The following is a 72,089-nucleotide window of genomic DNA, read 5'->3' as shown; positions in this document are numbered from 1 at the left end:
CATTCCGGGACCGCCTGGAGTTTGTGGGGAATCCTGCTCGCCGTGATGGATCTATCCTGATCCGGAATCTCGACTTTAGTGACAACGGAACCTTCACCTGTGATGCCAAGAACCCTCCTGACATAGTGGGCCGTCCCTCCAGTGTACGACTTCTGGTATTCGAGAAAAGTAAGAAGTTGTCATTGTCTTCATCATCGTTGTTGTCACTGCTGTGTCTCCAGTTTGGGTCAGTGAAAGACTATAATGTAGGGATGCGCTGATGTAGAATTTGTGGGCCAATGAATCAGCAGACAGTTTGACAGTTTATGGCCAATACAAAGACCAATAACCATTCATTATTTTCAACTTTACACTATAAATCCATATATAAAGGGCAGTAAGCATATGACAGGTTAAAGCTCTGATAGACTATTGGTTAATTTTACATAACATGCCACAGCTAAATTAAACTGTGTATTTTATGTTGTTTATCAGACTTCCAGAGCCACTTATGGTGGCAACTGAATGTAATGCTAGATGTCTTGCCCAAGAAGTCTTATTGGTGTACTCATGGTGTTATTGTTTGTGACTGGGGAATGAAACTGGTCTCCTGTGTCTGTGGTGTTATCCCCTATGCTATCCATTTTAGTGAATTGAAAAGCATGCCTGCCACTAGTGACTATACAGTGCATGCACAAACCAAATAAGGTGCTAAAATGATGGTTTGTGTAAGTCCAGTATCAGATCAGTAAGAATAATATTTCAGTTTTCGCATATATTGGACAATAATATATCTGCCGCTGATATATCATGCACCTGTATTATAAATTCTCTAGTAATATCTCTTGCTGATGTTTTCAGTTTTCATCTTACCATCCTTCTTTCTCTCCGCAGTTCCAATCCAGGCCGGAGTGATAACAGGAGCGATCATCGGGGTGGTTTTGGGTTTACTGATTCTGGTGGTGGCTATTTACTATCTGATGCGTTTCCTGGTGGCCAGACGCGTCTTCGACCTGAGTGTGAGGTCAGTCTGGGAACGTTTGCTTCCTCAAGCACGTCCCGAACCTCTACCTGGCATAGACACACATACAAATGTACAGGCACATACCCTCATCAAGACCTTGACCAAGTCCCCTCAGGTTTTACATAAACAAAAGAATATCCACATGCACACTTTCAGCAAGGCCAAGGCGCATCCTTTACCTAGCCACAATGCACCCACACACGTCTATGCCAAGGCCAAGGCTGGGCCACTATTCCCTGTTCCAGGCGGCAGTGTGGTTAAGCCAAAGAGCTAGAAAGCAGTTCACTCCCCCCGACCACCAGAGGGCCACGGCACTCACGCTAAATTATTTGTGTTTCTGTTCCCTCAGCAAACATGGCAAGAAAGGCAAAGGAAAAGAAGCACAGCAAAGACAGGCAAGTGCTCATCTGCTACCACACACTCACACCTTACACACACTCCCACATGCACATACACCACCTCACCTACAAATAACCAAGTCTGCTTTGGCTCCTTTAAAGATCTCCTCCCCTCTTCTGCTCACCTCTTCACTCACTCTACCTGTCAGTAGAATATTTAGAATGCATTTATTATATATGTCTATGTGTGAACATCAAAGAAATATGTACACACTAGGGATGCACTGAAAATTTGGGCCAAAAAGGGTAAAAAAAATGAGGGCCAAAAATGGCACTTTCGCTTTTGAAAGAGAAAAATGGCCGAAAGTTTTGAACGAAACAAAGATTAAATAGGCCTACAACAAAGCATCAAAATCAAACAATTTTCAAATAATTTAATGGTAATACAACTGAGAAATAATCTCTGTGAGTTATCAAGAGGTTATACAAAATCGAAGAACATCATTACACTATTAAGACCATTGGAAAACACAACATCCCACTCAATATGCAGAATAAAGCAAAACAGAAGCAGACAGGAAAATCCCTGCTAGCATGCTAACACTGTAGATGTAACACTCTGTAGGCTGAGTTTTTGAAATAATTAAAAAATTAAACCAACAGTTCCAATATACATAGCACAATTTAAAAAATAATGGTATTCATTGCTTTGCATTGCAAGCATTTTGTGGCATGTATTGTTGCCAGTAAGTAAATAAAATTATTTATTTTGATAGTAATTTTATTATATGCAGACTTTTTATTTATTGACAGCCTTTCCCAGTTATCGGTTTTGGTTTTAGGCCAAGAATTTCCATTTATCACTAGCAGACACCTCATATTTTTGGGCATGAGTTTCTGTAAAAGGAGCTAGCTACTAGTTAGTAACTGCTAAGTTAGATAAGTTGTCTGAATTAGTTGAGTCAACATTAACTTTATTTAAATGCGTAGATAAGTTTTAACCTCCTCCATTTATTTCAGTTTGGTCTGCTCAGCAGCACCAAGCCCCTGCTCTAGTAGCTACATTTCTTTGCTTGCAAGACCTTTCAATCAAGGTATTGAACAGCATGCATATGAAGGTCATTTCCAATGGCAGACATGTCTTAGCATGTCCTGGAAGCACAAAATAGTGTTTCTCAAAGGCTGCTTTCCACATTGTTAAACTGAGACAGTAGGTAAAAGTCAATGGCAAAGTTTATTGTCTACCTCAGGGGTCCCCAACCCTGGACCTTGGGGTACCCCCTGGCTGGTACACTAGAGTGTTTTTCCTGCTTCCAGCACCCTGATCCAACTTAATCAGTTCATTAGCAAGCCATTATTGAGTTGAAGTGGGTTAAAGCAGGAAAATACAAAGGTGTGCAGGCCAGAGGTTTTCCAGGACCACGGTTGGGAACCTGTGGTCTGTCTCAGTGGTTGTTCTCCACTATGAATGCCAGCTGTATTTTTTTAACATGCCCTCACCAACACACCACTTGAAATTACAACAATCCTACATTACAAGAGTGGCCTGTCATAGAACAGGGAGAGGAGAGGACAGCAAGAAATAGATCTTTCTACTTTGTAGAACCCATGCCATTGGCACTAACACACACCAATAGCAATGAGTTTTGAACTGTGTTGATAACAATCAGGATGGTCTTCTTGCTCTTGGGAGAGCACAACATCTATTATTTCCAAAAACAAATCTGAAAAGTGGACGTCAGTCTATTTTAGAAGAGCTTTAGCCCAGAGAAGTTGGTGGCGTTTCTGGATATTGTTGATACATGGCTTCCACTTTATAAGTCTTAACTTGCATTTTTAGATGCAGCGATGAACTGTGTTTACTGACTTCTATGATTTTCTGAAGTATTACCAAATCATTGTGGTTATATTTATTATACAGTAGAGGTGCTACGGACTGGGTTCGCTCACACAGTTTTTGCAAAACAGTGACTGAGCCTTAAATGTGAATGCTCCTTTTATACCCAATTATAACAGCATCGCCTGTTAACATATTCACCTGTAGAAAGTTCCAAAACAGTGGCTTTGATCATTCCACAAACTGTGTTGCAGGCATAAAATTTACATATATTACAGTTGCAGGCATCAAATTTACATGTATTTACAGTTCTATATTTAAAGTTGATAAGGTAAAATATGAAAAATCCCTTTTTTGTGCTGTTTTCAATTCAATGCCTGTGAAAGTCCATTTAGAAATCACTGCTTTATGTTTTTGTTTTGTTTTGTTTTTTTCATTTTACCTACTGTCCCAATTTTTTCGGCTTGTACAAGGATTTTTTAAGGACAGTTGGATAGAATGAGCAAGATAACATTCATTAATTTGCATATAATTTGGCTTATTCGGCCATAAGAAGTACTGATTTCATCTTTACATGCATAAATTCCAGGCTTTTTCTAAAATATAACTTCAGGTCAGGTAATTGAAAACAGAATCATTAGAGTATATGAGAATCACATAAAGGAAGATTTCTTTCCTAGTATATATCCAGTTATGTCATAAGCTGGCATTCAAATGGAGTTTAACATACCATACACACACACACACACACACACACACACACACACACACACACACACAGACACACAGACACACACACACATCCTCACTGTCTGTCTCTGTTTCTCATTTGCACTTCTCCATGCCTTCATCTCTTGCTTTCCTCATTTATCTGTCTCTTTTTGGGTGTCTTCTTCATTTCCACGCTCTCTCTCTCTCCTCTCTTCAGGTGCACATTAAGACGCTGTTGGATTTTATGATTGTCATGTATTGCTCAGTATAAATACTAACCGTGTAATCATCTACAGCCAACACACTACCTCTCTCATATGCTGTACTTAAGAGGGAAAATCAAACTAGACTGAAAGAGTTTTAAAGAACTCTATAAATGATACCTGTCTTCCTTTGCAGTCTATCTCTCTCTATCTATGTACCTATCTATTCATCTATCCATCTATCTATCCGTCCACCTACCTTCTCCACCTTCACCCCATTGTCTATATGTATTGCCTCCTGTCAGCTTCAGTCTACATTTCTTTCTTTTTCCCCCTCTTTCTTTCTTTTTCACCCTCTCTGTCTGCTGAAGTCCAATCTCTGTCAGTTGAGGAGCACTGTAGGCTGGAAATTATTTCCTTTGACTTTTAGGATCAGTTTTACACTGATCACAGAGAGAGAATCTTGAATATATATGACCAACTAATGTTTAAGGCAAGTGCTCTGGATGAATTTCTTTTCAAACAGAATGGCCCTAACGTAGCTGCAGCAATGTTCCAGCAGACTAGAAGATGTCAACTTGACATCACTAAAAACAAAACTGACAGTCAGTCCTAATACTTATAAAAGGGCCATAATTGACCTAGCCATGCTCCGCCTTTAAAAATGCACTCTTTTGTAGCAGCTGCTTGGTTGGATAAACTTTACAGAATGTTGGCAAAAATCTCTTTCTGCCTCATGAGAAATGGCAACTCTGTTTTGTCACAATAGTTAAAGTGTCTTTTCAAATTATATTTATTTAGCATGCATCTATAACTTTCCTTACAGTTGCAGCAGCATCCATGAGTAAATCATCTCTTGACTTCAGGATTTTAGTATGCAGTGCTGTAACTAATGGAGGGGCAGAGGGAGCAATCACACTGGGGCCCACTGGGCTAGCTAAAATGTTTATTGGGCCCCTCATATAGATACTGACACAATTACACACTCATGAGTCAAAGAAAGATCCAGTTTCTTAACAACATACCTCAACAGTTAGCAAGCCCTTGAGAGCATGAACTTATTTGAGAAATAACAATAACGAACAGGATTCATTTGTTTTTGCACTGGGGCCCATAAGATCCTAGTTACATTACTGTCATTGTATAGTTGCTGTAAAGTACAACAAGGAAAATGTTGTCAACAAATCCCTTGACCCATGGTCACGTTAGCAGGCGACAGCAACAGGCGACCAGTCATTTACAGTGAGAATAGGCGATTTGTGGCTGCGGTTTAGCAACAAGCAACAGGCGGCATGGTGATGGGCCAACAAGAGACAAATCGAGTTGAGATTTTCTCAGCTTTATGCAAATAAATTATGACATAGTGATGCGACAATCTAAATGATTCAGTCCAAAAATTCCTCTGAATTGCCTGAGGTCCCTACACTCTATATTGGCATTCATCGTTGGGGGTAGGGGTGGAGGGGTGAGATTAATTCTGAACTTTAAGTTCCTCCCAGTTTCGTTCCTATTCCCAACAGTACCATGCAAACAATCAACGAGAAACAGATAAACTAAATGTATATCTAATGTTTATAATAAAACAGTGATACACATAGTAGACATTTATACATTTTCTTATCAGGAACCACCCACATGTGAACAAAAGAGGAGCCTCAAATACACCCACAAGAGACAAAATACAGGCAACGCTAATGACTAATGTAAACATACAGCTAGAGTATTACCAGCCATGCTATAGTAGAGGTGTAGAGTTTATGTTAACTTTGCTACCTTGAGCCGGTGCTCTGAAGTGACAATCTAAATGACTGAGTCAAGGCCTGTATAAAATAAACTGAGTTGTGAATGTGAGTTTTGCCAATGTTCTCTTGTCTAAGCTAGCTACAACAGTACCTCCGAGCATGGACAGGTCAATTAGTCTTACTGTACTAATGATATCTACTGCTGTAATATTATTACGTAAAAAGTCTCCATATATTGAGAAGGCTCAGGGGGCAGGTGTGTGAGGGTTCTCGTGTGTGTAGGTGCTGTGATTGTCATGCTGTCACTCTCTCTCTGACTGACTGACGGCTTCCTGTTTTGTCCTCCCTTCCAGACACCGAGAGTTCCCCTCGTTTACCTCTCCTTCTAACTGCTTGTTTGCTTTTTTCCTCTTTTCCACCTCTTTCTTCTTCTCTCTCGCTTCCATAACAAAGACTACCTCGTTCTCCTTCTGCATTTCTGTTAAACTTCACCGCCTCACCAAACCTAACAAACACCTTCTCTTCTTTTGCTCTCTCTCTCTCTCTCTCTCTCTCTCTCTCTCTCTCTTCCACTCTTTCCACTGTTTCTCTTCTTTTGCTCTTCCTTCCTCTTACTTATCCTCTGACTCTCGTTCTCAACTTTTTCTCTTTTGTTCCTTTTCTTCTACTCTCTCTCTTTCTCTCTCTCTCTCTTTCTCTCTCCCTCTCACTCCTGCCATAGTGACTCTATCCTCCCCTCCCCACGCTCCCTCTCTCTCCCCAGGCTTCTGTTCTGGTGGAACCGGCCAAGCAGAAGGCGGCAGCATCCGAGAAGAAGAAGCAGGAGTCTCGCAGGGAAAAGAAATAGGGGTCAGGGAGCAGAGAGCTAGAGCTGCAGGGCAAGGGGGCCAAGCACCTGCCCGCAGCCCAGGGCAGGCAGGCCAGGGAGGACAGGGTCCTTATGACCATCGAGCTGGAGCTCATGAAACAAGAGCAGACCGGAGGAGGAGAAGGAGGAGAGAAGGCCAAGACTAGGTCCGCTGCCCTTCTCTCCACCCTCTCCAACCTCGGCCACAAAATCACTCTCCGCTGAGGAAGCGAGGGACGGAAGGAGGGTGAGGAGGGGTGGTAGAATAGGCCTTGAAGAGGTGGAGAAGGAGAGAGGAGTGGAGTAAACCCTAATTTGGCCTGAACATAATTCACACAAGTATACAAACGTTTGAGTTAACTCTATCACGTCATTGCATTCTACAAATGTCATAATACAATTCAAAATAGATCTCAAGCTTCATTTTGAAGGCTACCGTGTGCAGCATCCAAACATTCGATACCGTTGATTAATGAAGGGCCACACCACTCCTGAACGACTTCCAGCACTGCTCAATTTCTCTGAGCTACACAGCCCTCCACTTACTTTTTGTACAACTATGCAAAATTAAACCTGGAATCAGACCACAAAAATCAATAGCATGTGACATTAGCAGGCGACGTAGCTACACCTAAAATCTTTAAGATAAATAGACAAATGCTAAGGTTCTGTTTTCACCTCAGCTAATGTCGCTAGCCTAATCTGTTTTCACCTAGCTTGAAAATGGTGGGTTTGTGAAGAGTTCGTTGACAAATTCACTGTTGTTGGAAGTTGTTCCATTAGATCTATACAAGCAGAGTATGAACTGAACTGTTTATTAGCACTTTCACTGTGATGCATTCTATGCAGTATAGTTGTACTATCCGCTACGCAGTGCTATGCTGCGGCGCCACGCCGCCGGTGTTCAGTGGCCTTAAGTTTTGCAGCAAGGAGTGCTCTCTGTTGACATGTTTACTGTTAGTTCTATTGGAATAATAGTAGGTTCACCAACACTGACTTATACGCTATCACCCTCTTTCAGTACTAAGGTTTATAAATGCCACCATGACGTAAAAATGAGCATAGAGTTTGTACAACGGGCCACACACTTGCACTGCATTGGCCCACAAAAAAGACATCTAGATATGCAGCAGTTTGGTACTTTAAACAGTAAGGAGCCCAGTATCACTGATTCTATATTAACCACTGTATAAACTCGTATGTCATCAAAAATGGAAAAAATCTATCAAGACTTGAGTAAAACACAAATACACAAACACATAGCACGACTCATATTCATGCACACACTGCATTTGAGAAAGGCAGAATGGTGAAGCGTAAAATTATTCTGCCATTTCTCTCTCTCTCTCTCTCTCTCTTTCTCTCTCTCTCTCTCTCTCTCTCTCTCTCTGACTCATTCAATGGATAATCACTCTCTGTCTGGATAATCTCTAGTGCAACCCCCACAATATACATCTTCAAACACTTTCACACGCACAAACACTACCACTTTCCTGTCATATTTCTTTTGTGCTGGTCTTTGAGGGGACTCTTTCCCCATCTATAGACCTCTGTCGTGTCCTTAGTCTGTAGTTAGCATCATGCCCATATAAGGAACATCAAGTCTAAGCTGGTTTCCTCTATGGGAAAAATGACTGCTGCTAGCATTTCTTGTGGTAAACAAAAATGTTCCAAAGCTGTTTTGCCGTACGGACATTTTTCCTTTGAATGTCACACAGATCCTCTGAATAATTATGTCATTAAAGCTGAAATTTGACTGTTGCTACATGCAAGCTAACACTGCTGTGCACTGAATTGGCGACCTCACCAAATTACCCACCAAAAACCAGAAAGCTTTGTCAAATTTGTTAGTAGCTTTTTCAAATGTTAGCAATAGTAGCTGGTGTTGTTATATAACAGTGTGATAGTAATAATAGACTCATTGTTGTTAATAGTAATAGTGTAATAGTAGTAATAGACTTACTTTCATGCGATGTCATTTCACTGCGCAGGAGCGATAGCTCGCTTGAAGCGCATACATAGCATTATTTGTAGTTCAACTGCTAACTGACCTTATAATTCAAAGGATCTGGCAGGATATTCACACAGGACAAAATGTTTCAGGTTTGGAATATTTCTATTTTTATATTAAAATATTAAAATTTTTCCCATAGAGGAAACCTGCTTAGGCTCAGAGTTCCTAATATGGGCATGATGCTGACCACAGAATGACACACAACTTCAGAGGTCTCTTTATCCTTTATAGACTGCTCTGGACATCCTTTATTAAATGTCTCTTTCTTCTTTTTCTTTCTCTCCTCCCCTCCCTCTTTCTTTGTCTTTCTCTACCTCTGTCTCCATTTCCTTTCCTCTAAACCCTTCTAATTTGTGCTTCACCTCTCATAATTGAACGACTGGTGCTATGATATCACATCCTGTTCCACTGTAGGCTGGCCCTTCAAAGTAACCCCACCCACCCTCGTCATTTGTTAAGGGCTAAACACACAAAGAACACGCAAAATAGATAAACACCCTGTCTGCAGTGAAATCCCTGCCTGTGTCCAATCTGAGAAAATACATTCTTTCTTCAAAAGCTCCACGTGATTATGTTTGTTTTAGCCCACACCGCACTCTAGAGCTGCCTCCATCTGCAGAACGAATCTTAAATCCATGTGCACCACTAAAAAAAGACCCATGTCTCTCTCTCGCTGTGGGGATGAAGGTATTTTTGGTTCAGTCAGGGTGTAACGCAGCAGACCCACAGCTGCACCCATGACGTAGCGAGGAGTGTGTGTCTGTGTGTGTTACCATGTATATGCTGCTCTGACTGCAGCGACTGAACCTCCAGAATGACGTTGATACTGCTGGCAGAGTGTGTGAACATACAAATGTGTATAGACATGCAAAACACACGCTAGCAGAGAATGGGGACTACTGTGTATATATATATATATATATATATATGTATACACATGTATTTATATTTACATATATATATCTATATATCTATATATATATATATATATATATATATATATATATATATATAAAGGGTTTCAAAGTCTGAGAGCACATTAAAAAATCTGATACTTTTCTCATTTAAACCTGGAATTATCAGGGGAAAAACACTTAAAAAACAAGAAAAAATTAGCATGTCTTTGCTGCACAAACTTGTGGAATCGAGTGGGCGCAGTCATTAAAGCAAATTTGAAGCATCACCAGTGGTCTCAGACTTTTTAATTTTTGGACTATGTATGCAGTAAAGTCCCTCCTCTCTCTTCCTCTCCTTCATTCACTCTCTGTCTGCTTTGTCCTGAGGTGAGTTTTTCATTTTTAAAATCTCCACACATCTCTCACTCATTCACTCCATCAAGCCATCGTGGTTTTCCCATCACTCCTCCTTTCACAAAACCGCCCCTGCACTCTTCTCCTCTCCCTCTTTCATCCCTCACTCCTGCTGGATGCACCGCTCACTCCTGCCACCTACTGCCCTCAACGGGAAACTCTCATTCGGCCTCAACGTCCTGATGACGGCAAAGCCAAAAAGCTAATATACCTAGCTCTCTGCTGACCGCGAAAGATATGTTTTTTTTTCATGTGTTTGTGTACATACGTTTCTAGTCCGACAACACGTCTGTAACCCGTCGAGATAAGAACAAAACCTAGAAGCAGCAGTGGAAAAATTGGTCACTGCACTGTATTTAGCTAATGCTAGTGCAATAGTACACTGGACTTTGTGTGCGAAGCGGAAATGTAATTGTATTTAATGATATTTATATCTGCACTTTGTTTTGACTGACATGGTAGGATTCATATGGCTGTTTTTATGCATGTTTTTCTTCATCAGGGTGTTAGCATGCTAAGCTTCAGGAAGTACTCCCACTGGGAGAGGAAGTAATGGTTAAGTTAGCGAGTTAGCATAATTCAGATGTTCATAAAATTAGACAAAGACTTGGCGTGAAGTCATATCTGAGTGAAAAGTCAAAGCCAAAGTCCTTTAAACTCCACAGTCACGCAAGATATGTTTCTAAGGCCAAGTCTTGGTCCCTAAAACCCACTGTGAGTTATGGAAGGGTTCTGATTTGGAATGTTGAAGGCACTGAATGCACTGCAGAACTCTATGGTGCTTCTGGGAATTGTAGTTGTTGCTAAACACCAAAGGTTTTGAAAGTTAGATGCTTTTTATGCATCTCAGACTAGATCATAAACAGCCACATGCTTCCCTCCATTAAAACTACATTAAAATACGGGACAGTTTCCATGTTGTATGTATCGTGTACATGTACATGTATTGCTATAGATTTTCTGATAACACTCCTTTTCCCTCATATGCCATTCACAGTTTCTAATAATTTTTTAGGTTTATTTTGATGTTAACATAACTAGGCTATTACGGATTTTTTTGTTCTGTAAAATGTGTTGTAAAAAGTAAAATAAATCTCAAGTTAAAAATTGTAGTCATTTAAGGAAAAACATCAATAAAATCAGAAGTGACCTGTCTCTGTTTTCTTTCCTCCATCCATCTCGTGCTGTAGCATTGGTGTATGGTGATTTCGGGTCAATCTGGCAGGGATAAAGAAAAAGAAGAATTTCATGAATTTTTAAATTTCATAATGAAATACTTGAGATGTAAACACAATCCATTTAGAGTGGTTTGATGTGAAATGCTCTGTTCTAGAGAAACTTACCAAGTCAGAACTGGTATTAGTAGGAACCAGTTGTCTGAGCATTTAAGCGTTCTCACAGAAAGTTATTACACAAAATGTAATAATACACTGCTTGATGCCTGAGACATTGTTTCACGGTAGTTTTGAGATAATGTTTTTGGCCTAAAAAAGAAAACGTCTTGATTTGAATTTACCACTGTTTTCTTATATATTATGTATTATATATTATATTTGGGTATATTTGCAACATCTCAACCCTTGGTTCCCATCACCACCACTGGAAAGAAAAGAGTTGGTAAGTTTCTCTACAATGAACTATTTCACATCTAGCCACTCCGAATGACATTGTTTACATCTCAATGACTGAATCATGCAGAAATTTCCAAAATGGAATTTCCCTTTAAAGGACACATATCTGAAAAACTGGATCAAAATTCTTTAAATGTTCTTTAAAACTCTGTGTTGATAATGTGCCATGCATACAATACACCATTATCCTGTAGTTTCTCTCCAGAAAAAATATGACCTGTTTACAATGTTTACAATCACGACTTGTTTACAAAAATGGCAACAGTTGTGACGTAGATCCTGGGTTTTATTAGAGCAGGTGAAGTCTCTAAAATGTGCTATTAGTTCCACCAAGAACTGCTTCCATGTTTTGCTAGCAAGGACAGAACATGAGTAAGAAAGGCCATGATAAATGTGCTGTTGCTTGCTTTCCATCAGCCAAGAGCTTTTTGCAGCAGCTAAAAAAAACAAGCTGCTGTCCTTCATTTAGAATGATATTCCAGCCAAAGTCAGTGCCTTTTGCTCAGTGCATATCAGGGAAAAACAAAATTTCCTCACTTTTTGTAAATACAGGTTTGATGTAGTAAGTAAACACTGTCAAAGGTTCAAAGCAGTTTTGAGTTCACTGTTTTTATGATGTCTTGAAAACCAACATATTTACATGAATCCTACGTGGACTAAAACAGTTATCTCCGTATTTCCGTCCATTCACGATGATGTTATAAGGAGTGTTTTAGGCCAGACTTCTTTTTCAATGAGGCACAACACAGGACAGCCAATAGACAACTGAAGTCTTATCATCATTCATTCATTTTTAGGAAGTAAAAATATGAATTTTGCTACATGCGAGATAACACTGCTGCACACTGAACTGACAACCTCACCAAAATACCCCAAACAAACCAGAAAGCTTTGTCAAGTGTGGAAGTCTAGTTCTTTTGGCAGTAATAGAAAACATTAGGTTTTATAGTTTTATTATTAAACGTACTAGTGCAACCTCATTTTAATGTGCAAGAGTGGTAGCAGGGATGTAAAATAATTCAGATATATAATTGTAGCATAACTCATAATTCAGAGGATCCAGTGAAATTCATTGGAAAAATGTACATAGGACAAAACGTATTAGGTTTGGAACTTTTTTTGTGTATTACCGGGCGTGATAGCAGTGATTTTTAAAAAATCCCATTTGTTTTTCCAGTTTACACTCAAAGTTGCTAATATGGCTATGACAATCACTACAGAATGATACATAACTTCAGAGATCCATAAGAATATTTTTTTTTTCAATGTATCAGTTTTAAGGCACAGTAACAAAAAGAGCCTGTTTAATTCAAAAGGATGAAGAGAGATTAGAAAATAGTCATGTAAAAATGAAATGTGACTGTTTTGCTGCATAAATCCACACAAATGTCATAAGTGGACCTCAGAAATACAAAAATAAGATATGGTCTTTTTAACAAGCATTAGGTTAGCGAGTAAACTGCTCTTGAGGCAAGGAGCAAACAATTCACAAGTCTGCAACCTGTATGTAAATGGCTTATTATCTAGATTAGCCCCTTTATTCTATATATATATATATATATATATATATATATATATATATATATGTATATATATTATTTTATATTTAATATATTTATCTAGCTATAATAGTAAGATAGCGATATCAAAGCAAGCTGTTAGCATACATGCTAGATTGACTGAAAGCCATCAAAGTCAACATGTATTGGAAGAATGCATTTTCCTTCCATACTGTGACGTTTTCTGAGTGAAATGGTATCGGGGAGCATTTAACAGCATATTTAACGGGCATTCCTTACTAGTGTTCAATCCTTGCTAGTAAAACATGGGAGCCATTTTAGCTAATGTAACAAAACCTAGGCTTGCAGTGTAGCTACCCAATCTGTGTACCCTGCCTGAATTGCACTGCGAATGCGTAGAGAACATTACTGTTACCGGCACCAGTCTGCATTACCTAATCTGCACTGCAAATATGTTAGCATTTTACAGCAGTTAAAACTTTTAGTTTAGCTGTAACAAAACCGCCATATTCCCCAACAGTACTTACATGTGTGTTTTACAGTCTTTCTTACTCGGTTGCCAAGCTATCCTATTTGTTTATCAGCAAAAACAGAGCCATTAGTTGCGATTGTCTACCTAAGTGGTTTTACTTTGTGTGTGCTAGCATTCTTAGCCTGTATGTGCTAACAATGTGCCATCCATATATGAATGTTTCCTAACATATGTTGTTAAATATGTTATACATATATGTTTGTTTATGTTGATATATGGCTGAAATATATGTCCCATATTTTAAAAAGGCCAATTTCAAAGAAGATATATCACCATATGTGACAAATATAGGTTGGAAATAGGGAAATCGATATATGTCCATACATCAGATTTCCATGTGGGTATGCAGCTACATAGGGAGTAAGGAGCCATTTGAGATTCAGCCATAGACATGCTCTCAAGCTTAACCGAATGATTGTAACAGCAGGTTTTGTCTCTGTCTTTCTCATCTTCCTGTACTTTAGCCAATTTTTACCCACTGAAAAAAATTTTACACTAAGTAGTATTAAACTAAGAAGGAATGAATGAGCTGCTTAGTTTCAGTGATATGCGTGGCTGGTGCATGTTCATGATTTTAATCTAATGCAATATGTTTCCCCAAGCTAATCCACTAATATAACATCATAAAAAGATAAGCATGCAGGCTACAGATCGAATAGTGTCATAAAACTTAATGCAGTGTACACTTGCGGGTAGTGACTCACCCTATCTAAGCATACTTTGTTGTGAGGCCAAAGGCCTTTCATGTTTCATGGTGCTGATTTAAGAGCCTCTGTTTTGCATGTGTGATTCCATCCAGTCCCTGAGACCCCCTACATAGTGCTATTTTGTGTTTTCACAGTTCAGTCACATCATTAGCTAATCTGTCAGAAGCTGAATTGGGTGAGTAAGGTCGGGGTAAACATAAAACGTGACGCTAGCATAGGCACTACATCAAAGCTAATTTCATTTTCATCAAACTGCATAAAACTTCATTCATTCTCTTATCAAAAGTGCTGGCATTGGGCTCCATGACATTTGTGTGTATACCAGAATTAAATCTCCTTTTGTAATGTTAATCATCATGAAAGTTTAATTCAACAGAGACACCCAGCTAATACACCATCAGCCTTTCCCAAACCCCCCTCCCTCTCGCCAACAACATTTCATCAACTCCGTATGAAGTTGCACTAGCAGCTGTGGAGGGCACTCCTAATGAAGGTAGAGGGTGTAACAACATAGGTAAACTTTGGTACGCCCTTGCTACTCCACGAAAGGAGGAAGATGCTGTCACCATGGCTACGGTTTTATGCTTTGCTTCTTTATCACCTCACTATTTAAAAGAGACAAGGATAAGAGTCTACAGAAGAAGAAAACATCTACAACATCTTACAGACAATATCCTGTAACAAAACAATTCATGTATGCAATATAATAAATTGTGCCTTTTATTATTAAATGAACACTTGCATGGATACAGGTATCCTGCCTTCTGCCCAATGACAGCTGGGATAGGCTCCAGCACCCCACCGCGGCCCAGAAGGATAAGCGGTTTAGATGATGGATGGCTGGATGGATGGATGGATACAGGTCAACTGAACTTGGGGAGCAATATATTTACCATTTTTGAGTTTTAAGTAATTGATTTTGTAAGAAGCTTTTTGTGAGTCTTAACCAAGAAAAATATTAATATTTGACTGAAACACTGTTATTTTGCAGTGTATGAGAAGCTTCTGCTCTAGCTGTGCTTTGTATTGTTTATTTTTTGGGCTGTGTCAGTAGTATATAAGAGTAGTAGTATAAAATAGCATCTTTAAATGGAACATGGAATAGTTGTAGCATTTGTTTATACCAATGTATATGTGTAAACAAGAAGGTTCAGACAAACTATAAATGTTACATCCAAGTGTATATCTGTAGTAATTTAGGGGTTAAACCCATAACCCCCCACCTCAAATGGTGCAGCCTGTTTGCTGATTCTGGTGTTGTGAATAGAGATTAGATGAAGCTGAAGTATTTCTCATTTCTCATTCCACCTTAAATGGTGTAGCAGTTACATCCAGCAGCCAATAAAGGCTTTGGAGTGTAACTGCTGCACTATTTAAGGTGGAACGGAAATTTGAATAAAAAGCTAACATCAGCCTTGAGGGATTAGCACATCATATTCAGCATTATGGTGCTAATCTGGTTCTGGTCTGGCACCAAGAAGACTGAAATAGCTAAAAGGAGGATGAGGAAATATCCAAGCAGATGGGCTGCGAGAATTGCTGACTTAGCTTACTTAGCTAGCATATTTCATGATTATATCATGTTAAGATAAAAACCTTCCTGAAAAGCTTGAATTTTTCATTTTATCAATAGCTACACACCTTGGTTATTTCAGTGTAGCATGAATAACAAATAAGAGTAAGAAATAAAGATGAAAATGTGCAGATTTTGGAAAAATGTTTTGCATGAAGGCAATGCTGTGTGTGTGTGGCAGGATAAATACAGTCACAGTTTTAGGTGGGCTGATCTGCACACTCATTGACAGTAGTAGCCTACAGTTTGAGTGGCTATGATTTTTGTTGAATATTGCTGAAGTACATTATTAGACTGCCATTTGATGTTAATTCAATGAGCAAGAATGTCAGCTTGCTTGTAGCATGCTTCGACTCCTTAATGATCAAAATGTACACAAGATAAAACTCTCAAAAATGTTATTTCAAGTTTTTCAGTTTTTCAAAATGCTGTTTATTTTTTTTCTGTAGAGAAAAGCTACTCAGACCAGGAGTTCCTTATTTGGACATGATGCTGACTACAGAATGATCCATGTCTTTATAGATATATTGTTTTGGGGTAGCCCTCAATATGGTGAACGTGCCAATGGAGGTGGAGCCAGAATGAAACTGGAGAATTGTCTGTTTCCTTGAAACATGGCTATAATGCTGTGAAAATGTGGTGGTTGTGTTTCTGTACACAGAACTATGGCAACAATGTTGTGAGCATAAAAAGAAGTCACCTTGGGGGTGGGGCTTTCATGCTCTATGTGTTTTGTTAGACAACCAGAGAAATGGTTAATAAATGTGCTCTGCAAAAGGGCTGAAAGGCCCAGAAAAATGGATTACAAAAAACACATTTTTTACTCAATAATATCTACCCATGTACTGTTTCTGTTAACTCACGCTGAACATGAATTTAAAGGAGTATTCTCAGAAGACAAGTGAAGGTTCACTGGTCATTTTAAATAGCACATGAAATAGCTATATTTATGTAGTAGACATTGCAACCCCTGCTTCTTTTCACCACCAGTGTAAAGAAAGAGTCAATTAGTTTCTCTACAGTGCACCGTTTCACTCATCATTCACCACTCTGAATGACATTGTTTACTTCTCAAATCGATGAGACTCCTCTTTGAAGGCATGTATGATTTTTCCTTCATACAAAATAAACCATGCACTTCATGAAACTTTGCTCATTTAGGACATTATCTGCTCTGCCTAGTCAGGAATTAACTTTCAGTAATCAATGGCCTATAATCTGTGGTGATTGGATTATCTTACAGTGTTTTGTTTTCTTTCTTCATGATCACTAAAATCCAATCACTCTAAACATTCTTTTTGCGAAACGTGGTTGACTTGCTGATTAAGTAAAACAAGTTGGGTAAGAACATCAAGCAAAACACTTTTATTCATTCAGTTTCACTTTTAACTCAAGAAATGTGTTTATTCACAGTTACGCACATGCTGCATGTTAAAACGATTGTAGACACTTGCTCATCCAGTGTTTCTTAGGAAGGGTATCAATACAGGGTTATCTGAAGTAACAGGTTGCACTCTACTGGGGTATCTTTACACTAGCTGTCTGTTTCAGTACCGATTTTAACATGCCCTGGTCCACTTGGCCATGTCATTTCCAGTGCCATCTTAAGGGCTACTCCATTACTTTTTTAGCTGAAGTGAAGTGTGTTGCATGAGCCCTCAGAAGGGTGAGGGATCAAATGAACTCAACTGTCGACTTCAGCAGACGAAACCAGAAATCATTGCAACCTGTTGCATTTACAGATGCTGTTTATGAGCCAAAGTAGTAAACTACTTTAAAACGTTCTACATTTCAAAACTACATCTTTCAATTTGCTGGGCTTAAGGTAGCAAAACACTCCATCTGTTATACATGACTGCTTATACTTTGCCAAACGTCATCAATTTCCTCTGCTAGCTTGCTAGTTAGCATGCGAAAGGCTACACAGCTAACAACAACAAAAATAAAGGCACTACATCACAACTCTACACCAAGTTTATAGAAACACAAAGGACTTATTCACAAATTTTCTGTTCATTATGTTCAAACCTCTCAAAACACTGTTTTGCATTGCACTGAAACATTTGCAAGGCTAGCTAATTAGCTCCCAGAGGCTAACCCAGCTAAGAGCCAGTGTGTTCCATTTGGTCACCGTCCACTCCTCCCCTTCTGTTGCAAAGTGGATGAGGGCATGTTAAAATTTAAAGTAAGAAAAAGTGGTGTTCTTCAAATGTACAGGATTAAAGCAAAAGTGAAAAAGATCAGTTATCAAAACCCGTGTGGTAAAGCTGGACCAGAAGCATAAACCTTCTGTTATGGGTGTTGGAGAAGCATGCATGTGTCTGTCTTGAATTGTAGGGGGCTTCAGGTTACCCTCCGGTAGAAGAAGGGGGAGAGGGGTGTGTATGTGCATGTTTGCATGAAAGGGGGGTCAACGGGAGGAAGGAGGAGGTGGCAGTCCCAAAAAAGCCACCACTGTCATCCACACGTGTGCTGTCCTTCATTTTACCATCTGAGAGCATGGCAAAAGGGGTGAGTCTCCTTACTATAATATCTACCTCACTCTATTATCTACCTATCTATTAATTGCTTGCAGTAAATTTCACTATACCACAAATCAAAATCATATGTTATTTAACAACATACTTTTTGTGTTTAGCACATATTGTGTCAGGACAAGGACTCAGTATGTCTTTGGCAGACTGTATAAGTAGAACAAGTTTGTATTAACAATCTAAACTCTGTGTTAAAGCAAAGCAATACTCCAGCATGTTTGAACCTAATCTCCATCTACCCCCTGTGTAGCATACAGTCAGTTACCACCAACAGTAATTTTGAAGAATTTCCCTGTGAAAAAACAGAAATGTGTTGACTCAAAGCTCGCTTATAATAGGTGCCAGCAGTTGGTGCTGAAGCAGCTGCCCTTGGCTTCTATTATAAGTGTGCTGTGAGTCAACATGTTTAAGTACAATAAAACATGTCAGATTGTCTGTAGTAGTCAACCTAATGCTACACATGGGGCAGATAGATACTACATTGAAAAATCCTGGATTGTTCCTTTAAATAGAATATCAGACTGGTTTTTATTACAAATAACCCACATTGTGTTGCTCTTAAAGGAATTTAGTATGTTATTGGTCATGTTATGTAATATTGTGTAGTGCAGCACTGCATCCATTAACCTCCTCAGTTCAACAGATTTCATGATTTTGTGTTTTCCTCCATGTATTTTTTTTAAAACAATAGCACATACAGTTGACACATCATGTACAGCTAACACACTTCTGCACATTTTAATGCACACTTACTGTTTATTTGCTGAATTTAGCACATTGGACAAATAATAAAACATCAAATGTGGCCTGTGTTAAAGTTATGGCAAATTTTATATTGTATGCTTTTTTCTAATATGTTTGTTAGATTGCGTTAACATATAAAAGTTGCTGAATATTTCCGTATTAAAGTGTGCTCCTTGTAGAGGTTATGCTAATTTATTTTCACTTAGAAAATCAACAAAATGTAAATTCACCAGGGGTGTTTTCTTTTTTTTAGCATTTGGCTGTATATGTCAAACAGCCATTGGGAGATGTAGAAGCTAATAAATACAGACGTGATATTTGACTTCCCAGCAGTAACGTTAGCTGAATTAGCCAGTTAGCAGGAAAAACAAACAATTTGAACAACAGCTTGCTCTCAACTATCTGCCCCACAGTGCTTGTAGTTTTAAAGATTCTCCAACCTCCAAGATCATTTGAAAGGAGTTTTGCTAGTCTTTTAAACCCTTACCAAGCCATGGGCCGGCTGGTGGGCTCAAAGTTTTATAACACACTTCTATAACTTAAGAATAGCTCCGTTTGTTTGCATTGATATCCCTGTAGTTAATGAATAATAAGCTTTAGTATCTAAATAAAATTTAGTATTTAGTAACAAGTCTGGAATGTTAAGGGGAAATTTTTATTTTTGGGACTACTATGGCCCCTACATTTTTCATTTTGGCTGATGCATCCTTTTAACTGCACACATAGATATGTTACAAAACTCTGTTTTGATAACATACCATTATATCATAAGGTAATGTATTACTCCATATTTCTGCCATGTTGTAGGTAAGACGGCTGAAACTGTTTAGTCTACAATTAGTAACAAAATCTGATACAGACGTATGGATTAGTGCTAGCATGTTCCATTTGGTTGTGGGTAAAGTAGTTTTGTAGTGAAGGGGTTGTATTGTGAGTCTGAAAGAGCCCACAGACAAGCACAGATTTCTAGTTTTTTAAGATATTTATTTATTATACCATACAAGGGTATTAAAGTAATGTATTAAACATGTTATAAAATATTGTTTTTATGTTCTAATATAGTGATAATTTCATATGTGTGTCATTTTTATATGGGAAGACTTGATTTTATTCTTGAGTTCTGACACGCTCTTTCTTCACGTGCTGTTGTCATGCTCGACAAGTGTTTCTCTCTCCCTCTGACACACACATAGTTCAGCAGAAGAGTGGCAGCGCCAGATGATTTCCATCAGCCGCTCCGTCAGCATTTGCTGTACAGTTAGAGCACATATCTCTCTCTCTCCCTCTCTCTCATGTGCAGGTCCTTCCTGTCTCTTACAACCTCTCTCTATGTCTTACACCCCCCCTTTATACACTATGCACAGTAATGGAGGACAGAGTGTACTCTAAAACTCATTACCAGAGACCCCTGCAGACACACACATACACTTCATGGTTGTTATGTGCTGTTTCACCACCTCATAATAGGTTTTTTCTAACAGCAGGACTGAATTAAACTGCATGGCTAGCTGCCGCCTCCAGTAGGAGGTCATGTTTTCCAATTAATGCACAGTAAGGAAACGTATCACCATTAGGTGCTAGTTCTTGTTTTGTTTATTTATTTATTTTTTTGAAAGTATCTATGAGTGCCTGCTTGTGCCTCTGAATGCACCTTCCCTAGAATGTTCTAGTTCCCCTGTGTACATCTGATAATTATATTTAGCTACATCAAAACAAAGTGACATGCGAACAGGTGAGGAATTCAATAAAAATCAAATTAACTTTGGAAAAGGTCCATAGTTTGAAAACAGGAGCTGAAGCAAGTGCCCTTTGGCCCATTGGTATTGAGACACTTTTGTTTTATGTTTTAATAAATTTCAGTGCATATATTCACCTCAAATTTACATACATAATGTCTTTTGTACTTATAAATATGAAGAAAGAAGCATGTATTCATATGCATACACAAAGATAGGCTTAAAAAATTTAAGTAAGAGGGAAAACAGTATTCAGATACAACTGAATGACATTAGTACTTTGTTGCAAACATCTACAATAAGAAGTAATTACCTTTACATTTACATTTACAGCATTTAGCAGATGCTCTTATCCAGAGCGACTTACAAAAAGTGCTTTGTCTATCTAGAGAAAGTACCTTTGCTAGTTACAAATAGGTTAGAGAGAAAGTTGGTCCTCAGCTCAGATATTGCTAGAAACAAAAGCCCTTGTTGATACCTAGAGAAAAAGAGAACAGAATTGAACACAGCACATTGCAATACATTTCAATAAGTGCAGTACAATACATTACAATAAATACTTAACTCAGTGCTCATTTAAGTGCTGTAAAAAGGGATGTGTCTTCAGTCTGCATTTGAAGACCATGAGAGACTCTGCTGTTAGCTTTTTGAGCATTGCTGTACAGTTCTGGCCCTTTCCCCTCTACAAACTGTCTTCGATCCCCAAGCTTATGAGGGTCTCTCTGATGGATGCGTAATCTCAAAATCCTCAATGAATTTTCAATGGGTTTCAAGTTAGGAGATTGTTAGATTATGAGTTATTCCGGTTGTATATTTGGGGTCGTTGTCTGGTTGAAATCTTTCCGCCAGATTCACTTTCTTTGCTGATGAGATTAAAATCTCCTCCGGTATGTCGCGTTACATCGCTCCATTTATGTTTTCTTTGATGACGTGTAATGCCCCAGTCCTGTGTGCAGAGAAGAAGCCCCGTATCGTGATGCTCCCACCACCATGCTTCACTGTGGGTCTGGTGTTCTTGGGATCATATATGCAACCTTTTTCTCCCAACATGACTAGCTAAATTATTATCAAAGAGTTTTACATGTGTTTCATCTGGCCAGAGTACATTCTTCCGAAAGAGTTCTGATTAGTCTAAACGCTTAAGTGCAAATTTTAGATGCACACCTCAATCCTTCCTTTTTAGCAGAGTTTTGCATGGGGTGTATGAATGAAGATGATTGCAGTGTCGTGACTGCTGGCTTCTCTCTTACCTTCCTTATCATTAGTCTGAGAGCTCATTGTGAAATCATGCATGGTGCACAATGATTGCTGCTAATTGTGTGAAATCTTCCCAACCAATGGCAACATCTTTTATAGTATCAGGTGTCTGACATTTTTTTATTTTTGCTGCAGTAATATGTAGAACTTAATTTTGTTTTATTTGTCACCTTACAAGCAAAAATATAATGAACACATGCTTTTTTTGTTTATGAGTGCAAAGTCAAAAGACATAGATTCATACACCGCAACACCAGATGTAACCTGATGGTAAAAGCAAATGGCACATTTGTTTACTCATAAAAAAGGATTACTGTCATGTTTTACCACTTGTGTGATGTGAAGCATGGCTGCATGTTAACTTCATTTAAATATGGCAATATCAATTCATAACACGACACAGTCCCACAAAAAATAATGCCTGAACCACTCTGACGGTAGTTTTCCCAGTAAGAATCTGATTAAAAACTATATTTTCTACAATGTTTCCAAACATGTTTGGTCACATGAAACAAATCACACTGAACTGATTAACTGATAAATTTAAAACATTTTTTGATCTATTTGGCCTGAACATGGCAAACCTTCTATCTGCTGCTGTTGGAGAACAGAGCAGAAAGACTTCCTTGAGTAGGATTTCAGACTGGCAGATTTAACTGGCACAGCATCAGGCTGTAAAACAGCCTCTTCTTCATACGTCAGACTGTTTCACAAATTTCCCTCCTGTGTGTATGGAAAGTGGGTCTAGCTTTAATTCAGACAAGTGAAGAGTTTGTTGACTTGTTGAGATTCTAACTACATGTTAAAATTGATTTTATTGCAAGCACTTTTAACTTTTAATACTATTTTTCAATTTACAATAGATTACAGGAAGAATCTAATGTACGCTGAAAATCTGAAAATGACAAAAAAATATATTTTTACTAGTCGATATTTTATTCACTTTTACCTTTCATTTTTACATGTGCAAACCAAATTCCTGATATCAAGAATTATATATGAACTAGTTAGAATTTAATTTTCACATCTGCAAACTGGGTTTCTGGGATAGAAAAAATAGGAAGTAAAATCTAAAGCAGGTTGCCTTAGTAATTAGAATTTCAACATGTTAATTTAATCTTTAACTATAATAAAAAACACCAAATGTTAGACTTTATGTTGGTAAATGTTATTACTGTAATTCTAATGAATTGCAAAAAGGCATAAACAATTGGTGCCGGTCTTTATTATGTATGATTACATTTACATGTGGAAAAAAGTGACTCTATACTGTTAAAGAAAAAAGACTTGTAGTAATCAGATTGTAGATACATCAGATCATATTATGTTATGATAGTAATGCTTTAGATTAGTTTAAAGATTACATTTTTTCAAACAGGTAATCAGTAATCTGCACAGGAATACATTTTTAAAGCAACTGTTCAAACCCTGCACATTGAATTATTGTCTCTAATAACTGACCGTACGATACAGATGAGGCAGCCTGAGATTATATTAAAAATACTGAAGTATAACATTAAATGTGATTTTCTTCATTCAAAGTGTACCTGCATGATTTCTCAATAAGCTGTCTAGTAACCACCATTCACTCCTCAGTCCATGTAGTCTGTGTGTGGAAACTAAACTGCAAAAAAGCCTGTTTTGATTTCATCAGTAATAGTAACAGTTTTGTGATGTCACAAAAATGAATGTATTTGCATATATCCATCTATTCAGCCTACAGCAGTTTAGCCCTGCCAATTTATACCAAAGTTACAAAGAAATGTTCCAGTCTGGACTGCTTTTCTAATGAGATACAATACAGGGCAGCCAATCAGAACAGATCTCATGTCCAGTCTTATATGTAAAGGGCTGGTGTGGTTGCAGGTTTTCATTCTAGCAAAGCAGGAGCTCCCCTGATCAGTGGTTTGAAGACTGACTAACTGATTAAAAAGGTATAATCAGGTGAGCTCCCGCTTGTTTGGAATGAAAACCTGCAGCCACACTGCCCTTTACACTGATAAGATTGAACACCCCTTTTCTACTGGATTAGGAGAGGTCAAAAACTGGTCAAGCAAAAAATGAATAGCCACTGTTTTGGTACATATGATATGAGCCCTTTGTTCTTGGCTTGAGTTAACTTAATTAACTAATTTAGTCAATCTGTCTGGTTTAGAAATCTCAGTGAAACAGAATGTTCTTCTGGGCCATCTCCTCTCCAGGCCATGCTCTGATTCACCCAGTGGCTTGACCTTGAAAATGCACTCAGATTATTAAAATTTTTGTCATTAGCATTGCCTGAAACTCCATTTATGAGCCAGCACCCAGCATTGCCGTCACACATGACTTATTTGTTTGTATGTTTTTTGTTTTGGAGCCTGTTATTAATAGGCCCAACACACTTATAAATAACACGTTCATAATCCACAGCTAAAGAACTGGCACTCCGTGCTCACAGTGAGATATCCGCAGAACTATTTAAACCACAAAAGCTTAATTTATTACGTAATGCCCGCTGGGCAATGTGCTATAAGATTATGTTTCGACATGCTTTGAATTACGTCTCAAGTCAGGAGGTTTAATTTCCTGAATTTCAGGACGTCATTGTGCTCTGCTAGATATGATCTCATTCTCACATGATAAAATCAACATTTTAATTTACAGTGATTTCACTGCGCACACTCATTCTCCATCTCTCCCTCTCTCTCACTCTTCATCTCTTGCTCTCTCTTCTCTCTCAGTATGGAAGAGAGAGCAGCCCTGAGGCTTCGGAGAACAATGGAAAGAAGAAAAAGAAAACTAAGGACTTAGACGAGCTGAAGAAAGAGGTGGCTTTGGTAAGGAAACTCAGCCTGTGTGTGTTTTTTTCTGCCTTTTTTTTTCCACGCACATGCATGTGCTCTGTATGACTGCAGTACTAATTGGACAGGATAGTGGATCTCAACAAAAACCTCTCTGTGTGTTTGTTGCTGCAGGATGACCATAAGATATCTCTGGAAGAGTTGTCAGCTCGCTATAAAGTGGACCTGTATAAAGTAAGAAGCACCACATCCTCAACCTGCAACATTTACACCTTTCACACTAACAGTTAGCCTAAAGCAGTGCTTACCAGTTCTAGTTCTGTTTTTTCTGCTTTATCACTCTCACTTTTCAGTAGTGGGGGACCCTCAGACCTTCAGAGAGGGAACTAAAAGAAAAGAAAGCATGTCTACAAATGTACTTGCACTCTAGTACTACTCTTATTTTAGTGTTAAGTTTTGATTGGAAACAAAAGTGTTCAAATTTGATAAAGTCAGGATTTTTGTCTCTATGGTATCTAGGTTAATATAGCCAAGCTAGCTTTCTCATTGGTTAGGCCTTCAGGATTTGGACTCAAGGCCTTACATATTAAATTAACAACCAACATGATTAGAAAGTTACAAGCGAATCAAACAATTGCGTTTTGATTTTCGATAGGTGGGATTAATATTGAGGGAAAAATGTCACTGTAGGCCTCCTGGAAGTCCTATATACCTCATAGACTGTGAGTACTAGAGGTAGCCTAACCAAATTTCAGTCAGTTGCCAGAAATAGAAAACTGTGCCGGCAGCTCTATGACAGAGCTCTTTATTGAAAGAGTCACTGTAAAACTAAAACATACAAGATAAAATATGTGTTATTGTTATACTCCTACAAGCTTCAAATGACTATATGGAATGTTTTTTTCAACCATGCAAGTTTCATTCAGGCCCAAAAATATTCATACGTACCAGCATTAGCTTAGCATTAACATACTACTAGAAATCTCATAAGGGTGCTAGCAGAAATAAGCATTTTTATTTTTTGTCTTATACAGTTGTTTTATTTTGACCAAGATTTGACATTTATGCCCTGAATTGAAGGCTTAACTCTAATAGTCACGGTACACCACTAATCAGGCAGTAATAAAGCTGAATCTGTGATTAGTAACTAGTTACATTTACTCAGTTCCAAATCACTGCTGTCAGAACAAAACACTGTCTCTCCAAAGTGGCAACTTTGCAGGAGTTTCTAAATTATGCAAAAATGTAAAAAACAACAAAAAAAGGCTTTAGCGCAACAGCGATGATATATTTAATCATATGGGTGAGTGGAGTACCTGCACCCACAGTTTTCAAATTTTTTATTTGAAAATTGACTTTCAGTGTAAGTAACTGCTTGAGCATTAGTTTAAAGTCAACCTAAAATCTAAATTGACATTTGTATGGTATTAGTTCATGTTCTTGGTCAGATCAAGCACTATTCTTCATTCCATATCATGGCATAATTCTTGTTTTTGTGTAATTTTTGATTGAAGTGTAGTGACTTTTACCCTCCTATGAAGCACTTTCTGATTTCTGGTTGCGTCACCGTGCACCAGCAGGCAGAGAAAAATTATGTTAACCAATAATATCATGTTTCACCTCCCCCTCAAAGCCCTGCATATCCTCAAGCAAAACGCTCAGCTAGCTTAGAGACCTTCCCTAATTACACTCAGAAATAAGGCTGCGCTAATGACCATATTTTTATTGTTATCACAATAGGACTGTCCACATGGATCAAATTACATTACACCTGCCCAACTTGAGAGTGACTTTATCTGATTGGTGGGAATGTAGCGATAGGAGCAGTGTCTAATGTTAGCACAGTGATGTGCTCTCGGAAACCTCGGCCTCCCGCAGTGGTTTAGAGCGGCTCATTTAACTACTCTGCTGCAGGGCCAGTTTCAAACTCACACACATGCACAGCTAAACAACTACTCTATTCTGAACCAATTAACCTGCAGAATTACTTCAAACGTGATGATGATTCTCCAGTGTAGTGTGTAAAATGCATGAAGCAGTAATGGTCACTTTTACAACAAATCTGCATCACCATAAGGAGCTTTTTTAAGAAATGAAATATATGTTTTATTGCTTTTTATAGGCCTAAATAGAGTTGTTTAAGGGAAGGCGACAAAAAATGTGCTTGCAATTGTGAATATAAGTTGCTATTAGTGTTTCTTTATATGTCACAGCTTTAATGAACATTGCATTTTATGTCGTTATCATGTAGCCCTACTGAGAAATATGTCATGAAATATTAGCTTCCCAAAAAAATCAATTGATGTTTATGTAGCACCCCCCCCCAATTTTGCTCCCGCTACTTCCACATGAATATAGAAGTACATTTGTAAGGAAATGAATTTAGTTTTTACTCAGTTCCATTTTAGTCCTAGTGCCCTTTTGGGTTTAAACTGCTTTGCTGTTGCTAATACCTCTCACTGTGGAGCAATAGCATTTATTTTAGACCAAAGGTACCACAGAAAGATCAGAATAGAGCCTAATAATCCTCAGTTTCAATAGACGCTGAATATACTAAGAGGTTCCACTGCAGTTCTATAGACTACTCAGAACTTGAGAAGTTTTTTGACCTGCTACTATTTGCTCCAACTCAACTCGCTTTTTGGGAAGCTACTGTTTCTTCTACTTTAGCTACTATTTCATTAAAGTAATAGTACTTTTTCAGTACGGAATTGGGCTCCTCTACTCATTTTTTTCTACTGTGTGAACAGATAAAAATGTGCAAAACATAAAGGACAATAATAATCTAAATTGTAGTTTAAATCATGAAATGCTAACCATGCAATTGCAAGCTAACCAAAAAATTTTATAGTAATTACAGGAACAAGTGTTTCCTCATCACCTGTCATACATTTGCTCCTCCCTTCTTCAGGGTTTGACCAATAAGAAGGCAGCGGAGATCCTGGCACGGGATGGCCCAAATGCTCTGACCCCACCCCCCACCACCCCGGAGTGGGTGAAGTTCTGTAAGCAGTTGTTTGGAGGCTTCTCCATCCTGCTGTGGATTGGAGCCATCCTCTGCTTCCTTGCTTACAGCATACAGGCTGCGACTGAGGATGAACCGGCCAATGACAATGTGAGTGCATTTCTAAACTAACCAATAAGAAGCAGGCACTAATGTGAGTGCAGTTTTATTAAATTAAACAATATGACTATCACCCTGATCCAGTAAGAATTTGAAGGCAGCTCTTATGTAGACTCTACACTAAACGCATAAAATGCTATTCTGTATTAGCCAATGAAAGCAGTCAACTAAAATGCTTAAAGGGATATTTTCGTTTAATCTCTGCTGCATTTGTAATGTTGATTACCACAGACAAATATTTTGATGTATTTCCCTGTACTGATTTTAAACTAATTTCTAAGTCTTTAGTTGTCTTCAAATACTTCAAATGCTGGAGCAATACAGAAAAAAATAAAAATAAAAAATAAGATGAAAATTCCACCCATGAGTCTTTCTGCTGGAAAACTAGTCACATCTTTAAAGAATTAATAATACAGGTTTGTTTGTGGCCAGAATTCAGCATCTGCCCAATGGTTTCTATTAGAAGGGTGTTTTGAGTCCAAGAGTTTTGTTTTTTTCTAAGTACACGGAAACATGTTGAAATGGTTGTCAGTGGAATATTCCTTTAAAACACCAGCCAGTGAAGATGGGAATGGGGCTTCGCCTAGCCAGTGGTAGATTTTATGTAATCAGTAACGCCAAAGCAGCCTGACTTCAAAAGACACCAAGCATCTGTTAACTTTAAATGAAATTCAAAAAATATTTAGTGATCTGGCCACCATCACAATCAACCAATTGCAAACATGCCTAATAAAAATATGAGCAACATTAACCAACTGGTGACTGTCTGTCTGTCTGTCTGTCTGTCTGTCTGTCTCTCTCTCTGTGGTGCAGTTGTATCTGGGAGTAGTCCTGGCTGCAGTGGTCATCATCACTGGCTGCTTCTCCTATTATCAAGAGGCCAAGAGCTCACGCATCATGGACTCTTTCAAGAACATGGTGCCGCAGGTGAGTGTGCCAGGCATGGTGCTTTCCTGCTAAAGATATTTCCACTTCCTTGCTGTATCAGAAAAACTCTCCATTCCAAGTCCTGATCTGAGCAATTCACTTTCAAAAAGAGCACCACTGGTCACTTCTTTTTTTAAATTAGAATAATGCATAATGCGCAACTTACTTAGGCGTGCAAATGAGATCCATGATGTAAATAAGGCGTGGGTATGAGATAATGAAGTCATAGCCATGACTAAGTAAGTGGGTATGAAATAATTAAGTCGTAGGCATGAATTAGTAAGGCGTATATTTGAGATAATTAAGTCATAGTCATGACTTAGTGAGGCATGGGTGTAAGACAATTAGGTTGTAGCCACAACTCAGGATGGCATAGATATGAGATAATTACATCATAGCCATGATTTAGAAAGGCACAGATATGAAATAATAAAGTTGTAGTTACGAGTAATTTATAGATATGAGATAATTAAGTTGTAGTTACGAGTAATTTATAGATATGAGATAATAAAGTTGTATTTACGAGTAATTTATAGATATGAGATAATTAAGTTGTAGTTACGAGTAAGGCATAGATATGAGATAATTAAGGTCAAGCTATGAGAAAGGCATAGATATGAGATTATTAAGTTGTAGTTACGAGTAATTTATAGATATGAGATAATTAAGTTATGACTATGACCTACTGAGGCATGCAGGTGCAAGATAATTGAATCATAGCCATGAATTACTAAGGCATGGCTATGAAATAATAAGCGTGGCCTGACTTAGTAAGGCACAGATCTGCATCTTGTACATGTCCCAGTGCATCACTGGACCACCATATCAAATTTGGGGTGCATTCAAAAAGCTAAATGTGCTGCATATATTGTTTATTATATGTTCAGAAATTTGTAGACACATGTTCAGGTAGTTTTTCTTTTATAATCAAGGGTATTAAAAGGAAGTTTGTCTCCCTTTGCTGCAGTACCAGCCTCTACTCTTCTGGTAAGGCTTTACACTAATACTGGAACTTGCTGTGAGGATTTGATTGCATTGAGTCACAAAAGCATTAGTGAGGTCAGATACTAATATTGTATGATTAGTTCTGGATCACAAACAAATGGAGCTCTATCACTCCAGAGAACACAGTTCTACTACTCCACAGCCCACTGCTGATGGGCTTTATGATGACCTTAGGCTCATGTGCTGCTGCTCTGGACTATTCCATCCTATTGGCAATGCTTTTCTATGATTATACAAGCTGTGATTACAAGAGGTGTCTGAATGTTTTTGGACATAGAGTGTAACTACGCTATCCTGTTCTCCTCCTGATTCTTGGTTTCTCATGCTTTTAGGGAGTCTGCCCTCTCTTCAGGGCTAGGGGTCTGGCCCTGGATTTCTGTAAAACTGTTTTGTGACAATGTTGTAAAAAAAAGCACTCTATAAATAATGTTGAACTGAGTTGAATGCAGGTCAGTAGTTGAAGGTCAAGGACACATGAACACCACAGCTTGTTTTTTGGCGGTGATAGACCTATGTGTCACCCCATTTTCTGTCGTTTAGCTAGGTTCATGACTTGAGTTGAGTAATGGAATGGATGTATTAGGATTTCATAATAAATAAATAATACCCTCAGTCCGCTATGCTAGCAGAGGGGAAAAAAAGAAGAGTAATAGGATTAGAAACGTTTGAAAAGTGAGGTGATTGCTTGTCGGATTAAATTCAAACGTTTTAAGAGGAAAAAAAGCACTGGATTAAATGCATTTTTGAGCAGCACTTTCTTTACTGCCAGAGAATTTCTAAAAGAAACTCAACCATGACACAGTAACGCTAATTGGTCTGAGCAGCTATTTTGTTTTAAATGCCAGTATATGTCATATCAGTGGAAAGTAATTGAAAAGTGGAAATGTATATAGGGCTCTTGCATTTGCTTCTACTATTCTTCATTTTTATAATGCAAAGAGAAATGTATATATACACAGTGCTGCGCAAAGGGCAAAGGCCATGCTTCATTTATCTAATTTCCAGTCAAAACAGCCATTAAATACAAATGATTATTTCATTTCACTGTCAAGGAAAAGAAAGAAAGCATCTATTTAACAGATAATTTCGCAGAAGCCTCAAAATCTAAATATAATATATTGTTTTAGTATTTATTGTGCTATTATAGCAGATGTGCCTTCAGTTTTTCAAAGAAATCTGCAAGAATATTTTTCCACATCTTTACTTCTCACAATGCAAGTAATCCCAAACACATTCAGTGATGTTGAGGTTTGGACTCTGGGGTGGTCAGTCCATTGTTCTGAGAACTCCAGCAACATTTTCTTCTTCTCAGTAACCACTTCTTAACAGCATCTTTTCAGACCCAAAGAGTTCTTTCTTCTTCTCATGATGGAAGGACTTTTTCTGATCTGAAGGAAGAGCGGAGTTTAATCTTCTGTCTCAAAGACAGAAGCTTGAAGTACTGTTTATCTGATGGTGACAGCTTTGATGAGCTACCAGCCATGCTAGAAAAAACAGTATGGCATAGGTTTTAGATGATGGCATGCTGGTCCACCAGTCTGACCATGCTGGATGACCTGCTAAACCAGCACCAGACCAGCATGAGACCAGCATAAGTTTCTTTTAATCATTTTTCCAGTTCCAGTTTAGGAAACTCCCTTTCCTTTTTCCTTTCCTTTGACCTTCCCCTTATGCAAGTGGATTATCTCATATCTAATATACTCAGAAAAATCTCCTGAAAAAAGAATAAATTGCACTTAATAACTGTTTTGACTGGACATTAAAAAAATGAAATAGTATATGTATTTATTTATTACACTATCTGGTCAAGTATCATTTCCTCTTTCTTGATTTTTTGGAAGCAAAGTCATCAATGATTGTCTATTAACTTTTATTTAGAGTTATGTTTTTCCTTCCCCTGTAAAGTTACTCTTTTGGAGATGAGGTAACGATATATAGACTATCTATGCTTGTGGCTTGGGTGACTGGTTCTACCGCTTATGGCAAGAAGAAGTCCTGAACTGGGAAAACGTATTTGTGCTACTAATGTGATGAAGCATAAGGAGAAAAAGACTCAAGCAGTGCTGAGCACTTTTAGTTTATTTCAGTTGAAGCTAATGTTACTGAGAAAAGTACAGACCTGCAAAAACAAAATCTAGCCATATATTTACCCCTCCAGGTCACAAAACACAAGCTGTTTTTAGAATCATAACTTAGTAAAGTGTTTGCCAAAGTAAAGTTAGCTAGCTGGCTTTCAAACAGTATTGGCATGTATGCTAAACCAAGTGCTCACTCAAGATAAAATTGTAAGCTTTGCTTGGCTGCACACATGATTTTTTGTAATTATGTGAGTAAGTGTGCACAAGTGTGCAGTTGTCAATATAACCTAGTGCTCCCAGATAGCGAACATACATCGGTCCGCTGGCTTGATGAGGTGGGCACCCTGCTGACTCTAGGCTCGCAGACCACCCAAATTACTTACCAGAATGGGTATGACTAGTTTTAAATCTTCTCAAACAGATTTTAAATGCACAGTCTTTTTTTTAGAAAATATACTAAGGAAAATAAAATACATACAATTGAGAGGGAAAAAATAATGACTAGCCCAAATAAGCTGACAGTGTGCTAACGCTGAGCAAAACGCTGAGCAAAAAGCCAGAGGGCCAGCAGTGCTATCTGGGTTAACTAACTGTTTACTTCCCTGCTGGAAAAAATCAAAGAAACCATTAAAAGTTTCTGTTGGTTCCTGGTGGTGTTTAGTCACTACATGGTATTTTGTGTTTTCCTGAAGGGTTGCTATCACAGAATCTAGGATTCTACTGGTTTATTCACAGAATCTAGGATTCTAATGAAAAGGATTCAACAACATGTGTTGTGAGACTAATTAAAGATTAATGTAGTGTTTTTCTAAAGATCTAAAGGTGTCCTACAGGAAAATCGGTCTCTATTGGTAACTATTAAGCCAATTCCCATTGGAAAGCAAAGCCATTAGGTTTTAATCCTGATGGTTCTAATTGTCTTTTTTCAGCAGGTTGTGTCTTATTGTCTCCCCACTCCCTTCTGTCTCTCTCTGTCTCTTTTTTTACCCTCCTTTCAGCAAGCCATGGTGATCCGTGAGGGTGAGAAGAGGCAGATCAATGCAGAGGATGTGGTCCTGGGAGATCTGGTGGAGATAAAGGGAGGTGACCGCATCCCAGCTGACCTGCGCATCATCTCTTCCAGCGGCTGCAAGGTACAAGGCAAAGAACAGAGAGTGAGAGAGAAATAGAGAGAGGGGGAGAGAGAGAGAGAGAGAGAGAGAGAGAGAGTCTGAGTGAGAGAAATGTAGCCAGTGCAAGAAAGACAGCAAAGTGAGGAAGTTCTCACCATCAGTGATCAAAGTGACATGATCTCTACTGTACTATTGTCCAAAGTTCCTCCCTCGTGAAAAAGAAGCATACTTATGTACATCTTATGTATAATATATTTACAATATTATGTGCAATAGTATATTTGAAGTTTATAGAGCAGTGGCCTCCAATCCTGGTCCTGAGAGCTAACTTCCTGCAGAGTTTAGTTTCCACTTGTATCCAATAAACTGCTCTGCCCCTTACTTAGCTCTAATACATCTGATCCAGCCAATCAGGGACTCGGGAAGAGGTTGATTAGCTGGAGCAGTTGTGGCTAATTGTGGTTGGAATTGGGTTCTGCAAGAAGGTAGCTATCAAGGACCAGGGCTAAAGACCACTGATAGAGAGAACTCTAAAAGTACATTTTTCTTATATGTATTTTATGGAAATATACCTAAAATACATTACAAAAAGTACATTTTCAAGGTATTATATTTTATTATTGAATTATATTTTAATTTGTAAAGGAAATACAGTTGAGTAAATGTATTAACATACTGAAGCATATGTAAACAAAATAAATATCTGGTATATCTGATTGTCATCAAATTAAGCATATTATTTAGGAAGTATATCATAAAGCAATGACTTTAAAAGTAAAGGCTTTAGTTCATTTTAGTTGCATTTTAGCTGCAATATTACTCAAACTAAGTAGCAATCAAACATCGGTACACCCAAGTGTACACATTTAAAATACAGTTCAAGTGTAGTAGAATTTGTGTGTTTATTGTGTGAGTTGCTTAAGTTTACGTCATTTCGACACATGTTGTTGCAGTGTAGCACAGAAAAGGCATAGAAGATGTATTTCAGTGTTACTTTCATATAATCTTTAAGCAAACTGTGTTTATTTATTTCAATGTATATCTTTAATTATGTTTTATAAAAGTGCACTTAAATACATGTTTTATTTGTTGAAAGTATTTAAGTTTGTTTAGTGATATTGAAATATAATTTAAAATGCATTTTAGTTGCAGAATAATAACTCAGATTATTTACAAATTACAAAATCTACTTTAAATACTTAAAATAATACATGTAGCATTTTAAAAGTATGTTTAAAGTGTAGACATTAAAAATATGTACTTCTCATATAAAATACACTTTTGAAAGTACACTTTAAATGCAATTTCTGTCACACAGGGCCTCCTCCACAGGGCCTGTGATGCAATTACAAATTAATTTTACACGAAAGTTAGAAAAAAAACACCATACTTTTTCAGCGGGGGAAAAATAATCTTTCTATCAGCACGATTAGATTTACAGTCTCTTGTAATAATATAAGGGACAACAACAGAAGCAAGGCATCAAAGTAATTTTTCTGACCTTTATTTAATGCAGGGCAGTTGGCTTCGGTTCCTTTAATACCATGCATACGCTATGTCTAATAGCTACCGCCAAGACTGGTCACTGCTCTTTCATCCTTCGCTTGTGATGTTAGAAATTGAGTTCTTTTTATGTTTATGGTATTGATTTTGGAGAGATGTAGTTTGTGGATTGACAGAGATGAAGAAGGGGTGAGAGGGTGGATTTGATACAGTTCTTCTACTCTTGGTCATGTAAACACATCAGCCTTCTGACTTCAGAGTCACAAGCTGAGACTGGATGGATAGATAGATAGACAGACAGACAATCAGACAGACAGACAGAGTACTTAGTTACACCTGTACTTCTGAAAAGAAAAAAGAAGAGTAATTGGATTGGATTTGAAAAGTGAGGTGTCTGTTTTTACTGTGGAACATAGACTTTACACAGCAGTGCGTACTGTAGACTAATACAGGGTTTTCAGTGCATTCTGCTTTTTTATTCTGTTCTAAAGTGACACCTGAGCTGGGTAATCATGGCTATTGTACACCAATTATCAGGCTCAGCTGTGTCAGAAAATGAAACACAGCAAAACTGTGGACTGTGGATTGAAATTTCCACATCAAAATTGCCTGAATGAACATGCACAGAAGTGAAAGTAACTATTCCCTTTATACTGAGTACTAAGAACTTCCATGCAAATGAATACTGGGGCAACTTTGTAATTAAAATATGACCAGCACCATATAAACATGCGTTTGGCTAATATCCTTTCCATACAGAAGCCTCTTTTCACCAGTTTTTTTCAGGTTCTGTGAGGCAAGATTTTGACTATTCAGAATAATGGCCAAGTCAAAATATTGAGTAAATTGCAGCAGTGATTTTTAATGCCAAAATAGGGTTTGTGATGCTGCAAAACATTAAAAGTACATCTGCCCATTACTGTCATAGTTTCCAGGGATTACAAAATCCAAGAACATTTAAGACTTCTGAACAAATATTTAAAAGAATGCATAGTCTAATCACGCTAATGTGGCTAATAGTGAAAGGAAACTGGTAGTCACCAGTTAGCAGTACGTTATTAACATAAGGCTAATTAGCTATCTGCTTTCAGTCATTATTAGTAATATTATTATTTTTGACTGGAGAACCACTTTATATATTCTTATATATATAACTGAGCAGGGTTGCATCAGTTGATTGAAGGCTAACTGAATTGAATCAAATTAATTAAATCAAAATGAACTAAGCTGCATTAAACTGAATTTATTTATAAGTAAATTGAGTAAAATAAACATTTGACGATGAGAACATGTCAAAAAGTTCTAGTTTTCTAGTGAGACGTAATTGTCAGTGTTGTGAACTGTAATGCCTAACTGCTTATTTTGTACTGACGTAATGCTGATGTTGTCCAGGTACTTTAAAAATTGTTCTTTATGAAATGCCCTTTTTGTGTTTGAAAAAGATTCCATATAAATGAACACTCATTCTTTCCTTTCAGGTGGACAACTCCTCTCTGACTGGGGAGTCTGAACCTCAAACCCGCTCTCCAGACTTCACCCACGAAAACCCTCTCGAGACCAGAAACATCGGCTTCTTCTCCACCAACTGCGTGGAGGGTTAGATTCATTCATTCATTCATTCATTACCAGAAACACTGCCAGAAGCAACTTCTGCACTTCCTGACTCCATCGCTCCTCCCACACTCATTTACACACCCTTTCAGTTACCTGTTCATTCGTTTCTCAGCCTAAAGTAGCTATATTGTTGTAATAAATGTTGAAACACAAAGTGTTTGACATATGTACCAGTATGTAAGTACATACACTGTAGGCCAAAAAAAAAAAAACAGGGATTTTTTAATGTTACAAAAATATTTTACAAATTTGCTAACCGCTAACACAACACATTTATTGACATCTAGATACGAGACATCGCTTATCATTTTGGTAACCATATAAACAGGTTAGTATGCTCAGCCGCAAGCAGTCACAAATGACACGGCAGAGCATCCCAAATGCAGCTCAGATGCGGCATGTAGAGAATAGACCTTTAACAAAATGCAGTGAAAATAAAAAAAAACAATAAAAATGACACAAAACACTAATTAACAACATTAAAATGCATATTCTACAAATCACGGCCACTGTAAAATTAAAATACAACTTAAACATTTTGTGCTACACGCACATTTTCCAGTAAAGCTACAGGTTTTAAAATTATTACCAAATTAGAAGTCAGAAAACTGCTATGAGTAAACAAATGAAACAAGCAAAGTAAAATAACCGATTTGATTGTTTATCCATTTCTAAAAAGGATGTCTATGGAACTTGATTACTAGTAGGGAACAGAGGTAGTATGTCAAAGTCTTTGTTGATAAAAAGGCCTTCCATTGGCCAGTTTTTACAGTCTTTACAAACTACTAATTAACACACCTGATTCAGTTTATCAAACCTTAAGCCCCATCAGTTGGAAACTCCTACTCAGAAAGTCAACTCTGAGTTCAGTGTATGAGTTCATATCAAGATGGCTGTTTACACCATCAACAGTATTAAAATACCACTTCTCTACTTTTAACTGAGATTGTAGTAGTATTTCATGGGCATCCATAATTTCTGATTTTTACTTTTCCACATCATTTGAGCACAGCAGCTCCCCTTTAGATCATGATAAATGGAAATGATCAGAAATTACTTTAAATGAAATTCTCATTCAATTGACTTACTCTACAGTAATGAACTTTTTTGCTTTGTCCTGTAGATTTACCATTTTGGAGACTTAGTTTTTTTGGACAGCAACAGTTTTCTTTAGATCAGGCACAGCTGTTGGTTATGTCTATGACATTGACCATAAAGTGTGCTGTTTTACGAAGGTAAAAAGTAATGAACATTAAAGACATCCTCACTTTTTAGCTCAAATGCATGGAAATCAAAAATTCTGAGCCATCACTTCCAAATGAAGATTGTGCTCATGACCAAGTAGAAACTGGGAGTTTCTGACCATTAAGTCAGAAGTTTTTAAGTTTTAGGATTTAGGTTTTAAGTCACCAGGTGCAAAACTAATGAAGAACCATTTATCTGTATAAAATTGCCAAAATAATGTTTTTATGTTAATAAACATATTAATCATAAGTTATACCTTTAAAAAAAATGTAAATGTAAAAAGTTCTGTAACGTACATGTGTGTGTGTTTGAGAGTGCATACTTGTTTCTCTGGGCGTGCAGGCACGGCTCGCGGCATCGTGATTGCAACAGGTGATCATACAGTTATGGGACGTATAGCAACTCTGGCCTCGGGGCTGGAGGTTGGTCAGACACCCATTAACATTGAGATCGAGCACTTCATCCACATCATCACCGGCGTGGCCGTCTTCCTGGGCGTCTCTTTCTTCATCCTCTCCCTCATCCTCGGATACACCTGGCTCGAGGCCGTCATCTTCCTCATTGGCATCATTGTCGCCAACGTCCCTGAAGGGCTCCTGGCTACAGTCACGGTGAGTGTTATATGTGCTCCTACACTGGAGACACTTCACTTCTTATGACATTTTTCTTGTAATCTGACAGAAAAAAGGTACTATACAGGTATGTTTGTAGCCCCCCAAGGTACGAACAATGTAATGTGCCCCTTAGTGGTACAAAACAGTCTTTAAGGTCCAATTGTGTACCTTAAATGAGTTTTAAAGATATACTGTATTTAATTTCCCAGTGAAAGGATGCATATTTGTAGCTATTCATGACTTAGTTTTTTAAAATATAGAAAGAAAATATATATAAAAAAATTGCAATGGAGTATAGTACACTTACATTCCAAGACTAAAGGTAAAGACACAGTGACAACCTGTTTGACTCCAATGGATTAAGAGAGGTTGGAAAATGGTGATGTAAGAACTAATCATGACTGTTTTTAGTTCAAAACCACATATACTTAATAAGCAAACTGACAATAAACTTGCCCATGTATAAAAAGAATTAGAAAAGGTCTGAACATTTGTTGGCAGTGTACATTCGAATGCAAAAGTTTGGGCACCTCCGGTCAAGTTTCTAGATTTCTTTTCTTGAAATTCTACTTACTTTTTTTCTCCAAGCATACTCTTGGTAATTATAGTCAAAGAGTTCAGTTTTTACTTCATCAGTCCACAGCACTTGATTCCTAAATGGCTCTGGCTTATCTATATGCTGAATTGCATACCTCAGATGTTGGTGGTGCTTCTCCAACAACAAAGCACAGTGGGCCAGTGCATCACTATTCCCACACAAAGCCAAATGTTTCTGTAGGACCTTTGCAGTGATGTGGGGGTTTTGCTTGGTCTCTTGGTCTTTCAGATCTTGTCTTGACTTTGACAGTTCTCCTGCTCTTGCATTTTTTAATGACATTTCTTCATCAACAGTGAAAATTACGACCAGAAAGTGTTTGGAAATCTTTTCTAGTCTTCTCTTGCTTTGAAAGAGTGTTTAGTTTCAGATCCTCAGTCAGCCTCTTAGATGAGCACATTGGTTGTTGCATGCATGCTCAACAACCTGAGAGATTGGAAGGCTCTCATAATTTATAACACTCTAGAATTATTTACTCCTGACCTGGATTAAAAAAACCTCTGAGACTTTACAAAAAAAAAATCAAAAAAATCAACTAGTGCATCAATGAGGTGCCAAAACTTTTGCACACACCACATTTTATTTTACTTTTTTCAGCAAATTGAGCAAATAAATGGTAATCGTTCACTAAAGTTTGTAGGAGTATTTGTAGGAGGTTTATTTGTAGGAGGTTAGTGCCATGCAGATGTTGTGTTAACTACTTTTTGCTCAGAAGATCAACAAAAAACGTAATTTGATCAGGGATGTTTAAACTTTGTGCACATACACATGTAGAGGAACACATATACACACAGACACACGTACTCTCTCTCACACACTCACACACATATACACAGTGGCTGCTGGCCACTGTCACCATGAAGAACAGTCTTTGAAATTCTCTTTCATTCTCTCTGCCTGATGTCTACAGGCTCTGTAATGTCTACCTCTCTCTATTTCCTTCTGGTTTCCCCCTCACTCTCTCTCTCTCTGGTTCTCTCTCTCTGTCTGCCGCTGTCTCTTCTTCTCTGCCCACTGGCTGTCTCGTTTACTCTCTCGCTGCTCCTGTGTTTGTCTTCATGTTTCTTTTCATATTTCAGTATGTCTTCCTTTGTATTCTTCCTCTGCCTCTTGTCATCTCTATTCTCTCTGTCTCTCTCTCTCCGTCTCCTGTGTCTCCAGTGTGTGTGTAAATTGTACACTGTGGTCTGCAGCATGTCCACTGCACTCTCCTCTCCTCTGCGCTCCTCTCCGTCAGTTCCGCAGGCAGCCGAAGCTTCTGTGAATGAAAGGAAAACACTGCTCCCTTCTCTTTCACCCTGTGCAATTCCAGTTTCAATTTTGCTCCTGTCACCCTTCCAAATTTAATTCAGATCTCTTGTGCTTCCACACACTCACTCTCTCTCAATTCAATTCACAGTTCAATTTGAAAAAGCTTTATTGGTGTAGCTTTACTCTAGTACAGCATTTGCTTAAAGATTTTAAAGGGCCCTGATCATGGAAAACGGAATTTTCCACACTTTTTTTTTCAAATAAAGGAGATTGATGTACGTCAATGGAAAGTACTATGCACTCCCCAGTCCATATGGTTCATGTATGGAACCTAAACCTTATAAACAGCCCTTTTTTAATTCAACATGGTTCTGATTAGGGCTGCACGATTGATTGTATTTTTATTGTCATTGCGATTCAGATTTCTGAGACGAATCTACCGATTTTCAAAATTTCTACATAAATGGTTAAGATGTAAACAAAGTCATTTAGAGTGGTTTGATGTGAAATGCTCTGTTCTAGTGGTGGTGATAGGAACCAGACGTCTGAAACTTTTAATGTCTACTTTTAACGTTATTAAAGAAATGGTTGCGAATATGCTACCTGATGCCTGACACGTTGTTTATGATAGTTTTGGGGAAACTTTTTTGGCTTGAAACATATTAAAATCCTTTCATGGTGGATAGCAACATTCAGGATATTCTAAGGCAAAATATTCCTAAAAGAACTCTCAGATTTATCACTATTTTATCACTATTAACATTACAAATAAAACTCAGACATGTTTAGGTTCACTGTTCATTTTGCATAGTAAGTGAAAAGTGATCTGTAAACAAATCTGAGTTGGTAAGTTTCTTTACAATGCAATTTCACATCAAATCACTCTGAATGACTTGAATTATGCTGCAATTTTGAAAAGTCAGTGGAATTCCCCTTTAAGGAATATTACAATGACCAAATTACATTTCTCATGCAGGATGGGAGAGATGTAACTAGATTGGTGGAAACGTTGCTTTATGGGTTGTGCCTAATATTACAGCAGTGGTGCACTTCCCTGAGGAGAGTTTTGAACCATAGTCTTCTGCATGCAGAGTGAGCAACTTAACCACTCTCCTACAGAGCCAGTTAAAAAGTGCATTTTCCCTCAAAACAACTCTATACTTAACAACTAACCTGTGACAATACTTCAGATGTGATGACTTTGCTCAGTTTTTTGTGTTATGTGTTAAATGTATGAAGCAAACATTTTGTAGGCCTAGGATGAGTTGTTTAGGGAATGTGTCGTGTTTTTCTAATAGCCTTACAATCTAATTAATGTGTTTGCAATTGTGATGTAAGTAGCTGTAGTAGATACAGTTTTCACTACTAGAAAAGATTTCACTACTTTTGCACTTTGCACTATACTAAATGGGGCTTTTGGAATGTTATAATTTGTGGTATTTGCCACAGATTATAACAGTCAGAGACACACTATTTTTATCATAATTCATTGCTTCTCATTTCATCTTCTCTTTCTATTCTCCTATTTTCTCCCCTCACACCTGCCCTCTCTCTCTGTCAGGTGTGCCTGACGCTAACAGCGAAGCGTATGGCTCGTAAGAACTGTTTGGTGAAGAATCTGGAGGCTGTAGAGACTCTGGGTTCCACCTCCACAATCTGCTCTGATAAAACCGGCACTCTGACGCAGAACCGCATGACCGTGGCCCACATGTGGTTTGACAACCAGATCCATGAGGCTGACACCACCGAGGACCAGTCAGGTGAGAACATTACTTATGAATGCGATACAGAAAGCCAACGGATCTGAGAGCTAAAAGGTCTACTATACTTCCAAATCTTGTGGGCTTGTGTGCGCATTCAAGTATTTTCTGGCAAATGTCCAAGTATGTTCAGTTTACAAATGCGCAAACTGCAGTGTGCAAGACCACTCAGAATGCACCTCTTCCCCAATACTATATCAAAAAAACTAAAAAAAATAAAAAAACACAAAGGGGAAAAAAGAAAAAAAACATTCTAAACTTGTAAAGGTTAATGTTAAAGGTTGATGTTAAAAATATTTATTTTAAAGTACAACCCCATTTCCAAAAAAGTTGGGATGCTGTGCAACATGTAAATAAAAACAAAATACAATGATGTGCAAATCATTTAAACCCTATATTTCATTGAAAATAGTACAAAGACAACAAATCAAATGTTAACAGTGAGAAATTTTATTGTTTTCTGAAAAATACTTGCCTATTTTGAATTTGATGCCAACAACATGTTCCAAGAACGTTGGGACGGGGGCATATTTACTACTATGTTGCATCACCTCTTCTTTAAACAACACTCCGTAAGTGTTTGGGATCTGAGGAGACCGACTGCTGTAGTTTTGAAAGCGAAATGTTTTCCTGTTCTTGTTTGATACAGGGTTTCAGCTGCTCAGCAGTTTGGGGTCTACTTTTGTCGTACTTCTCGTTTTATAATGTGCCAAATGTTTTCAGTAGGTGACAGGTCTAGACTGCAGGCAGGTAAGTTTAGCACCTGGACTCTTTTAAAACGGAGCAATGTTGTCGTAATACATGCAGGGTGTGGTTTGACATTGTCTTGCTGAAATAATCAAGGCCTTCCCTGAAAAAGACATCGTCTGGATGGTAGCAAATGTTGCCAAAACATGTATGTTTTTCAGCATTAATGGTGTCTTCACAGATGTGCACATCACCCATGCCACATGCACTAATGCTCCCTTATACCATCATGAATACTGGCTTTTGAACTGTGCACTCATAACAAGCTGAGTGGTCTTTAGCCTGTAGGATACAGTGTCTATGATTTCCAAAAAGAATTTCAAGTGTTGATTTGTTGGACCACAGGACACTTTTCCACTTCCCCTCGGTCCATTTTAAATGAGCTCAGGCCCAGAGAAGGTGGCAGTATTTCTGTATCCTGTTTATATTTGGTTTCTTCTTTGCGTTTTAAAGTTTTAACTTGCATTTGTGGATGCAGTGACAAACTGTTTTCACAGAAAGTGTTTTTCAGAAGTGTTTCTGAGCCCATGCAGTGATTTCCACTACAGTATCATGTCTGATTTTTAATGCAGTGCCACCTGTGGGCCCAAAGATCATGGCCAGCAAAAATATTTTGGCCTTGCCCCTTGCACAGACATTTCTCTGGATTCTCTGAATCTGTTAACGACATTATGTACTGTAGATGATGAAAAGCAAAAGTTTTTTGCTATTTTATGTTGAGAAACGTTATTCTTGAATTGTTGCACTGTATGATTGTGCACAGTCTTTCACAGAGTGGTGAACCCCTCCTCATCTTTACTTCTGAAAGACTCTCTTGGATGCTCTTTTTTTACCCAATCATGTTACTGACCTGTTGCCAATCAACCACAAGGTGTTTTTTTTTTTTTGTTTGTTTGTTTCAACTTTACCAGCCTTTTGTTGCTCCCGTCCCAACGTTTTTGAAACACGTTGTTGGCATCCAATTCAAAATGGGCATATATTTTTCAAAAAACAATAAAATTTCTCAGCTTCAATATTTGATATGTTGTCTTTGTACTATTTTCAATGAAATATAGGGTTTAAATGATTTGCACATTATTGTATTTTGTTTTTATTTACACTTTGCACAGAATCCCAACTTGTTTTGGAAATGGGGTTGTAATTTTGGACCAATTCTAAGGTAGATGACAATATATATACACTTAAAAATGATGGTTCTTCAAGGGATCTTTAGTAAAGAAAATGGTTCTAAATAGAACCATGAACACTCAAAGAACACTTTGTATGATAAAAGGGTTCTTTGTATTGTGAAGGGTTCTTTAGATTGATGGAGAATGTGCTGTATATGGTCCTTTTTTGACAAGGGTTCTAAAAAGTACCAAAAGAGTCCTTCTATTGGTACAAGATTGACATCATAACATTTTCAAAATTTTAGCCTTTTCAAAAAACGTCTATATAGAACCATCTACAGCTTCCCTGACCAGTTACATATAGCTGATAGCGAATATGTACTTGCAGTCTAGATGACTTTTGACTAAATCTGGAAATAAAAACATGCGCTTAAGTAGGACCAGAAACCACATGTGTAGACTAAGCCTCAAGGAATATATTCTCTCACTCCATCCACAGATCCACCAGGCACTAGCCTACCTAATTTCACACCTGGGTGTTGTTTAGGTAGCCTGTATACATGTAGTCCTTGGTTTATCTTTGTTCTTTGCAAAGGGGATGTGTTCCTCTGGTTTTTACCCTAAAGACTTTTATACTCCTAGTAGTTTTGTTTTTCTGTTTTTCTCTTTTTTTCCAGAGTAAATTTACGTTAATATATAAATTAGCAATTACAATGACCCAAAAAAGGGCAAATGATTTTAACCATTGGTAAGTGTAGTTTAGGTTCTTTAGGCTACTTCATGAAATGTTTAACCTCAATTTAGCAGAACATCAAACTGATAGCAGAGTCTTTATGTGTAGAAAGCCTGGAGAACTCCAGACTGCACAAAGAATTCTGTAAAGCACAGATGTTGAAATGGCGAAAAGTTTTCTTACAGTGGTGTCGAGTACTTTGTTCATTGATGAGATCATGAACTTGGAAGTGTACAAAGACATTTTGGATGCAGACTTGCAGAAGTCTGACAAGAAACTGTTTAAATAATAATGATCTAAAACACAACAGCCTTTTAAAAAGTCCTTGGAAAGGTCTGTTTAAAATATATGCCACTTGGTTTTTGTTTCTCAAGCTACATCACACAAGTCTGGCATAAATTTCGAGACTTTTTTGTGGCCGCTGTATGTATTTGGGAGATTTACCTAAGCACACTGTTAGTGACTGGATTTTAATACATCTGATCACATCAAGGGTCCTGAACTCCAGTCCTGGCAGACTGATTGGTGATAATTTTTGGGACAGCTTGGGGTTCCCCTATATAAACACACTGACCTAAGCTGAATAATGAGATGTGTTTGAATAGGGAAATCACCCAACTGACCTTCTTGAATTAGAAATTGAGACCGTCATTCTATATATTATTTTTTTTGTATCTTTTACTGTGTATGTAACTCTTCCTGTTTGTGTGTACATACAGTTATTGGCATTCATGGTGTGTGTGTGTGTGTGTGTGTGTGTGTGTGTGTGTGTGTGTATGTGATTCGTCTTGTTTGCAGGCTTTGGGAGCTTTGATAAGAACTCTCCCACCTGGGCTGCTCTGTCACGGGTTGCAGGACTCTGTAACCGTGCTGTCTTCAAGCCTGGACAAGAGAATATCCCTATTCTCAAGGTGAACACAAACACAATAGTCAATAACATATTATAACATAATGTATTCAGTATTCTGTGATTTTCTTTCTCTAATTCATGCTGACTTAATAAAATGTGCAGTTATACTGAGGACATGCTAATGACTATGAATCTGGTGTGTTGGTATGTGTGTGTGTGTGTGTGTATGTAGAGGGACACAGCAGGAGATGCTTCAGAGTCAGCTCTGCTGAAGTGTATCGAGCTCTCCTGTGGGTGTGTGCACACACTTAGACAGAAAAACCCCAAAGTATGTGAGATCCCATTCAACTCAACCAACAAGTACCAGGTATGCACATTCCACATGCATGTAAAAACATGCATATACACATTTGAAAAAGTGGAGCCATATATTTTGTAATGTGTTAGAGAAATGTTCTGCATGTTTTTCTAGGTATCGTTCTTTTGCAGTTATTCTCTGGGTTTATTTGGACAAAGACTCTTAATGTGAAGGCGAGGTTAGTTTGCCTTCAGAAGGATATGGGTCAAAGCAGTCAGGAACTGGGGGTTAATTGGAGCTAAAAGCGAGAAAGTGCAGTGTGAGCTGTTTGTAATGTTTGTAAAGCTGTAAGCCAAAAGTCCTGCTATAGTATGGCGTGGCTCTGGCCGACTACAGCCGTTTATTAAAACACATTGCTTTATGCATGAGCTGCGTGTCTCCTTTAATAGTGCTAAATGCTACATTTGGCATCTGCATAAAAAAGGTTCCACCTCAACAGGAGACATTCAGACTATTTAGTCACTAGCAGCTAAGCTAAGCTACATAGCTCTGAGAAGGGATGGAGCACTGTGTTTGTATAACAGTTGAGGAAGACGATGGTGAGTTTGAGAGCACAACAGTCACCAGGGTGAGTCATACCACCCAGGAGTGCTGTGAGAGCAGTAGCCCAGTAGCAGCCAACTGGGACATCTGGCTAGGGTTTGCTGCTGGCCATACCACCAGCGGCATGGGACTGGACATGCAGCTAGCTGGGACATCTGGCGAGAGTCTGTCCATTGGGGTGAAGTCAGCAGAAAAGTCTGATGGCCTAGCCACACAGAACAGCACAGCCAGCGAACAAACAGTGACCCTGGTAGGGCAAATGTCCATATCAGACTTTTGGCACATTTCCATTCACATTGAAGCAGTCCCATGCACTGCTCTGGTGGACACAGGTGATCTGTCACAGTGGCCCAGCCAGAAGTGGAGGGTTCGAGCACCATCTTGGGTAGGGTATGGCTGACACCGATAGTCAGGTGCAATAAGGTGCATCACTTAGTCTGGGTAGCTGAAGTTCAAGACGTGTATTCTGGGTGTAGACATTTTGAGAAGCAACAGGTGCCAAAGAGAGTGTGACACTGAGTTTCAGAGTTGGCTATGCATTGATGATGAAGCCACCAGATGCCCAGTGCATAATGGAACTTGCTGCATCAGAGCTGATTGGAGCATCTCCGGGGGTGGAGTGCACCGTCAGGCTACGCACAGCATGGCTTTTTGTGGGCGTTGGAGAAAGCAGAGGGTGGCTGAGAGTAGTGCTGCTGCTGCTGCTGCCACCCTGAGTGGCACAGAACTTGACCCTGTGAACTGTGAGAAGTTCTGCTGTGCCCAAGGGGATGAAGTGGAGCTGTTGGTGTGTTGCTGTGACCTGTGCATGGGAAAGAAAAGCCCACCGCAGCAGTTGCATGCTTTGGTCTCTCTAGTCTGGCACACTGATGGAGAGGACGCTGTTGAGTTGGTGTTCAGCTGCTCGCCTACACCAGTCAGATCGAATGACTTTCCAGCAAAGAGAGACCCCTTTTCCCATGCCCATGGGTAAAAGGAGTGGCTTCCTGTTCAGTTTGGGGACTTCGTGGTCCTCAGGGGGCAAGGACTTTTGTTTAGGGAGGGGTAGTGTAGTGTGTTTGGGAAATGTTCTGCATGTTTTCTGGATATTGTTCTCCTGTGTTTATTTTAGCAAATACTCAATGAGAACGCAGGGCTAGTTCGCTTTGTGTGTGCGTGGGAGGCGGGGGGTGGGGGTGGGGGCTGTTAGGCCTTGCTATTCTACGACACGCCTAATGTATAACTTCAATAGCAGTTAACAATACAATACACACACACACACACACACAAACACACACACATATATATATATATATATATATATATATATATATATATATATATATGATAACCCTTGGTTTGGGGAGAAGGGAGGACACAGGTGCTGGAGTATAACAGTATAGCTGAAACTTTTAATGGAGGTACTTAAAGGATTTAGGCTTGGCTTTTTGCCAGGAGAGCAAAGAGGAGAAAAAAATCCAAAACTTTCAGGCCTTTGACTTTTCAGCCACACTTTGCTGGCCTCTGCTTCCGTGAAAACGCTCTCTCTCGGTCTCCAACCAGCTACTGCAGGAGAGAAGCACCTGGGTAGCTGGTAGCAAATGACACACAGGTTAAAAGCATAGCCTAATTACTCACTGGTTCACTGTGACTAGCTCTCCACACCGCAGGTGACACTAGGCCACACCCTCCCCACTGTTACAAAATATACATTATTAACAGCACTATTTTTTTCTTTGTTTGACCATTTAAGCCGTTCACTGTTCAAGCCTGAAGCCCAGCTGATCAAGTGCTGTGACCCTCTCATTTCAAAAAGCCCTCTCATTCAAATACAACTTTTGTTCAATTAATGACTGTCTTGATAAAAGTTATTCCCTACTGCGATTTATAGTGATCAATTATTGTAATCATTTGACAGCCCTAAAATAGACCTTAGTGCAGTAAAATGTAACAAGAATTTCTTGCTTTCAAAAGTTTGGTTCTCCTCTACATCCCCAGCCATTGTATGGATTCATTAATATTTCATCAACAGGACACCTGATTTAATTTAATGAAGCATTCATTAGACAAACCAGAATTTGGATGGCAACCACAAATAATACTGGGCTATGCAGCTACCTATATGTAATATGTCCTATATGTATTATGTATACAGTACCTATATGCATGTAAGAATTTTCTTTGTCTTTTCTGAATCTCCTCATTCAAACACATAAAATGTTCTCTCTTCTCTCTAGCTGTCTATCCACGAGATTGAAGACAGTCCCACAGGGCATCTGCTGGTCATGAAAGGAGCTCCTGAAAGGATTCTGGACAAGTAATCAATATAACTGATCAGAACTGATCTTTGCTTCCCTCTGACTCACCTGGTCAATTATTGGATACTTTTAACTGGATTTGTTTGATGGCAGATCTGTATCATTAAAGAAAACTAAACTATGCTTTTTTATCAGTATCTTTGACAAATGTAGATCAATAATTGTGATTACAGCTGATCATTTGACCTAAATAACTCTGATCTCTCTTGATTGATAAGTTTATATGCTGTTATTATTGCAAGGCAAGTGAAAGTGACTTGACAATTGTGATTATTGGTAATCGGTAACTGTTGCTACTGGTGATGGATCATGCAGGTGCAGTACCATAATGATCAACGGTGAGGAGCTTCCTCTGGATGATGACTGGAAAGATGCATTCCAGGGTGCCTACATGGAGCTGGGCGGTCTGGGTGAGAGAGTGTTGGGTAAGAATATGGCTACATTATTTAGCATAAATAGATAATTTGTTCTAAACAAATCAAATGCAGTAATGAATAGGTAATGCAGTATTCTTGACTGCACAAATCTATCTAAACCTTTGATGTGTACACAACAACTTGCAGCATACCTTCTCTTTAGATGCTATGACAGCCACCTCAGCATCCACCAAAAACTCAGCTTGCTTATCAGTCCTTTACTCCTCTAGCCTCATAGTTCTATACCAGCTCTACTGCTAACCTGACATAAATATAGCTTTATTACTCTCCAGTATATAGTCCTATAGTTCTGTATCAACTGTCCTGCTAACCAGACCTAAACACAGCTTTATTAATCTCCAAAATATAATTCCATAGTTCTACACCAGCTGTACTGAAATTCATAAAGTCTATAGTCTGCAAACTTGTAAGCTACTTGCTGAAAGATGCTTGTTCAGAGATTCATTGTTCTGTATTATAATACGATTTCACTTTTATGCAAATCCGAGTCAAGTCGTAAGTCTTTTGTTGTGAACTCTAGCTAAGCCACAAATCAATATTAACAATTATGTTAAACCTGCTATATTATTTATACAGAATGCACTACAAAGCACACTGTACAGGGTGTACATTCTTGTGTTATGGCCCTAGTTTTAGCCTTCTGTCTGGGACAGCCTTAGCTGTATGCTTAAACATTGAGTTGTGAGTCGGTTAAGCATGAGTCAGAGGCCAGTTGTAAGTCAGTTAAGGGTGAGTCAAAGTTGAGATGTAAGTCAGTTAAGGGCGAGTCTAAGTCGAGATGTGAGTCAGATAAGGTCGAGTCAGAGTCGAGATGTGAGTCAGTTAAGGATGAGTTGGGGTTGTTCTGCAAACCAGTTAAGGGGTAGTCTGCATTGAGTTGTAAGTCATTTAAGGGAGAGTCATAGGCAAGTTGTGAATCAGTTAAGGGCGAGTCAGAATTGAGATGTGAGTCAGTTAAGGATGAGTCAGGGTTGTGCTGCAAACAAGTTAAGGTTCTGCATTGAGTTGTAAGTCATTTAATGGTGAGTCATAGTTGAGTTGTGAGTCAGTTAAGGGCAAGTCCACATTGAGTTGTGAGTCAGTTAAGGGTGAGTGAGAGTCAAATTGCGAGTACGTAAAAGGTGAATCAGAGTATTGTTGCGAGTCAGTTAAGGGTGCGTCTGGGTCGCATAGCAAGTCAGAGTCGTCGCAAGTCATTATGCAACTCATTCAAGTGTCAGTCAAGTTTGACTCAAATCAGAGTTGTTGACTTGTGTCCCCATCTCTAGCCTATGTGGAACATGGGGTGTGAGGAGCACCATGTTGTATTAACCACACACACTTTTGGTTTACACCACACCCACTTTCAGTTCAAATCCAAATATGCATAGAGATATACAGATATACTGATGTTTTGAGTACTAAACTGGTATAAATACACCCCTAATATTAGTGTAAGAAGGTTGTATGAAGGTACTGGGTTGCAATTTCAGCACACTGGGCTTTGGTACAATGTGACTGTACACAATTGCCGTTGACTGAAGTCTGTTTGTGTCTAACACAGATAAAGGAGAAAAGCCCAGATACTAAATCCAGCTTTGTCACATCTGAGATTAATTTATTCACTCAAAGAAAATATCTGATTTTTCTTGCAGGCTTTGACCAGACAGTTACTTTGAGGATGGCCGTCAGCCAGCATCATTGATTTTGCTTTATATTACTTCTGACATTTTCCTCTCATTTCTTTAGTCTGTACTATATTAATTATTTTTATACCTCTGTCACTCTGCATTTGCAGGATTCTGCCACCTGTCCCTGTCTCCCTCCCATTTCCCACGAGGCTTTGCATTTGACTCTGACGATGTCAACTTCCCCATGGATCAGATGTGCTTCCTGGGTCTCATGTCCATGATTGACCCCCCGAGAGCTGCCGTCCCTGATGCTGTGGGCAAGTGTCGTTCTGCCGGTATTAAGGTACTGACTAAATCCAGGCATTAATTTAATTAGATGAGTTATTTATTCACTGTAAAAAATGATTTGATGTTTAACTGCAAGAAGTTGCTAACCTGTTTGTCTTGAAATTTTCATTGAACAGTAAATTAACAAAACAATAATCAGTGTTTTACATCCTGTTAACTTATTATTTGAAGTTAAATGAACCTAAACTTTTAGGGCAATTAGGTTAATTAAAACACTGAATCATTGTTACAGTGTTGATTCTTCCATTTGAATGATTATTTTATTGATTCTTCTATTCAGATAATTCACTATTTCATTTTTCCATGTGGTTCATTCTTTCAGTCACCATTTGTCTGTTGCATGACTTGTTCAGCATAGCTCCACCTGTCCATGTGTACTGTATCTATTGGTTGATCTATTGAACTGATTGTCTTTATATAAGATTATTTGCTAGGTCGAAAAGATCGAATAGAATCATGACTTTGGGTTTTAAATATGCAGTGCACATATCGATGACTGTAATTCATTTGCAAAGGTGATCATGGTGACCGGAGACCATCCAATCACTGCTAAGGCTATCGCTAAGGGTGTCGGCATCATCTCTGAGGGCAATGAGACGGTGGAGGACATCGCAGAGAGACTCAACATCCCTCTCAGTCAAGTCAACCCACGGTGTGTATTTATTCTAGGGGTGGGAGAAAATATCAATACCGTATAATATTTGAGGTTTAATAATATTATCAAAACACAAATTATACATGTGTTAAACCCATTGTTAGAATAATAGAACTGAAATGCATTTCTGTCTTAATCCACAAAATGTCACTGTTTCTTTCTAGTGAGATCAAGGTCAATGAAGTCATTGCTATATAGATAGTGTAGTGGATAACATACAAGGGATATTATAGTTTTTACATTTTCATTAGTTTTTTTTATTTGTTTTTTCATTTCTGTTTATAATTTCAGTTAAATTTTAGTGGGTTCTATGGATGCATTATTAGTTTTAGTTTTATTTTAATTTTCTGAGAAAATTAGTGTAGCTAGTTTAGTCTTTATGTAGCTTCAGTTTTGGTTTTAAGTAACTAAAAGTGATGAAACTGTGATATTGCATGTTTAATACATAGAATAAGCAGTTCAAAATACTTGATTTCTATATCAATCTACAAACTGTTATTGGACTTCTAAAACACAATTCTAAGCTTTTTCAGGCTTTCCAAGCTTTCTTTAGGCACCAATTGGACTAACGTTTTTTGTACAGTGATCATTCATTTATTTTTCCCTTTGGAATGAATGGTGGAATGCTTAACATTCTGAAACTGAATCATTGTTCTTACATGAACCTTTTATCTCAGCACACCATGATACAAGCACACAAGCATCCACCTGGGATAGAAGCCACTTAGCAACCCCTGAGCAATGACCTAGGATATCATAGAAACCATGTAGCAATACCCTTGCAACCGCTTGGAACACCATAGCATCCACCTTGAGATACCTTAGAATACTTTAACAGCTGCTGTTTACAGCTAAGAAATGAAAATAACTTTAAAATAACCCCAAAACAACCACAGAAAAACAGCATGAACAAAGTGTCTGTACTACATATTTTCATGTTTGTGTGAATTTGACAGAGATGCCAAGGCATGTGTAGTCCACGGTACTGATCTGAAGGAGATGAGTTCTGAGTATTTGGATGATCTCCTGAAGAACCACACTGAGATCGTCTTTGCTCGTACTTCTCCACAACAGAAACTCATTATAGTGGAGGGCTGCCAGAGACAGGTAGGAGTGTGTTTGTGTGAGAATTATCTGTGTTATTTGGATGTAATGGTTGAGCTAATTAAACATGTACAGACTGTTTGTTGCTGTAATAGTTAACAGCAGTTTGTGTTTTCAGGGTGCTATTGTAGCAGTGACGGGTGATGGAGTAAACGACTCGCCTGCCCTAAAGAGGGCAGATATTGGTGTTGCCATGGGAATAGCCGGATCTGACGTCTCCAAACAGGCGGCAGACATGATCCTGCTGGATGACAACTTTGCTTCCATAGTAACAGGAGTGGAGGAGGGTAAGAGAGACAAGGAGAGGAAAAAAGTGGGGAACTGGGGAGTTGTAAGCTTATTAGATACACCTATGCTGAACTCTCATTGCCCATTTTTTCAAATACACCTTCCATATTAGTACACTTTGCATGTTTACAATGACTGACTGTAGACTGCTGCACAATTTATTTGACAATCAGTGGAGAAGGATCACCATTGGACCACCACTGACCAGATTTGAGTGGTGGACCATTCACAGCACTGAAGTGCCGCTAACATGGAAGGGTCCTATGGTGATCCCTTTTTATTGATTGACTGGACATGCATATGTATATGTATATGTATATGTATATGTATATGAATCCACCAATAAGCTGTAACATTAAAACTACCTTTTTGTTTCTACACTCATTTTATCAGCTCCACTTACTATTTAGGTGCACTTTGTAGCTCTACAATTACAGACTGTAGACTATCTGTTTCTCTGCATACATTGTAAGCCTCCATTCACCCTGTTCTTTAGTGGTCAGGACCCCCACAGGACCACCACAGAGCAGGTATTATTTGGGTGGTGGATCATTCTCAGCACTGAAGTGACACTGACGTAGTGGAGTTGTGCTGGTATGAGTGGATCAGACACAGCAGTGCTGCTGGAGTTTTTAAACACCTCAGTGTCACTGCTGGATTGAGAATAGTCCACCAACCAAAAATATTTTGCCAACACCGTCCTGTGACCACTGATGACAGTTTAGAGGATGACCAACAGAAACTGTGCAGCAACAGATGAGCTACTGTCTCTTACTTTATATCTAAAAGGTGTCTTAGCTAGGTAGGAGTGTCTAACAGAGTGGACAGTGAGTGGACATAGTATTTAAAAACTCCAGCAGCACTGCTGTGTCTGATCTGGTTGTAAAAGTTCAAAACACACTAACATCACATCAGTGTCACTGCATTGCTGAGAATGATCTGCCACTCAAGTAATACCTGCTCTGTGGCGGTACTGTGGGGATACTGACCATTAAATAACAGCGTGAAAGGGGACAAACACGGTATACAGAGAAACAAATGGACTACAGTCTATAATTGTAGAACTACAAAGTGCTCCTATATAGTAAGTGGAGCTGATAAAATGGACAATGAGTGTAGATACAAGGAGGTGGTTTTATTTTATGGCTGATTGGCACGCGTGCACCCACATATATCTATAGGTGTTTCTGATAAAATGGCCAGTGAGTGTAGGTACTAGGTAGGAATACCTAATAAATTGGCAGCTCAGTGGAGGTATAAACGGAGTGAAGAGTCAAAGGTAAAAGAGAAAAAGAAAGACAAAAAGAAAAAGGAGAACTGAGTAATACAGAGATTCAGGGAGAGAAGAGCTAGAGAAATATTGACACAAAACGAGATTAGACAAAAAAAGATTAAATTATGAAAGTTTTTTATCTGTGTAGACAATAATGGCCAAAATGGTCATTTTTGCTGAGATGATCAAATTTGTTCTGTGTGTTTCCCCGAAGGTCGTTTGATCTTTGATAACCTGAAGAAGTCGATAGCTTACACTCTCACCAGCAACATCCCTGAGATCTCTCCATTTCTGCTCTTCATCATCGCTAGTGTGCCTCTTCCTCTGGGCACTGTCACCATCCTCTGCATCGACCTGGGAACTGATATGGTAAGAGACACTCACCTCTGCCTCAGTCACAGTGATGAATTTTATGTCAAATGACATGTTTTCTTGATTTTATAAATGAAGATGAGCTAATACATTCTCTATAGCAGGGGTGTCCAGCAAGTTTTCACTCCAAACAAGCTGAAGCACACCTGATTCTACTTGCTTAATCAGTTGGTCTTAGTCTTCAAACATTTAGTCATGTGACCTCCTGCTTTGTTGTAGTGAAAACCCGTAGCCACATCAGCCCTCTTTGGATGAGATTGGACACCCCTGCTCTATAGGGAACAAAATTATGGCATTTTTCTGCAAATTTGAATGCATTATTTCTATTTTTAAGCTGAGTACTGGAAAAAAATAAAACATTAAATATAAAATGTGGTTGTCTTTGGGTGTTTTTATGGGTGAAAATTAAACGATTTCGCCATTCAAAACTTATTATATTAATAATCTGTGGTATTGTATACTGTGGAGTCTAAAAGTCTGTGACTACAGTGATTTTTTTTCATTTAAATCTGAAAATAAACAGCAGAAAGTTTTAGAATCTTGAAAATTTTAAAACACAAAAAAGTTATGACAATTGAAATGAATCAAAATATAAATTCTGCACTATTTCTAGGTCACTGTTCAAATTGAAGCATATTTGTGAAATTGACCATTAAAGGCCTTTACACAAAAAGGTCAGAACTGTTTTTGGTCTTATTCCTTCCAGTGAAGCTTATGTTCAGATGACTCTCGTGTGGATTTGCTCTACTGATCAGAGGCTTTTGCACAAACTTATGGAGTCTGTGACTGCTCGAGTTTATTCTGTCATTAAAGCAAAAGAGAAGCATGCTAAATACTAAGAAATTCTGAAATTTATATAAATATTCAAAGATTCCATTTCCACTCTAATTATTATGCTGATAATGTTGTTTGTAATGAAAAACTTTGTATTAAATTTAAAAAGAATGCAAATTAGAAGCATTTTCTCCAGTGGTCTCAGACTTTTGGATCCCACTATATATGATGATAATACACAATGTATATTATATTGCTATATACTCTACATTCTGTACTGTAATTATCTATACACAATCATCTTAGTCCAATTATCTACCTTAAGTGATGAATTCTTAATAATTTAAATTTAAGGTATGTTGCATGTTAACTGTAAGTAACTATAACTTCAATGTTCAACAGTTTTCTTAGTCATTGTAGAATGAAATTGCACAAATCTAGCATAGAGAATTAATTTCATACATTTATCTAGAACCACGTTTTACATTGTTGAAAATGTTGATTTCAATCTTTTCAACCATAGCGTTTCTGTCTTTCTCTCTATCATTTTCAGTCAATCAGTATCTATAGTCATCCTCTTATCTGATATTAAGAAGAACATTTTGTTTTACTCATTCTGCTCACACCCACCCCCTCCCCAACCATCCAAATACACAAACACTTCATTTGTCATTGGCTGCTGGTCTACTGCCCCATAGCACTTTCACCCTCATTCTCTCTCTCTCTATATATATATGTCCTTTTCTTTTCTCAGGTTCCTGCAATATCTCTGGCTTATGAGACAGCAGAGAGTGACATTATGAAGCGTCAGCCCCGAAACCCCAAAACTGATAAACTGGTCAATGAGAGACTCATCAGTATGGCATATGGACAGATCGGTAAGACACACAAAAACACCATTTTTATACCTTGTCTGGACATGGCATCATATACATTTCACTTATGTACTATACAATCTATTGGCGTATGTGGACATCCCTTCTAATTAGTGGATTTGGCTATTTCAGCAACACCCCCTGCTAACAGGTGCAAAAAATCAAGCTTACAGCCATGCAATCATACTGAAGAGCTCAGTGACTGTCATAGGATACCACTGTCATAAAATGTCAACAAATCAGTTTGTCAAATTTCTGCACTGCTAAAGTTGCCCCAGTCAACTGTAGGCTGCTGCTATTGTGAAGTGGAAATGCCTAGTAGCAACAATAGCCCAGTTGCAAAATGTTAACATCACACAGGGACCACCAAGTTTTGGCACAGGAAAAAATAGTGCTTGGTTACAACAGTGACTACCAAGTTCCTGACTGAACTGTATAAAACCTTGACCATCAACCCTGTGTGGGATGAATTGAAACGCTGACTGCAAACCAGGCCTTATTGGCCAAAATCAGGGCTTGATTTCACTAGCTCAGCTATGAAGAGTCAGACCACACAACTCACAGAATGGGACTACTGCGTCCTGAAGAACATAAAAGTAGATCTTGATTGCAACTGTGACTATGAAGTTCCAAACTGGCTCTTGGATTTTTAACCCAATTATCTACCCAATTTAGTCGTCGCCATTTCCACCCGCTAGTTAGGACTCCCCCAATCACACGGTACCATCAACGCTAGGAGGGCGAAGGCTAACACAGGCTTCCTCCGAGACCTGTGAAGCCAGCCACCGTTTCTTTTCGAAATTCCGCTCACGCAACGTCATTGGACAGCTGAACGCGCTCGGAGGAAAGCGCCAACCGCCAGATCTGTTACGTCAGCTAACAGACGCCTGCGCTGACTAGCATCACGTTCAGTGATGGGGGAAGAAGGAGGGGCCATCCTACCCACCCAGAGAGAGCGAGGCCAATTGTGCTCTCTTGGACTGCTGGCTACGGATGGCTGTAGCATCACCAGGGATCGAACTCGCGATCTCCTGATGATAGGGCCAACGCTTAGACGGTTGTGCCACTCGGGAACCGAAACTGCCTCTTGCACCACATTTACCCTAGAACTGTTAGTATGGACCTTCAAGAATTGGGTTTCCTTAGGCACACAAGCCTAAGATCACCTTGCACAATGCCATGTGTCACCTAGAGTGGTGTAAATCACACTGCTGTTGATCTCTGGAGCAGTCTAAATGCGTTCTCCAGTGTGATAGATCATGCTTTACCATCTTGCAGTTTGATAGACAAATCTGGCATAGGCAGATTCCATGAAAAAGCTACCTGCTTGAATGCATAGTACCAACAGTAGAGTTTGGTGGAGGTGGAATAATGGTCTGGGGCTTTTTTTACATGGCTTGGGCTAGGCCCCTTAGTTCTGTTTAGAACTCAAGGGAAATCCTAATGCTACAGCATACAATGACAATATAGAGAACTTTGTGTTTCCAGCTTTGTTGCGACAATTTGGGGATGGCTGTTTTCTGTTTCAGTATGACAGTGCCCCCTTGCCCAAAGCAGGATCCGTAAAGAAATGGTTTGCTGAGTTTGGTGTGGAAGAATTTAATTGAATTGCACCAAGTCCTGACCTGAACCCCATCAACCTCATTTTGGGATGAAATGGAATGCTGACTCCGAGCCAGACCTTATCGCAGTCAGTGCCTGACCTCACTAATGCTTTCGTGGCTGAATGGGAGTGAATTCCCGCAGCCAAGTTCCAAAATCTAGCAAAGAGCCCTTCCACAAGAGTGGAGGCTGTTATAGCAGCAAAGGTGGACCAACTCCTTATTAATGCCCATAGTTTTGCAATATGAATTTGATGTTCGGATTTCAACATGCTTCTGGTCATGTAGTCTATAAGTGCACCTATATTAAACTACTGTATATATATGTAAATACAGTTTTTAAACTACTGTATATATATGTAAATACAGTTTTCAGCTTAACCCAACAGTGAAAAGGAAATAGCTCTAAAAATTGCAAAGTTAGGACAATTTTGTTAGTTCTGTTTTTCTCAGGTTTCCAAAGTCAGGACATTTTTGCTGAAAAAATATCTGAAAACAAACACATACTTTTTCACGCACACTCACACAAGGCACGCCTGTACCTTACCTTGGGCACCACTTTTTTGTCACACTCTAAAACGTGAGGTATTGAGTGAACTCAAAAAATTTGAGGAAGCTAACGACCTTGAGTAATTTGAGTAGCTTTATACAAAGAACTGAACTGATTTATCTCCAGTTTCCTTGAACTCAGTGAACTCAGTGTTTTTGCCTTTTCCTCATACAGAACTATTATTATCAAAATGCAGATGTAGTGCAGCAAGTCTGATTGATTCCCCCATGCAAATAAAGAAGCTTAGCTTAGTTTACTCTGTGCCTGACTTTACCATTCAAAAGTTTGGAAAGAATGTTTTTAATAAACAAAACTGATGTGGTTGCAAATAAAGGTGTGAAACATATATGCTGGTCCTGTGCAAATTCACAGGCTTCAAATAATTAGTAGAAAACATGAAGGCCTAAAAAATTAGAAATTTTTGTTGTGTTCAGAATGATGAACGAAGCTGTAGATGATTCTACAATGATTAAAAACTGTCTAACAACAAGAATTAAATTATTATAATGTTAATATCTGGAATGCCTCATATTTCAAAAATGGTGATCAAATCTTAAGGCAGATAAGTTGACAAAAATTATACTAGATAGATATTTACAGTATATTGTTTTAAATTTCAGAACTTCTTTTTGTTCCCAACTTACTTAAAAGACTGAATTTTCCTTACTTTCTGGAAATGAGAGTTTGCTGTAATATGCAAACACTTATAAACTTTCAAAGCATAGTGTTCATTTCCCAGTCCATACATACAAAACCAATGTGTTTACATACATCCACCTATTCAGCCTACAGCAGTTTAGCCCTGCCTATTCACACTTAAGTTATAAGGAGTTATTAGGCTCAATACAGAACACCTAATCACAACAGAGCTCCTACAATGTCTTAAAGGCACAGTAAGAAAAACAGCTTGTTTAATACTAAGGGATAAGGAGATGATGGAAAATGTTGAAGTAAAAGAATTCTGACCATTTTGGTACATTTTGGTTATAAGTTGAGCCAAGGAGAAAATTATTGAGATTTGATAAGACATATGTAGGTTATAGGCCTTTTAAAATCTGACATATTTGGAAGCGTTTTTTCATGCCTATGAAGAAACTATGCACACTGGATGCAATATGTTTTGTTTGCGCTGTGTAAGAACAATGAACAAACAAATAGACAGAACACCTTGAAATGACAACAATGTCTTTTGCTCCTAACAAAAAGGGCAAATGGTGAGATCGAGCAGGTTACTTTTCATTTTGGAAAAGCAAAAGGAGCTCAGAGACTTTCACCATCTGATACAGGGACTTTGTTCGTGATTTCACAGCTGCAGTCCGTAGCACAGTTTGACTTGCTTTTAAAGATGCTCGCACCATCTGCGACGAACCAGAGGACAAACTAATCTTTTTGATATTTGTCAAAAACTACTGGTTGCTGGGACACAGCCGATTGGTCAAGCGAGGTTGTTGCTATGCCAACCTTAAAGACAGTGATAGCTCATGTTGCCTCTGAAAGTTTACAAAAATCAAAAAGAAGGAGAACAAAATGGTCATATTTGTACCATCTGGAAAATTTTGTTTTTGTGCAAGACATCAAATATACACGTTCAAATTAATTTATTGAAGTCCAAATAAATTGTACCTTGGCCTCAAAGGGGTTTTAAAAAGTTTTTCATAATTCACTGGTTAAGAATTGTTAACAAAGTCATTCAGAGTGGTTTGATGTGAAATGTTTAATTGTAGAGAGACTTACTGAGTCAGATTTTTTCACAGTGGTCATGATAGCAATAAGGTGGCGCGACAGCTACAACACATTTACAGCCATTTTATACATTATCCAAAACCACCAGTGAACCTACGTGTGTCTTCCGAGTTTTATATATAATGTTGTAAATTGTAAAAGAGTGATAAATCTGAAATAGTAAGTTTTCTCTGGGGACTATTTTGCCTTACAACAGCCTACATGTGGCTTTCTGCCATAAATGGATTTAAAAAAAAACATTGTAGCCCAAAAGCCTGTGTCAAAACAATCATAAAACAATGTCTCAGGCAACAGGCAACATATTCATAACCATCTTATGTAATATCTTTTTGTGAGGGAGCTTTCAGAGACATTGAACTCTGGTTCCTATCACCACCACTGTAAAGAAAAAGAGTTGGTAAATTTCTAGAATGGCACGTTTCACATCAAATTACTCAAATTTCTTTGAAACACCTTTAGAAACTGGGTTCTATGTAAGCTTTATGGAGTATTAATGTGTGTTTATGTGCAGGTATGATCCAGGCCCTGGCGGGGTTCTTCACCTACTTTGTGATTTTGGCGGAGAACGGCTTCCTGCCCTCCGGACTTCTGGGAATACGTCTGGAGTGGGATGACCGCAGTGCCAATGATCTTGAGGATAGCTATGGACAACAATGGGTACACACACACAGATACGAACAATTCTGTCAAATTAGTTCAAACTAAAAAAAAATAAAATAAAATAAAATAAAAAAAATTAACTCAATAAAGTATTCAGACCTTTCGTATTTACAAAATTATGTTATGATTTATTTAAACCCAGGGCATTGATTGATTGAGTAATAAGCTAAATAAATACAAAATCATTGTTTATAGGGTACATTTTATTGGGAGGTGTCTGTCCCAAACCCTGAGCTCTAAATTTCAATTTGTGAAAATAATGCTATTTTGTTTTTTTTTTCAACGTTTTAAAAGATCATTTTAATTTCTTTTAAAGAGAAGTTCACATTTAAATTGATCAAAACTTTATTCAAAAAATACTGTCCCATATTTTAGATCACTAACGAAACACAAAGAGTTTTAGACCATAGATGGAGACTTATTTTAGCCACACCCCTGCATTTTAGAGCTGGAAGTGATATTGCATCCCTGTCCCTCATGGCCACATGGTAAGCAGTCAGATCCCATTGTTTTGAAGTAAATGTGCCCAAAAAATGAAAATGAAATGAAAATCTGTGTGTATCATTAAGAACTGTCATTACCGAAACACATATTTTCTGCAATTAAGTCAAGTTTTTTTGTGTTAATGAAAAATGTCATGATTTTATGTGTGTACAACTGTTCAGAGCTGTGATACTAGTCATGTATTGGGTTTTTGAGGTATCCTTAAAATAAGCTAAAATTGTCACTACCGAAACATTTGGTTAAGTTTCAGTAGTGGTATGATTGTTTTGTTAGGGACAACATGGGCTATTTAATTATTTGTTTTAATAAAACAGACATAATTAAGATATAGTCCCAAAGCAAAAGGATTTTAGTCTAAAGTCCCAGTCAGTTAAAAATCTGAAATATGTTTTTAACTCTGACTTTGAACCCATTCGTATAATGATCCATAAACAAACTTGCTCACATTGAAAAACACATGTATATGGACTGTAATCTTGTGGAAACACCTATCAGCAGAAAAACAGCCCCCTCAAGCTGTATTACTTCTGTCTGCATGTTTTTCTTCATCAGACCTATGAACAGCGGAAGATTGTGGAGTTCACCTGCCACACCTCCTTCTTTGTGAGCATCGTGGTGGTGCAGTGGGCTGACCTCATCATCTGTAAAACACGCAGGAACTCCCTCTTCCAGCAGGGCATGAGGTACGTGTGGAGGAGTGAGAGATGCAGCTGTATGAAAGAGACAAAGAGAGAAATTCATTTATTTTAAATTCTGTGAAGAGCTCGCTCAATAATATAAATTTAGACAAATGATTATTATCTGTAGAATTATCGAACCAGTGCAGGGGCGTAGACAGAGCCTTTTTTAGTGGGCTGGCCAGGTCAGACCCAGCAGTTTTATTGTGGTGGCAAGCTGCTGGTCAAAAAGAGTTAGAATATTACCTTACAGATTACTGATTACCTGTTGTAAATGTAAATTGCAAATGTAACCTGTTCATTAATAGCATTAGATCTGGCAAATCAGCGTTAGCAAAAGCTGCATTTATAACTAGACAAACTGTAGAATCTCATGGAGCAACAAAAGAGAATAAAATATTTTACTTCCAGATCATGTTAGTTTGCTGCTGTAGAATCAGGCTGTGTATAAAAGTTAAATGACTGGTTCCGATATCTTCAGGAAAACACTGCAGATGCAAAAGGTGACAGGAATGTACACATTTATAGAGTACTGTATGTTGGGAGGTGTCTGTCCCAAAACCTAATCCCGAAATTTCAACTTATATTTTTTGTATTTTTTTCAATATTTTTTAAGATATTTTTTCAATCTTTCAAAGTGAAGTTGCAATATTTAGACTTCATGAGTTTAATTTTTAATTTTTAAAAAATGCTGTCCCAAGTTTTCATTCACTACTGAAAAACAAAGTTTTATTCCATAGGCGGAGCCTTATTTTAGCCACACCCCTGCATTTTAGTGCAGGAAGTGAGACTGCATCCCTGTCCCTCATGGCCACATAGTGAGCAGTTAGATGCCCATTGTTTGGAAGTAAATATGTCCCAAAGTCTGAAAATCAGTGTGTAACATTAAGAATTGTCACTGGCAAAACACATATTTTCTGCAATTAAGTCAACTTTTTTTGTGTTTAAATAAAAACATTATGATTTCATGTGGGTACACCTGTTCAAAGCATGTGAAAATGTTTTGGTAGTGTTGTTATTGTTTTTTGTTGGTGACAAAATGGAATGTTTAATCATTTGTTTTAATAAAACAGACATAATTAAGGTATAGAGTCAGCAAAACATTTAAGGTCAAAAGGACAGACAAACATGCAGAAAGTGATAAAAAAAAGTGGAATAGGTGACATCAACATTATTCTGATCATTTTGAAAGAAAGAAAGCAAGGTGCCCTCTTAAATTCTGAGGCAGAGTGTATGAAGGAAAAAAGCACCTCACTGTCAGTCACTTTTCATCATTGTTGAGTTCGATTTGTTCATCCTGAAAGATCTCTCCTCTGTCCTCCTGCAGGAATAAGATTCTCATCTTTGGTCTGTTTGCTGAGACTGCTCTCGCTGCCTTCCTGTCCTACTGCCCTGGAATGGATATTGCTCTGCGCATGTACCCACTTAAGTAAGACACACAAACACACACCTGCACACACACACTGTATGTCCAGAGGTTTGTAGTTTCATCCAACATTTCTTCTGAAGTGTATTATTAGGGAATTTGTCCCCCTTTGCTGTAACAGCCTCTACTCTTCTGGGAAGGCTTTACGCTAGCTGTGAGGATTTGATTGTGTTCATCCATAACAGCCTTAGAGAGGTCAGGTACTGATGTTGGATGATTAGTTCTGGATCACAAACACCACTCCAACTGTACCCCTCTAGTTGACGCTTGGCACTGAGCATAGTGACATTAGGTTCATGTGCGACTGCTCCAGAGAATCTCTTTCTATAGGCAATGCCTTTCTATGTAGATTACATACGCTGTGTTTATGCCGTTAAACGCCTGTATAATGTAAAAACATTATTCTCTGTTCATAGAGAAAAGGATGGGTTCCCTTTTTGAGCCTTGAGCCTCTTGCTTTTAGAAAGTTTTTCCTTGCCATTGTTGCCATTGCCTGGCTCATGGGGGCTTGGACCTAGATTTTTCTGTAAAGCTGCTTTGTGACAACACCTGTTGAAAAAGTACTGTACAAATAAACTTTGACTTGATTTGACTTACTTTTGGACGTACAGGGCAGCTACTGACCAAATTAATAACTAATCATAGAGTCCTCATTAGTCTTCATTCAATCTGAGTGGTCTCAACTAACTTATTAACAGGGCCCTGTTATTTTTGTTCTTTCTTCTTTTTCCATCTCCTCCTGTACTCATGCGTTCATGAGCCCCTGCTGGTGTGGATTCATGCTGTTTCTTCTCTACAAATGATGCACACAAAGGCGATTTGCATGTTAATAGCTCCTCCTCATGGAGAACTTATATACTGCTAAATGTGCTTGAGTAAATTAGTGAGTTCCAAATACATGTTCACATGCTTATTGAAAAACATAGTGTTTTCCATTGTTATAGTGTAGTGCTTATGAAATTTGATGTCTGTGGGAAACCATGAAGTATTATAGTTTCATAATTCTATTCATTGGGACAATTAAGCTATAGAGAAAATGCTTAGAATTTTCCTCAGATAGTAGGTCTCACTCTGAGAAATATACTCTACCATAGTCCAACAGCTTGTTAAAGCTCCATAAAAGTCCATTTTATTATATGATATATATTACATGCAAATATTATTTAAAATATGATTACAACTGATTACAATTCTCACGAATATTACCTTTGAAGCGTTATCATAAGACAATGTAATCTCCCAGACCTACTCTCATCCTTATCTATCACTCCTTTAGGCTTTTTCCTCATACCCTCCTCTGCTTTTCTCTGTCTGTGCAGGGTTTACTGGTGGTTCTGTGCCCTGCCATATAGCATCCTCATCTTCATCTACGATGAAGTCCGCAAGTTCATTCTGAGGAGAAGGCCAGGAGGTGAGAGATTTTTTTTTTATTAATGAATGAATTCATTCATATTATTAGAGTGCTTGCTCACAAATACAAAATTATTGAATGGTATCTTCTCTGTTTTATTCACAGGCTGGGTGGAAAAAGAAACATACTATTGATCATAAATGTACACTGACACTGAGTGTGAGTGCTTTTGTGTGTGTGGGAGTGTAGTGTGGGTAGTTGGGTGAGTGTGTGTGTAGGTGAGAGACAAAAACGTGTAAATGAGTATATATGTATAAATTGTAATTAGAAAAATAATCATTATCTGCTTTGCAAAGGTCAGAAACCATCCTTTTGTTGATTTAATTTCCAGTCAAAATAGTCAATAAACACAAGTTACTCATTTGTCAGGAAAAAAACAGAAAACATATTTAACAGAAAATTACACAGACGCCTCAACAATTGAATATAATATCTTTCAGTTTTTTAAAGAAATCTGCAGGGGTATTTTTCATACCTCTTTCATACCTCAGTCTTAGAAGTTGGTTGCATTTTCTGCTTCTTACACACCAAATAATTAGACTGCTGTCTCAGATGTCCAGTTTCACTGTTCTACGGCAATTTTTGTCTATTTCCTTTTCTTAGTAACAGCCCCTTGACAGATACTCCTTTCGACTCATATCACTGTGTTGCCTTCTTACAGTGAAAGGATGGACAGAAACAGCTGAGGGCTTTTCAGATCTGAAGCAGGACTGGAGCTTAACTTTCTCCAGTCTCTCATAGATAAAAGCTATGTACTATTTATCTGATGGTGGCAGCTGTGATGGTCTACTAGGTTTTGCACGATTGTTAGGAGTCAAATTTCCCTATATCTTTTAATAACTTTTTGAATCTCCTTAAGCATGAATATCTTGTGCTTAATGGCCATCATGACTGGAAATTAAATAAATGAACTGTGGTCTCTGACTTTTGAACTGTACTGTATCTAAAATGAGAAGTGTGCTAGGTTCTGTGAGTGCCCTAGAATGTGTGAATGTGTTTAAGTTTTGTGTGAGTACATTGTATCTGATGTGTATATACTGTATGCAGTAAGCATTGAGGATACAAATAGCTGTTTTATTTTTTAGGCCCAAATTATATTGTCTGGGCCTCATTTACAATGTCAGAGCTGTATGTTGTAGATGCTTTGCTTTTGTTCTCTATATCTGCTCTAACACACCTTGTTCAACAAATTGGGCTGCAATTATTAGACACGAAAATCTGTCAGTGAGAATTTTCATAATTAATGCATTGTTCCCTTAACAATGCCTTTGTAGTCTAATTACTGTTTTGAAAGAAAAGTGTGACTTAAATGTTTTTTGACCTCAGTGACAGGACTAGCAGATTTTGAAACTGTTTGAAGAAGCATTCAAAATCATTAATAACAACACAGTGATTAATCTGTGGTGGTACTTTATATTTGATTTTATTATATTTTATGTTGGACTTCATTCACACTCATACTTAGCACTGTGCACTTGATCAGATCACCTAAAACGTATGTTAACGGCAGGTGTAAACAGGGCCATAGAGAGCCCCGCTGGTGACATCCTGTTTAAATAAAAATAATGCGTGGCCACGACTTAGTAAAGCACGGGAACGAGATCCTAATGTGTGGCTATGACTTAGTAAGGCATGGGAACGAGATCCTAATGTGTGGCCACAACTTAATTATCTCGTTCCCATGCCATACTAAGTCATGGCCATGCATTAGGATCTCGTTCCCACATGTTAATAAGGCATGGCCATGCATTATTTTTATTTATTTGTATGGGATGTCACCAGCAGGGCTCTGTAGGCGACTGTTCCAACTCACTTCTGAGGTTTCAAACAATGACTTTGTCTATATTACCTTAGATTTACTGTGGCTCTATTTGTGTGATAATAGATAATAAGGTTAACAATTTAGTCATAATTCAGTTTAATTGCTAATAAACATTACATATCATAAGAACACTCTGCATTCTACAAGACAGGTATGACAACATAGTGAAAATAGAGATCATTAAAATTAAAAAGAGGCTTTGCCATTCCTTAATTGCATTTATTCTAACTGTGCTAAACTAAACTTACTTTGCAACCTACAAAATGTAACAGATGTGACCTTTAACTCTCAAATGGTGAAAAAACAGAAGCTAATTTGACATGGTGGGCTTTTAGATTGTTTAGTTAATCAATAATATGATTGAGAGATTACACAACTATTCAATAAGCACTTGAAAGACTGTGCACTATGGTGCTTTTATCACAGGTAAGGATGTCATTAGGCACAACGTGAAGAGTAAAACCTCCATACTTCCATACCTCCATACAACATAAAATTTTATAAAATACACAATTTTTTAAATAAACAATTTAAGTGCTTCTAAAAAGTAATCAAGATAAAACAATTATTCCACCGTGAAAAGTAGTTCCTTTAGAGTATGTTACTGTTGCCAAGCAATCACAGACTGCTGAAAGAGGACAAGAACATTCAGTGAGCCATCATCATCATAATGAACATATCATACCTTCACTTTATAAGTAGTTTTTGCCCACCAAATTACGACAAAGCTAATTTCCATCAACTCCTCTATGCAATTTCCAGTCTTATATTAGCACGAAGCTAACACTGTTGTACATCCCCTTTCCCCAAACTGAGGATGAATCTTAAATGGCCTACTCCCTATGCAGTGCTATTTTAATGCTCCATTTGGGCGCTGATCAGAAGGTTGTACCTACCAGATGGTTAAGTAGTAAATATGACTTCACCCTGTTCTGGTGCTTGTTCACAGATACCCAGATGCCAGAATTTTATAGCTATATAGGAAGGAAGGAGCTGTTTGAGATGCAGCCTGGGTTTAATACTACTTAAGGCAGATATAATGAAAACACTGACATTTGTAGAATGTAGGACATCCTGTTGACATACTCTATGCTTTTATTATACTGAAATTATACAGTCATGCAGTTTTACAGTGAATCATATAAATAAATACTCTATATAAAAGCCTGCAATGGAGAAGTTGATTAGCCTGTTAGCTATCTTTTAGCCCAGGGGTGCCCAATCCTGGTCCTGGAGATCTACCACCCTGCAGAATTTAGCTCCTACTATAGTCTAGCACACCTGATCTAGATAATGAAGGCCTTCAGGGGCATCTGGATAATAAAGCCAAGTGTGTTGGATCTGAACTCTCCAGGGTGGTAGATCTCCAGAACCAAGATTGGGCACCCCTGTTTCAGCCTGTTAGCTCAGCTGAAACAGTCGGGTTCTTACTGAATCAGTATGCATGGTGGTCCATACAGGCAACATTACAGTCAAAGATTTTTCCATAAGCAACATTCAGTTGTTTTGAGGCGGTCATAGGTGTGTGTATATTGAGTATTTTACAGTGGCTTTCGACTGACGCTCAGCCAATCAGATTTTAGGACTGGCACTATCTGTTTTATAATAATGATAGTTTTTATAATAATAATAATAATATAATATAATAATTGTTTGCTACATCCCTGCTACGAGTTGAACAGGTGTTTCAGAGCATAAAAATCATGAAACACCTTCCCCCACCCCTTTTTGCAGCCATATAAGGTGTCATATGTTTACATCACTCATCAGTATTGCATTCTATCAAACCTTTATCAATGTCTGTAACTCAAAGATAAACAATTTTAAAATATGGCTTTATTCTGTCACATCCCCCCCAGGTATCCCCCTTTTTCCTAAGTGCCTTAATGCTTTAGCTATAATATCTTAAAGTTATTGCATTATGAGTTACTGGTTTTAGATTGTCGCTTAATGCTTCACTGTGACTTTATTTTCTTTTTTGGTTGTTGTAGCTTGAAGCTTATACATTGTTGCTGCATTAACGGTTTAATTTATTAATGTTATTGCATTGTGCATTATATCAAATTCTGTGAAAACGATGGGAGACAGACCCCACTGTGTGCTTCAGCCATAGTTATATTTCATTTCACTATCAGACTGTGATAACACATATTCTGGCAAACAACATTGATAGAGAGACTGTAATAAAGGCTTGCCCATGCAGTAAACAATAAAGCAGCAGGTCATTATTGTAGTTTGTCCACAGCAGTTGTTTTAATGATCATCAAGAATTATGTAGTATATGTTTCAAACAAATGGAGTCAGAGTGCTGGAGAGTGTTGCACACTCTAAACACAGCGATAGAAACAAATTTGCAAGCAGGCCCAGATCGAGTTATCAGCCCCTGCGCACAAATGGCTACCTTTTTTTATGATATCACAGCGGGTTACACGAGTCACTGCATGTCACTGCTACAAAAATATTTGTTTTTTTTTGTATAACTCTTTATTTATTTGTGTATTATCATTTTTTAAATCAATTTATGAAAAAGCATTTTTGAATGTTTCCACCAGTATGCATAATCTGGGGCTTGTGGTACACAAAACTAAAATCAGGTTATCTAATTGATTCTAGACAAACCTCCTGAATTAAATATTTTTTTAGGTAGGATAGCTTGATGTAAAAATGAATTATTCATCATTTATTTGTTATTGTTTAGAAGGAGGCAGCATGGTGGCACAGTGGGTAGCGCTGTGCCTCACAACAAGAAGGGCCTGGGTTTGAAGTTTGCATGTTCATCCTCATGTCTGTGTGGGCTTCTCAAGGAGCTTTGGTTTCCTCCCACAGTCCACACACAACTAAAATCCAAAGGTATGCAGTCAGGCAAACTGGAGATGCTAAATTGACCCTAAGTGTGATTGTGCATATCTGTGTTTGCCCTGTGATGGGCTGGTGACCTGTCCAGGGTGTTTCCTGCCTTCTGCTCAATGAGCACTCCAGCGTACCCTGCGGCTTAGAAAATATATGTGTTAAGAGAGAAGCCTGGAATTACTAATTATGAATGGATTACTCTGTTTTAACCTGCTCATGTAAATATGTTAGTATTTACCAACAAAAAAGACTAGGGGAGGCTTCCAGAGCCATGGTGGAGTGAAGACATCGAAACACTGCTGTCCTTCAAATAATCTCTTACATCAAGTGTACGTTATGTTTCCATCCACTTCAGTTATGTGAAGAAACTTTAGATAATGTAGGCTACCAATGATTATGGGCTGCATTGAAACGAGCAGGATGGAGGGATTTAACTCAGTTTTTGCTTCAAGTAGAATAATCTTTACAGTCATTTTCCATCTTTTTATGATTGCAGCTCAGAGACGCTGGACAGGCTGAGCAATGGCCCACCTAATGAACCTAATTGCATCTAGGAATGCGAATGCACCAGACAATTCTGGAAGCACATTATAGATAGAGCCGTTTTAGGAACTTCAGAATGTCGAAAGCAGCTTTCAAAAAGCTATGTGCCACGATCGGACCATCTGTAGGACTATTTCTTACTTAAGGCTTGATACTTTTTCATCGCCCCTTTTCACATTTCGGCTTTAGTGATATTCTAACTTTTACACCTCATCCTTCCTTAAAAACTCTTTTTGCGATATTTGGGTGTTTTTTTATTTTGAAATATTTTTTTTTGCAGATTTACAACACTCTACTCTTTGGCAGACCAGCCTAAATGTGTGGAAGTCATGCTGGGGATGGCTGGTAACATTCAGGCATTCAGTTTGTGTACTGCGTTGTCTGTGCCCACTTTTGACTTGTTTATGTTTAGCTCACCCTGCTTTTTTGTTACATAATACTGGCCATGCAGGCTGGACCTTCTCAGCATAAGGACTGAAGTAGAATAACTTTTTGCAGTTACCTTTTGATTATAAGTGGCCAGATGTTTGCAATTGCCAAGCATCTCCCTGGGGCTAAAATGGCTGGAAACTCATTTAGCCCTCTGTTTTATAGTTCTTAAATTTGTTTTATTAACCTTGTGTTTTTTTTGACAGTCACCACCACCCCCCTCCCCTCATTGGAGGACTATTAAAACTTTATTTTAATTTGTAATGTATTCGTTAGGGGGGACATGTAAGCATAAACAAACAGACAGACAAACAACGGTAAGAGAAGGGAAAACATAATAACAATAATAATGAGAAAATAAGCAAAAGACTTAATAAGAAGCAAATGTTAACAACACCAGTAGTGTCTGTGACATCATAATTATTATTGTTGTAGAGAGATAGAATTCCATGTGTGTGTGTGCATGAACGTGTTTGTGTGTGTGTGTGTGTCTGTGTGTGTGTGTGTGTGTGTGTGTGTGTGTGTGCATGAGATAAAGAAGGTGAAAGAGTTTATGATTATAAAGATGTTTTATGTATAGAGTAGTTTGGATCTGGGTATTGGACCTCAGTATACCAGTAAAGTTGATTAGTGAGACAGTTACTGTTGTAGAAGGTTAATGACCAGTTAGTGTGTCCAGATCAAGTCATATTGAATGTTTTTGTGCATGATGAAAACAGATATTTTTTCCTTAGATATATAATCCAGTAGTGATTTTTTCCAGTGAGTGACAGTAATGGCGTTTTTTTCAGTTAATGATTATGGTTTTCTTGGCGATGGTTAGAGCAGTGAGGGGGGCGGTAGAGGTTTATTTATTGCTGATGTGTCTCCTAACAGACATAGTTCTGGGGACAGGGGGATAGTGATGTTTAAAAAGAGTGCTAATAAATTGGTAATTTCTGGCGTGAAATGTTTTCTGGGTGTGCAGTGCTACACAGCATGGATATAATTATCTGTGGTATTCTGTGTGTGGATGATTTAATATTGTATAGCTGTAGATTAATACTTCTAATCACTTGTAATCGTAGATTATTTTTGCATATTTATAACCAGAAATCAGCACTGGGCAGAGTTATTTTTGTGTCTGATTTAGATACTATTTACGAGGGCTAGATCTAATATACTTTTGGTCACTTTAATTTTGGAGCACAGTAAAGATTTTAGCTGGTGAAGTTTGAGAAACTGGTCACTGCCAACTCTGTGTCATTCTGTTGGACAGTGTAATAGTGTAAATTACAGTTTGTCAGCTCTGATAAAAAGGCACCCTGCTGGTGACATCCCTTATAAATAAAAATAATGTGGGCCACACCTTATTAACGTGTGGAAATGAAATCCTAATGCATGGCCACAACTTAGTAAGTCAGTGCCACGCATTCGGATCTCATTCCCATGCCTTACTAAGTTGTGGCCAAAACTTGACTATCTTGTTCCTATGCCTTAGTAAGTCATGGCCGCGCATTATTTTTATTTATCGCTGTTGTCGGAAGAAAGCCTCGTATCTCCATTTTTGTCGTTGTTTAGTTTTTGACATAATTTGAAAGTGCCTGTTGCCCTTTACATTGTTTGTAAATTTCATAGCAAACGGACCAAAAGAAACCGCTCAGAATTACTTCG

The 72,089-nt window shown here is 38.1% G+C and overlaps 2 protein-coding genes across 4 annotated transcripts in view; both read left to right on the top strand.

Moving 5' to 3' along the window:
• The window catches only part of mpz (myelin protein zero), a 15,830-nt gene extending 6,403 nt beyond the window's left edge, over positions 1-9,427 (top strand). Inside the window, exons 3-6 of one of the 3 annotated variants that reach the window (XM_036563622.1) lie at positions 1-168; positions 874-1,003; positions 1,353-1,398; positions 9,110-9,427. The exon at positions 1-168 is cut by the window's left edge and continues 46 nt beyond it. In XM_036563622.1, coding sequence (XP_036419515.1) covers positions 1-168; positions 874-1,003; positions 1,353-1,398; positions 9,110-9,127 — 362 coding nt within the window. In that variant the 3' untranslated portion in view covers positions 9,128-9,427. Of the gene's footprint in view, positions 169-873; positions 1,004-1,352; positions 1,399-6,187; positions 6,377-6,597 lie in introns of those variants that run through there. The other 2 variants (XM_036563620.1, XM_036563621.1) reach the window with 2 other exon arrangements.
• An 8,938-nt stretch (positions 9,428-18,365) lies between these two features.
• Positions 18,366-65,161, top strand: atp1a2a (ATPase Na+/K+ transporting subunit alpha 2a). Its single transcript, XM_036563623.1, has 24 exons — positions 18,366-18,479; positions 24,960-25,055; positions 25,194-25,253; positions 27,931-28,134; positions 28,957-29,070; positions 33,152-33,286; positions 36,247-36,364; positions 37,970-38,238; positions 41,649-41,847; positions 45,235-45,347; positions 45,519-45,653; positions 48,404-48,483; positions 48,800-48,909; positions 50,699-50,874; positions 51,395-51,531; positions 52,491-52,641; positions 52,757-52,925; positions 54,414-54,568; positions 56,100-56,223; positions 60,626-60,771; positions 61,831-61,961; positions 63,283-63,384; positions 64,701-64,792; positions 64,898-65,161. The coding sequence occupies exons 1-24, from the start codon at positions 18,468-18,470 to the stop codon at positions 64,924-64,926; spliced, it is 3,057 nt and encodes a 1,018-aa protein (XP_036419516.1). The 5' UTR covers positions 18,366-18,467; the 3' UTR covers positions 64,927-65,161.
• The last annotated feature ends 6,928 nt before the right edge of the window (positions 65,162-72,089 follow it).

This window comes from Colossoma macropomum, unplaced genomic scaffold, assembly GCF_904425465.1.
Source record: "Colossoma macropomum unplaced genomic scaffold, Colossoma_macropomum, whole genome shotgun sequence".
Taxonomy (NCBI): domain Eukaryota; kingdom Metazoa; phylum Chordata; class Actinopteri; order Characiformes; family Serrasalmidae; genus Colossoma; species Colossoma macropomum.
Note: the sequence above shows the minus strand (reverse complement) of the source record. Positions and strands in the feature narration are given on the sequence as shown.

What these genes read in the sequence shown, in the direction of transcription:
- atp1a2a (XM_036563623.1), top strand. An exon ending in CTCCACCAACTGCGTGGAGG is followed by an intron (nt 36,365 to 37,969) that starts GTTAGATTCATT and finishes CTGGGCGTGCAG; the next exon opens with GCACGGCTCGCGGCATCGTG. An exon ending in CTCAGTCAAGTCAACCCACG is followed by an intron (nt 51,532 to 52,490) that starts GTGTGTATTTAT and finishes TGAATTTGACAG; the next exon opens with AGATGCCAAGGCATGTGTAG.